This window comes from Phodopus roborovskii, unplaced genomic scaffold (assembly GCF_943737965.1).
Source record: "Phodopus roborovskii unplaced genomic scaffold, PHOROB, whole genome shotgun sequence".
Classification (NCBI taxonomy): domain Eukaryota; kingdom Metazoa; phylum Chordata; class Mammalia; order Rodentia; family Cricetidae; genus Phodopus; species Phodopus roborovskii.
In genome coordinates, this window is record NW_026126545.1 from 60 (window position 1) to 72,148 (window position 72,089).

The following is a 72,089-nucleotide window of genomic DNA, read 5'->3' on the forward strand; positions in this document are numbered from 1 at the left end:
AAACAGGGTTTTTCCATGTTGCCTTGGCCATCCTGGAACTCGGCTCTGTAGACCAGGCTGGCCTCCAACTCACAAGAGATCCACCCTGCCTCTACCTCCCAAGTGCTGGGATTAAAGGTGTGGGCTACCATCGCACAGCTTGTTTTTTATCACAGCAATAGAAAGCAAACTGGGCCAGCCAATACTCTAGTCTTTTCATCACTTTACTGTCATCTGCTTGCTCCTTTTTCTAAGTTCTTCTCCATTCTTCCTGTGTCAGGTTGCTCATCCAACAGGGTGCATCGCATCTTGGTGCCTTGTGTTTTATTTACTTAGTGTTCTTCTTGGGGGCCTTCTTAATGTTCCCTGATCACTGCCTCGAAGGTTTGGTACTTAACTTGACCTTGAGGAATCCTGATAGGTGATTCACCAAGTGCACTTTCCCTGGTTTTCTCCTGACCTCACATCTTAGCAATGTACGGCAAGCAGCCCTGCCTTGCACACTAAGTCACATTCACCAACCCTCTGGTGTGGCTCCTGGTTTATTCTCTTAACTAAGCCAGTCATTATTCTTTCCAAGTCTGTAAAAGCCTCTGCAATCTATCACCCATTCAACCTCATAATCTGCTCAATAAACTTGAGGTATTAAAAAAAAAGTATGTTCATGGTTTCTACAGAATATGACTTCAGGTTGCCACATTATCCAGAACATTTTATTTCCACCCGAGATGTTCTGTTTGCTTTGGCTGGCCCACAGCACACTTGAGAGCCTGCTACAACACTGACCCACCCCAAACACATTGTGGTTACATGGGACAGTAACACAGCCTGCCAGGAGCTGAACCTGAGACTACCAGCAAAAACCAGAGCCAGCTCAATCATCATATCTGGGATCATTCCCTTGAAACAAATCCAATGCAATGTTCCATTTAAAAAATAACCATGAATTCTAGATGCTTGGGTTTTGGGGGACTGATTGTATTTTTCAGCAGACTCAGACTTGTTTCCAATTGGAAACCTTTGTTAACCTCTCTTCTGTTTCGATTTCTTTCTGACTCCCTCTAACATCAATTTCCTACCACAACAAAGGAGAAAAGGCATCAACTTTCTTGGCATTTCTAAGACAAATAAATGCCTGTGCTCAGGACTGAGACAACCGAGCAATTTCCCCAAAACTCTTTGCATGAGCTTTCAAAACTTCATCTCGCATGCTGCCATCAGGAAGAACACCACGTCACTTGAATCGGAACACTCTGCCCCCGAGAAGATAAGCCTGGATGTAAAACTGAAAAGGTGGCCCTACCTTGCACTTATAAAGCAGAGGTATTCCCTTTGGTGGGGCAGCACTGGAGTTGGTTGTTTTGACACTTGTCTACAAATAAATCGCCTGAAAAACACAACAATCATAAAAATGGACATAGATCCTAAGGTACATCCCACAGTATAACAAAGTGTGAAAATACTTACACTTCTTACTTCATCTGAAACTGGGAGTGGGGCTGGGCCCAAGAAAGCAGAGATGTTGTGAAAAGCAAGCTTTCCCTGGATATTGTTAGCTTATTCATTTGGTAATTCAACAGACACTTACCTATTTACACATATAATGGTTTATATGTTAATTAGCAAGTAAAATATATTCCCTGCTGTTACTGATATAAAAACTGTCAAGGGGGAGGGCAGGCAATTAAACAGCAGCTTGGCCCAGTACCATAAGCATGGGACAAGGAAACAGGAGACACTGGTGGCTAAAAGGCCTGGAGATGAATCATCCTAGGGGCAGGTAGAACTCCACTTATGTCCCGTACATGATGCTGAAATCCTCAAGATGAGGAAGAACTGACTGAGCACAGAATGGGCTGGGGGTGAGCACGAAGCAGCTGGAGGTCTCAGAGAAGAGCACTCACATGAGGAGTCTATACAAAAATGTCTAAGAAAAGAGAGATGTTGTGGAGTTAAAATTAAGACCAGTCTGAAATAAAGACAGACAAACAAGAACAAGGGAGGGGAAAGAAGAAGAGATGAGCACACATCGGGTCATGCACACACACACTTTACACCTACCTGCACTGTCATGGCACATGACACCAAAAATAATCAGAGACTGTTTTGAATCATACAAGTAATGTTATGCCAAAGATGTAAGACAATGGGAATCTGACAAAAGCATCCATAATGAAAATTTATTACAACTAAAGATGGGTTAAGCGGGCAGAAGGGAGACATTAGTTAGCCATTCAGGAGGAAAACGAAATGACCCGGGTTTGTGGCAAGGTGAGTGTGATGGCACGATATAATTGATGAACTATCTGGAGCCAGAAAGAAAGCTTAAGGTGTTTGTTTTGTTGTTGTTTTTGATTAGGTCAAAGATGGAATTAACTAGTTGTTCAGTTCACAGAAATAGAAACAGAGAAACAGGGCAAGCATAAAAAGGAAGGAGTCCATATTGAACATGATTCTAATGTGTCCATAAAACGCTGAAGTGTAACCCAGTAAGCAGCCACACTAAACACAGCTGACCTGGACCGGGAAAGGTTTAGGAGAGGCCTCAACAAGCATAGCCACAGAGGCTGATCAGAGTGTGCACATTTGAGATGAGAGATCCCAACATGGCAGGTTTTTTTTTCAGGGACTCCAAAGATTCAATTACCTTTAGTTATAAAATATTCTGCACAAATATTCCCAAGTTTAACAAATTAAAACATAATTATACTCAGATGTAATGCTCTTATAATTAATAAGTACATATTGCCATGTCATATGACACTAAGAATTAATGAGACAGTTTTCATATCACAAAATGTAATTTGTAACCATCTCACAACAATCACATTAGTTTTTTTCTTCTCTCAGTTCTTCAAGTGATCCAAAGCTTCTCAATTCTCCTAACACTTAGATGTGGGTGTCTGAGTGTTGTGTGTGCACATGTGTGTGTATGGGGAACCTGTGTGCACATGTATAGAGGTAAGAGAAGAGTATCAGGTCCATCGCCTCATCCCATTCCTTTTGAGACAGGATCTCTCGCTGAACCTGAAACTAGGCTGGTGCCAGGAAGCCCCAGCCATCCTCTTATCTCTGTTTGCAACAGCTCTGGGGTTAGCAGGTGCACACAGCCACATCCAGCACTTTTGACAGGTGCTTGGATCCTAACTCAGGTCTGCATGCTTGCACAACAAGCATTGTATCTACTAAACCATCTCTCTAACCCCAAACTGACATGTGTTTTAAAGGATCCTCTGATAGTCATACATGAAAATGTTAACTGAACTGTGATATGAGTCATATCACAGCAAAAGATCTAAGGATTACATATAAAAGAAGATTAAAGTGACTGTGAGCAGGAAATGAACTAAGGAGGTTCATCATGATGGAAGGGCGGGTGAATGACAAATTCAGGAGTTTCTGAATGACCTTCAGGGGTGACTTAAATTAAGTGCAATGTTCTTCAGTGATATTCCACCATTTAATTATCTGGCAGTAGTAAGTGGCCAAAAGGCACTCAAGGAGCAATGTGGAGAGATGCAGGGAAGCAAAGCATGGGTCTTAAAGCTCCAGACATGTAACCTCTGGATGTGTATGATCCCAGAAACCTCACAGTGAAGACAGGAAGGTGAGAAAGAGGAAGGCATACAGGTGGAAAGCAAGAGACAAGAGAGGAGAGTGAATCAATCAGTCTATGATAGATTCACACAGATCACGCATGCAAGTCTACGCTGCGCCTTGGGATGATGCGACCAGAGACTAGCTCCTACCAGATGCCGGTCCTTGATTAGGAGTCCCAGCCACCAGAAGCCTGAGCCAAGTGAACATCTGCTCATCATAAATTACTCTGCCTGTGCCACTCTGTCACAGCAGCAAAAGGAGGAAGGCCCCATCGCTGCAGTGAATCTAGCCTGTGCAAAATACATACTTCAAAAGTCAGAAGCCTACCTTAAAATTTGAATGACCCTGTTGTTATAAAATATTCCCAGTGGGGTGAGTTCTGGTTTCTCCAACAGCTGCATCCCACTGGATTCCCTAGTGGGTTCCTTGTGGAATAACAAATACCGATTCCAGCATCCTACAAATGAAAGGGCAAGGTCATTAAAAACACTATTTACATTTTTTTAAAAAAATGTATATACTAACAGGTTTCATTATGACATTTTCATATGTGTGGATTGCTGTGTTTCACTCATATTTATCCCATCCACCTCTGGCCCCTCCTCCAAGCTTCCCCCTCTTCCCTGTTTCCCCCCACAAACAGTTCCTCTACTTGATATTATATGCACAGACATGCACATACATATGTACAATCCAAATTCTTTCCATGAAGAAAATGTGTGGTATCCATCTTTCCTCCTTGCTTCCTTCCTGTTTCCTGACCCCTTGCTGTCTCCTCCTTTCATACCATATATACACATATTTGTATTATATCTAGATCCTGAATATGAGAGAAAATATACAATACTGTCCTTTTATGTATATAAAGCCACCATGAAAAATGCCCTCATAAAACACTCTGTAACAAATGTTTTCATATTGTTACAGGCTCAGTATTGTGTGCAAAAAAGTTGCCCACATTATAGAGCACCCCCCACCAAGCAGTTATATCTGGTTATTTTTCTAAGCAAATACAATTTTGCTTGCAGGATTGGACAAAAGACATGGTTGGCAAATAACCAAAATCAGCTTTCCCATTATTATATGTCCAAAATGCTATGCAGATGGAGAATTTTTGCTTGCCTTCTGTAAGGACCGGGACAACACAGTCTTTAAGCAATGTGGTTTCTCATGTTTACTTCCAAACCTGATCAATAGCTCACCCAGTGCCCATTAAACAACTGGTCTGCTGGCAGACAGAGCTCACTGGCTTTTTCAAACAACTCCAATGCCCTTCCTGTTCTCAGGCAAGTTTGTGCCAACGTGGGGAGAAAACGCCACAGTATGAATCAGGGGTGTTGTTCCTCAGTGTGGGCCCTGTCTGTTTTACTGGAGGACTACTGGCCCGGAACAGAACAGTTTAAAAGTTTCTGACATAGTGAAACAGGAAAACAGAAAATAAAAGTTCTTATTAACTCTATTCCCCCCTTTTTTTTTTTTTTTATTTTATGGCTGAATTAATAATTAGCCCAAACTAAAGGATAAATTCACACTACGGAACATTGATAAAGCAGCTTTTTAAAACTTAAACATATAGCATAAAAAAATATTATTTCAAATTCAGCATATGTTTATTTAGTGCCCACTATAGCTTATGTGTAGTAAGATTATTGTCAAGTAATTGGCTAATTCAATGGAGGAAAAAAATAATTAAAATATGACATATGTAGTATCCTGTTAGTTGTTACTAAAGTCCTTTAGGGACACAGAGGAAACATGAAGTGTGAAAAGTATATATACCTACACACCCAAATGACTGTAATGTCATTTTTCCATGATCAAAGTTTACAAATGGGTCTAAGAAAACCAACTATTCTGTAAAAACTGTTGGCCACCTCAAGATATTGGATGCACTGACAGCAGAAGAAAAACGTAACTGGGCTAGAGAAAAGGCTTGAGACCACACCCCTGCAAGCAGAGGGCAAAGCCAAGATGCCATGGGTTTGGGGGATGAGGGAAGTACAGGCATATAGTAGCTGCTTGGCTGCCAAGCACTGTCATGTCTAAACAGGTAATAGCAGCTTGGTAAAAAGCAATGGGGTGCTGTAATGAAATGGTTTTGCCTGCTCTGGGAGAAGAAAGCCTTGACGAATGCTATCTTTACTGAAGCAGTTTTTCCAGAGAGAAGAAAAAAATTCAGGAATGACCGGAAGAACATGCCTGAGACACAGCCCAAGATCAGGAGGCGTCTCCTACTGCCTTGCCCCAGGTTTTTCTGAGCAACTGCTCTCCTCTGTGGCCCTAGCTTCTGGCAGAATCTAAGAGGAAGCAGAGCTCTGGCTGCTGACTTAAAGCAGACAAGGCTGCAGGCTTGCCTCTCTGCCCCTAACTTTCCACTCAAGAAAGGCTGAACACAAAGTTTCTCAGATACTTGATGGAGAAAGAATGAATGAAAATTGACATCATCAATGTCCAGTGTCTTCCCAGTCAAAAGACAGTCCTCAAATGTGTGAGTCCTTCAAGTTACATTTCATGTAATTTCACGCAATCACAGACACAGGTTTAGAGGTTACAACTTGATGCCTCCATCTAGGCTTGCTCAATGAACCCTCTTTAGCTCCCCTCTTATACATGTCTCAGAAATGATGGCCCACGCTCTACCCTTTTTAACATGTTGAACAACTGTGAGTGTGTACATATGGATATTTACATGTTACTGACTGTCTACAGACCTACACTGTAATTTTCAGCCCAGTTACAGTCTTGGTAGTTTCATTAAAAACTCATTTATATAAATCAGTAATTTTAAACTACACTCAACTATAAGGGGATAAAGTACTCCATGTTTATCCATGGGACAATTTCTATTTCTACCATTTAAAAAACAATGGTTTTTTTGTTGTTGTTGGTGGTGGTGTTTTTGTTTTTTTTTGTTTCTTTTTTTTTTTTTTTTTTTTTTGGTCTTAGGAATTGTTCTCTTGTGTGTATATGTGCCTATTTGTCTGCTTAAACAAATTGTAGCTGAGGTTTTAGCTGACTTATCAAGATGTCCCTAAATATACCTGACCCCTGCACTTAGCAAAAAGATGTGTTCCTTGGCCAGAGTGACACAGTATTATTCTACACACTGACACATTCCCATAAAGACATGGAAATGTTTCTTTTTTCATAAGTGCTAGAGTTGAAAGTGATATGTTTGTCCACCAAAGATGTAAACACGAGAAACCAGAAAGATCACATATAACACGTTAACAATCCATCCTGGAGAGGTTATACTCCTAAAGAACAGCTCCCTCTGTTCTTTCATGTGTCTTCTTCTCCAGAGAGAAGCTCCTAACTGGCAAAAGATTTGAAAGACTTGAAAGAACCTTCTCAGTTAGTATATTCTTCAATTAGACAAGCAGGACCAGAAAACAGTGTCACGTTTTCATCACAAACACCCCACCCATATAAGGCGAGCAGTCACAAGCATGAAGACACCCAAGAAAGTGTCATTTACCTGGGAGCCTGCCGCTACGCTATTGATCAGGTGGTTGTTGGGGTGGGCAATCCAGAAAGTTGAAACAGCTCCCCTGCAAGGCATTGTTGAAGGTGATTGAAACATTCTTCCCAAAAACCCTGTCCACTAAAATCTCCCCAGCAACAGCTTCCCCCAAAATCAAATATCTTGACCACCACACAACTCCCTGTCCACTAATTACTCACATGCAGTCTAGGGTAGGCACAGGAATGTAGTTTCCAAACACCCCGTCACGCATGACGGTGCACATGGAACTGTTCCCTAACCGTGGGAAGGAGAGTTCCTGGCTTGGTAAGAAGCCCCAGGTTGTGAAACAAAAAATATCTCTGTTCAACACCATCTTCCAAAAGAAGCAATGACCTAGTACATCGAATCCAATGGTGTCTTTGATCTGCAGAAATGTAGGTGCAGAATGTCAATGGACACAAGACTGTTTGGGGCTTCCATGAAAAGTGATTGTATCAGACAATGTAAGTGATTTTAAAAAGACTAGGCTTCTACAGATGAAAACTCAGAATCTTCTGTAAGAGCAGTTAAAGCATAGCATGTGGTCAGACAGTTTACTTGTGTAAGATGCAGGAGTCATGATGATCACGGAGAGCTAGCATTTCAATAACAGCTTGCTATAAGTCAGCACAATGTGAGGCTACTTACTAGCAAGCCATTGGTCCCATGCACAGTGATGCACCTGAAAACTGTGATGAATAGACAGGCCAGTTACAGACGCTGGCTGGCTGTACCCTCCTTTAGAGTCCACATCTCCGCACAGGTGAAAATGCACAGGATAGCGTCCCAGGTGCTGCTGGCCCATGTGTTTCAATTCCACATAAGAAAGATGGACTGAACTAAAATTCTTTCTATCTACAAGAGAAAGTATTCCGAATCAAGTAGATTTCTTTTCTAGAGAGGACAAAAGCAATAAGTATGCATATGGATGGGGGCCTATGGAGGAAACATATTACAACATTTTGGGGCTTGGGAGATGGATCTGTTGGTAGAATGTTTGCTATGCAAATGTAAGGGCTGAGGACAGTCTCCAACCCCAAGTAAAGAGCTGAAAAAAGGGCTGTAAATGTCTGTGATCCCAGAATTGGGGGGAGGCAGATATGCACCAGTCTAGCCTAACTGGTGAGTCCTAGATCCCAACGAGACCCTGTCTCAAAATCAAGGTGGCCTCCACAAACAATAAAACACACACGGAGCACACACCACATACACACACGTACCTGCACTCCACACAAACATACATACATCAACAAGATAAGAACATTTCTTCTTCCTTTTGTGTTTTACCAGACCCTCACTTGATAACTCAGCACTTTGGGGACTACAGATGAAGCGCAGTAGTAGTATTTGATTGTCTTGTGTGAGGCCCTCAATTTGATTCCCAGTACTGGGAATGGGGAAAACAGTAGTAAATGCTTCTTTATATAAGCCATGTTTTAAAAAGCAATGGGACTAACTTCTAATCAGAAATAAGGAAAAATGAAACAAGGAAAATCACAAACTGTGTTCTTGGGGTGAGGAATGGGACTGGGTAGGATATGGAGTTGTGAGGTAGGACTGGCTTTGTTTTGTTTCATTCCTTAGACAAGGCATTGCTACGTAGCCCTGGCTGGCCTGGTACTCAGTATGTAGCTCAGGCTAGCCTCATCATTATCCTTACAGGGATCCTCCTATCTCAGCATAACAAGCCCTGAGAAGGACTAGTGCACGCCACTACACCTGCCTGTGTATCTTGTTCAAATACACGTAATACTCAACAGTGTCAGTACGGCTACGACATGACAAAACCACTGCTGAACTAAGAGAAAGATGTACTTCATCCCCATAACCACAGACCATCCTCCGTAGTGAAGAAGAGCAGCAGTGGAACTTGTAATATGGTGACTACTAAAATGCACTCACAATGAAGCCACGATAATTAATTTTAAACCAGAACAGAGGCCCCCTATACTTGGTCATTCAGGAGTCTCATTTACTTTCATTTCTATACCTCTCCAGCACAGCTGGATAGCTACTTTATTTCTAAATCCTTCCCCGTGTTTAGTTGGTGAAAGCCCTCTTTAAAAATTCACCCATGGGAAATAAACTCCCCTGTAATGCAAAGTTGGAGCGCCTCACTATCTTCAAGCACTGGATGCTCAATCACACAACTAAAAATAAAGCAGTGATGCTGCACAGGCATTTCTGAAGCCAGAGATCCAGGAGCAAAGCTCATAATCTAAGGTCACCCAACACAGGAAGAGCTCAGACACTCACAGTCAAATGTGGATGAGACCCAATAACTGGGCACATAGAATACTGTCACCATGTGGTAACTGCTTGTTTTCCCTCCAGAATAAAACTCTGCACACAACCATTTTTACAGAGCCAGATTTTAATTGTGCATAGTGAGTATTGCCAACCATTTAGAATATCAGGTTCTTAAGAAGCCAAGAGATTCTGAGAAATTGCAGGCATGGCTATCGAGGTCACTATAGTGTTTTCTGTGTGACTGGGTTCTTCCTGATGTATAGTTCTTAATGGATGAACTACAACAGCCAGGCTATATAAAGGCACAACTTTTTCCTTATTTATTTGTGTGTGTGCGCATGTGTGTGTGAGGGTCTTACACAGCCCAGCCCAATATAGTAGCCAAAGCTAACCTTGAATTCCTTGATGCCCCTGGTTCAGCCTCCCAAGTCTGGGATTACAGATGTATACAATCGCACCTTGCTCTCTTTTAGGTTCGTTTTGTTTTTAAACATTCTCCAATATTTAAAAAAGAATTATACTTTTAATATCCATATATATGAATAACACACACACACATACACCCTACCTAATTCCACCATTCAAAAGTTCCTTAGCAACTTAAAAATTTCTTAGTACTTAGCTACTAGGTTTCAAAAACTCATCAGATCCTTCCACCCACCATCACATGTCCTCCAAAGGTGTCGTAATCAAGAACTGGCATTGATTCTCAGCATAGCATGAGTCCTCCATTTCTCCTTGGATCACAATGTTCCGGGTGAGAATTCCTACCTCAGCTCTCATGTCTATCCCGTCTATGATCTCACCAACATGCAGGTACTGAGGGGTCTCTGGTGATGTGGATGGAGGAAGGATAATGTCAAGAAACAAAGAAAGAAAATGAAAAACCATCCAGAAAAGCATTCTCCATCATTCGACAATCTCAAGGCATTATCTAACACTTCGCATGTCAGACTCCCAGAAGCAGGGATCTTAAAGACTATATGTCAGTCCAACTGCCCACCCAAAGCCGGAACTCCTGCTGTTGCCCTCAGCCCCAGGCACTCGGAGAGCTTGCTCTCCGCTCTGTAGCTCAGTCCTTCCATAGTTAGCAGTGAAGGCATGGGACTGCCATAACACTTTCTCCTAGTTCTTGCACTCATTCTGCAGCCACCCCACAGATGTCTGAAGAACCAAATGCCAGGAATCTTACAAACAAACGCTCTTGCAGCCCTTGTTATGGCATATCACACTGTGCTTCTACTTCAAACTAAGCAATCAGCATCTGCACACTAGCCAATGGAGATTGCCCTCACACCACACACACTCCCCCCTTACTGTCTTTTAAATAGCTATCTTTCCTGGAAGTTTACAAGCAATTTCAAAGAGGTTTCTTTTCTCCTGCTGATGTTTTTCTATGAAACTCAGGAAGGAGTATGGGACTTTCCACAGAAAGTAATGATGGATGGTATCACCGTAACTTGGGAATTCCCTTTTTTTTCTCCCTGTATGCCTAGTATTATCAAAAGAAGAAAACTAAACAAAACATAGAGGGAAAAAATGCCAACTCTAAGCTAAGAACTCTATTAACATTCTACTACTTCATTTTTTGTTTGTTTTTGTTTTATTTTGTTTTGTTTTGTTTTTTGAGACAGGGTTTGTCTGTATTGCTTGGAGCCTGTCCTGGAACTCGCTCTGTAGACCAGGCTAGATTCGAACTCACAGAGATCCACCTGCCTCTGCCTCCTGTACTGGAATTAAAGCTGTGTGCCATCAACGCCCGGGTCTACTACTTCTTTTTTTTAAAAAAGCACAAAATTTCATACTTCAATGTTCTTTTTACTCAAAAACAAGCAAGTACTCCTTGAAGGATTGTCTGTAACTTTTGCTTTGTGGCATCACAGTATAATGGTAAGTATAGAAACAAGAAAGCAATGTGAAAGACAGAGTGTGCTAAAAAACCCACAAGGGAAACGAGTACCAAAGGGGCTTTGGGGCGGGGACCCAGAGCAGAGATGGGAGTAGGAATGAGTACCTGGCAGATGCTAGCCATTCTTTCCACTCACAGCTCACAGTAAGACTCTCGCTCTGGAACTGCTCTCTTCCAAAAACTGTATTACTCACAGTTACAGCAGGAGATAAAAGTCTAATCAAATTACCTTATTTGGGTCTATTTTAAATATGACTAAAGATCTCTTTTCTAGTCAAGCAAGCGGAAATTCAAAAAATACTTTCTTTCCTTAAGAAGGGCTAACATTAAACACTAGGCAGTAGTGGTGCATTCCTTTAATCCCAGCACTCAGGAGACAGAGGCAGGAGGTTCTCTGTGAATTGGAGGCCAGTTTAATCTACAAAGAGATGTTCTAGTCTTCCCGATGGACAGGACTACACAGGAAACCCCTGTCTTAAAAAAAAAAAAAAAAAAAACCAAAACAATAACAGTAATAATAATAATAATAATAACAATAACAACAAAAAGACTAATATTTTAAAATTTTGTTAGTTGTTAGGTGAGTTTATTATTATCTGACAGTAAAAAAAAAAAAATAGTAAAAAACTAGAATGGGACTTTAGAAAATGAGTTTGCCCATTGTCATCTTTTTTTCTTTTTAATATGGAAATGGAGACAAAGGAGCACTGATTAGCTGCTAGGTGTCACCATGGGGGGAACACTTCTTTGGGTAGCATTCTGTCACCATCCTCTAGACCCAGCGGTCAGTGCACCCGCCACTAAGGTCAGGGTCCATGCTGACATGGGAGTGGTCAGAAAAAGGATTACAGGAATCAAAGGCCAAGAAAAGAGCGTGTTTCCAAAGGAGTCCAGTACCTTTAATCTGACCTGAAAACGGCTGCACTCGGGGCACGGGAGAAGAGTGAACTCCTCTGCTTGGTACATGGAATAGTCAGTGCTGGCAACCACAATAAGGGCTCCGGCTTCCCAGCTGCTACCGCCATCCAACAGGGAAGCTTTGCTCCATCTGCATCCCCACCCGGAAACCTGAAAAGAGATCCCTAAAAAAAAAAACAAACAAAACAAAAAAGCATACAGGCATTAAGAGAAGTGTTTTCTTAAACAAATGAACAAATAAGTATGTGTCCCTGAGTTACAAAATTAAAAACTGAAATAACTACAATTTGACCACTTTTTTCCCCATAATGCTAGTCATTTGTCCCCTAAATGACTAAAAAATAAGAAAAGATGGATTCTGGCCCCCAAAGGAAAAGAGTCCAAATACTACTAGCTATGTACAAATTGTTACATCAGTAAACTATTCTTTTATTAGTCTGAAGATTCTCAGTGCTGACATCCTGTGCTTATTTCATCTCAGTACAAGAACTGTAATACCGCCATCCCCCAAAATATTCACATGGACCAGGAACACTTGAACAGAAGTGGTCAGACACAGAAGAGGTCTGGAATAAATGTCTGGTGGCTTTATTTGGTTCATGTCATCAGAAGTGACAGGACATTAGCACACAGACCATCTTTGTGCTAGGAATGAAAGTACACTACAAAACATGCCTCATTTCTGTGCTTTGTGCCTGCTTTAGTCATTTCTTTTAAAATTTATAAACAATAAAATCTATTTTTCCCAGTTCTAGAAGCTGTAAGGTCCAAGGTCAAGGCACCAAAGTCAGTAAAGGCTGACTTCCACATGGACGCCCCTTTCTCTTGGTTCCACATAGTGGAAGGACAAACATTTTCTGCATTCTTTGCCTAGAATGAGTTTCCACTCTTCTTCACCGCTACCCCATTTATAAAATGTTGGGAAGTTGCTGGGGAAGCAGCTGAGTAGAATGCCAGTCTGGCATATAAACTGTGCATGGATTTGGTCCCCAAGCACCTCAAACTGAAATGACAAGGAGTCTTTAAAAACTTCTGGAACATCCTTGCTGGAAGTAACCTCTGCTCTGGGCCTGGGCAAGCACTGGCATTATTTATTCCTTCCTCATCCTTGCAAGGGGCATCAGTGAAGGTAGCAGGGCAAAACCCCTTGTGTATTCACTACTCTTCCTCTTCTTCACAGTACAGGTCACTGATGTCCACCAAGTGGATAATTGTAGCGTTTGATACACTGACCTACGAGGACATGATTGTGACCTGCTTGCCTTAGCTCCTTTGGGGAACGACATAATGTAAATGATGGAAACGTCCTACTAACAGGTGGTATGGAACTTTGAATGAGAATGGCCCATGTGCTCGCATATCTGAATACTTGGATCCCAGCTGGAGGAACTATCAGAGAAGAAGTGGAGGAGTGGAGGGGGTGTGTCACGGGTTTTGCGATTTCAAACGCCCATGCCATTACCAGTTGGCTCTCTCAGCCTCATGCTTGTCTCAAGATGTGAACTCTCACTATTGCTCCCACATGGCTGCCTGCTGCCACACCCCCACCGTGATGGTCATGGACTCTAACCCTCTGAAACCATAAGCCCCAAAGGAAATACTTTACTATATAAGTTGCTTGGCCATGGCAGTTTATCATAACAATAAAAAAATGATTAAGATAGGTATCTTCAAATACTGCCTTTCAAAGTCAAAGCTGGCGGAGAAGAACTGAAGTTCTTCTAACTTACACTTAGTTTGTTGCATTCAGTGCAGTGTTGAAGTATTTACTATCCCTGCAATATCTGTGATTTTTAAAAAAAAAATGTCATGAGCAAAAAGCTTCTCAGGGAAATGTGAACAGAATAAAAGACAGCTACTTTACTAAATGAATAAACGAGAAAACCCTCCCCAAAGACTCATGTTCAAAAACGCTTCCGGCATCATCCTAACTAGCATCTTAACTTGCTAGTTAAGATGATGCTGACTCTAATGAACTGAAGAATACATCTACTACTTGAGTTGGGATTATAAAAAGACAGGAACAAGAACAATATGGATGGTCGCATAGTCTTAGTCAATTGCCCAGATAAAAAATCTAACCAGGTCAAGTGATGAAGTCTGTCACTGGGGGCTAATCTGCCCTGCCTGTGTATTTTCTGCAAGGTACACATGTGTATGCATATATGCAAATACAAACAAACATTCCCAAGTAAACTTTGGGTATATTCTCAGGATGTTTCTTGGACTCACATTTACTAAGATAAATAATTCCACCAATTATTATAGATTTTTTTACAATATATCTTGTTTACAAATGAAAATGTTATAAAACAAAACAAAAAATGTTTATTTACAAACACATTTTCATTTCATATAACATATCCTTCTAAAAATAGAAACAGGAACTTAAGAACAAAGACCATCAGAAATCCCACCACAAATCATTACTCCAAATTTAAGGTTCCATTAAATAAAATCCTCCATAAAGTTTCACATTAAATTCCAATACTTTTTTTTCTAAATTTTGACTTTAAAGGCATTAGAATTTATTTCTCTTTTTTTAAAAAAAAGTCAGAAAGGACTTGGGAACACCTTAGTGTTTGATAATTCTCACTTTTTTCTAAGCAGAGGACAAAAATCCTGCCTACAATAATCTACTCATTGAAGTCTAAAAGGAAGTGCGTTCAGTCTTGTGCTTCCTCTGGAGAATTTCCACCCTTCCAGAAAGCAGGGGTGACTGAGGAGGTCAGCCCATGGCAGATGGCATGAGTTCCACTTCCAGAAATGAGCAGCCAAGGTGACGTGGAAATTAAGGTCCCTACACAGGAAAAGCTGACTCAAACCCTGGTGTAGTTGCCTCCAGCCTGGAACTTTCCTGTAGACAGGACTGTTGAACACATACAGGCCCAAACTCGTGCTAGGGCTGGGGCTCAACACCTGTGCCTGAGACCACTATGGAGGCCTGAAGCAGGGCGTGGTCCAACTTCTCCCCCATCATTGATATTGCTTGTTCTCCAAAACCCACATTGCTCAGAAGCAATATGTGAAAAGTTCTTGGTCTCATCTCAGAGATTCCATTTATTTGTTTATTTTTTTAACATTTCATCTATGTTTTTTTAAAAATGTATACGGTTTCTATTACTTGTCTTAATTACTTTTCTGTTGCTGATGAAAGCAATGTAAAAAGGGGTTTGTTTCCCTCACAGTCTGAAAGAACACTACAACATGGTGGGGACCTCAAGGCAGCAGGAACTTGAAGCAGCTGTCACACTGTGTCCACCCACAGAAAGAAGAGAGGGACAAACCTGGGCAGGAAATGGTGCCACCCACCTCAATGAACCTCTCCCGCCCACGTGCCCAGGAGACAGGTGTCTGCAGAACTCATCAAGCTGACAACCAAGGTCAACTATCACACTACTTAATTAGACACTATGACTCAGGATCCAGAACACAGTCCAAGGAGGATTGCCAAAACTAAAATAGATCAGTAGCTAGTCCAGACTTCTTGAATTTACAAGACTTAAGTTTAGTAGGGAAAGCAACTCTAACTAGCTGTCAAATCTGCCAAGGTAGACTGATGTTTGAACACAGTAATGCCCTCAGCCATCTGTCACAGTCCTTACCCATGTCTCACAGAGTTTAAACACCTTCGCCTACCTTCAATCCATTCACTATAGGCCGTCACGGAGAACCTCTGACCATCCAAGGTGTAGAATTCTCCCTGAGCCAGGGCCTTCCCACCTGTGCTGTGGTTTTCATAGTTTCTCTCAGATTCGTTGCAGGAAGAACTTCCACCGTCAATGACACCGACTAAAGCCCAAGCTGCCTAGCAGGAAAACAGCAAGCACATCTGGTTATTTGTCACAGAATGACCCAAGCCCTAGACACGGATATGGTGCGAGGCTGATTTTCAACATCTGTATTTCATTTCTCACATTTCCCATGAGGTTGCAGTTTCTAGGCTTTTGCTGAGGTACCTGACATCACAGCAGCAAATGCACCCGATTTTCAAAGACTTGTTTTTCCAGCTCTCCAGGTGAGACAGTAATGACTATGGCATCAGTTAATCATGGACTTCCTTCCTGGACACACATGATCATGTGTCATTCTAGACATAAATCCCCCGACTGTCTCCTAAAAAGACTGCCTTCTGCTCTTTAGTGGTTGTTTTGTTTTTGAGTCACTCACTATATGAGGTGGAAAGCCATTGGAGGGAGACACTAAATGCTGTCCAAGCACCCCCCCCCCGACACACACACACACACACACACACACACATACACACACCTCTAATTTAGAGGTCAGTAATTATCACTCTTTGACTGGGGTCCTACTCTTTTTGGAAAACCTTGATCTAAGACATCCTGAGTATTAGCAGTTTTTAATGTCTCTGTATTTAGGCACAGTTGAGAATCAATGAGTTAGAAGAAGTTTCTAAACATCCCTGAAGCCATAGGATTGCTATCCTATAGATTTTCAGTTTCACAAACCATTCCCTGTAGAAAGCAACGTGTTTTTAAAATGCCATTGGACTTTCACAAATAACAAATATTTAATGGACTTGCCCCAGCTCGTGCCCCAAGTTAGTCAAAGAAAAAAATATAGTAACAAAAGCCAGGAAACTTGCCTTAAGCCTCCTAGTTCAAAACATGAAAAGAAAATGTGAACTTCATACTTTGAAAAAAAAAAAATACCAAATGTAATCTATGCCAGACAGATGGCCAGATATTCAGAAGAAAGGTTCACTAAAGCAAGCCTATGGCCTTCTAAGTCCAGCAGCTGCCCCGGTGAGGATTAGGGGCTGGAGAACCAGGCAGAGCCTTTTATACCTTCAACACAGCAGAAAGGCTCCAAACAAAGAATATCGCAACTATTATCTCCCAGTAGTGAGGAGAGGAAGAATGTTAGAGGCTCCCTTTCCTGCCCAGAACTGCCTCAGCAACTATGAAACAATGTTCTGTTCTATTATCTCCAGATCCCACTTCCCCCTCCACTTGTGGGAAATTTCAATGCACTAGAACACGATTCAAAGGGGTGCCTGTTCATGTACACTGGAGACAACGTCAATATAATGGAAGGCTGGTAGACACCGTTCTAACTTCTCCATGAAATGAGTAGTGATATTTTAAAGGGAAATCAGAAGTAAAGCCAAGACAGTGACAGCCAATGGTGACACAGGATCAGAAGTAAGGATGACTCGGAAGAACGGAAGCTGTGACCGGCTTACACCAGCGAACAAAGGAGGTACTCTGTGCTGTGGAATGTCATTTTAAGATGGGTTACATTCATTTATGTTGTGGATCATTTGTTTAATGATGAATGCAAGAGATATGTTGCATTCTTATATGTTGCATTTGTTTAACTCTGTGAAGCTCTTGTTACTTTACCTGTCTAAAACACCTGATTGGTCCTAATAAGGAGCTGAACAGCCACAAGCAAGGCAGGAGAGAGAGTTAGGCAGGGCCGACAGGCAGAGACAATAAATGGGAGAAATCTGGGAAGAAGAGATTCAGGAGCAAGCAAAGGAGGACATCAGGGGCAGCCACCCAGTTACACAGCAAGCCATGGAGCAAAAGTAAAGAAAAGAATATAGGATAAAGATAAGAGCTCAGAGGCAAAAGGTAGATGGGATAATTTAAGCTAAGAAAGGCTGGCTAAAAATAAGCCAAGGTAAGGCTGGGCATTTATAAATAAGAATAGATTTATTTGGGAGCTAGGTGTGCATGGTGCGGGCCCCCAAAAGAGCAAAAGAATGGAGTTAAACAAACAAACAAAAACTACAACTCTGTTTTGTATCTTCAATATTCTCCAAAAGGCCCACGTGTTGAAGGCTTGTTTCTAGCCTATGGGGCTACTAAAGAGTAGCTGAACCTCTAAAAGGTAATGGGGAGAGAAGAGTTGGGATGACTACTAATGGCTGTAGAGAAGTCAAGGGCACCAGCTGCTCTTCCAGAGTACCAGTCTTAATTCTAAAGGACTTGTACTATAGGAAGTGGCTTAGAACCTAGCTCCATGGGGATTTGACACCCTCTTCAGGGCTCTAAGGACACACAGACACACACAGACAGACAGACAGCACACACACACACACACACTTCTGGCACCCCAGGGTCCCTCTTCACACTCTGCATCCTAGGCACCATGGGCTTAGCAGCTTCACCCACCATCATAACTGTTGTAATGTTCTCTGCCTTGCCATACCTAAAGCCACAAGGCCAAGTGACCACTGACTGAAATCTCTCAAACTGTGAGCCAAGTTAACAGTCTTGAACATTTATTTTGTGAGCCACTGAAAGTTGACTAGCACAAGCATCTAAATTTGCCAAGAACATGTTTCTATTCTTTGGTCTATGCATTACAGGAACAGGTACACACATATCAGTAGATAGGTAAAGGAACAGTTACAGAAGCACAAGCCGGAAAGCCATTTTGGTATCCACAGTAAACAAACTGTAGTATATTCATTCAATAGGAAATAAACAATAGTGGAAGGTGGGTTTAGTGGCACACGCCTTTAATCTAGAACTTGGAAGGCAGAGGAAGGTGGATCTCTATGAGTTTGAGGCCAGCCTGGCCTACATAATTCCAAGACAGCTGGAGCTACACAGTGAGACCCTATCTCAGAAAATGGATGGATGGATGGATGGATGGATGGATGGATGGATGGATGGATGGATGGTAGTGGAAAAAAAAGCCAGCCCTATATGTGGCAATATGAAGAGCCCTCATGCAAAAATAGCCAGATACAAACTATTTAGTCTACCACCATTTATCTGAAGCTCAAAGGGGGAAGGACCTAAACCTTAGTGTGTTCCTAATTCAGGAGGAAGCTTATCTTTGGAGATGGAAGGAGTGACAGTCATAGCAATGGTGGAAGGAAGACCAAGGTCTGCTGGCAATGTTTTGTTTCTTGGCCTGAGTGATGACTACATAAGGGTCACCTTGTAATCTATCATTAAGCTTTGCATTCCTATTATAGCACTTCTCCATGTGTGTTAGCAGGGGTAAAGCCTCTGAGGCTTTGCTCATGATGCTCTGCATCTAGACCTACCTCCATTCTTTGCTACCTATACACGCACACCCCTCACATTCCTGAGGCCCCTTGCCTCCCCTCCGGAGTATGCCTGTTATTTCCCCCCGGCCAGCTGTGGGCTGTTGGTTTTTCCTTCTTGTGTTTTGATATCTCATAAGAAACAATTCAGGATGATCACAGACCTCTTTCCTTCACTAACATTATCTTCAAGAATTTCCATAGTTAATATTGTGCCCAAAGGAAAAGCTAAGTGTGTCACATTTCAGTATGCAGTCTGGAGGCTGTCTCACTTCTGTCATTGCAGATATTTCCCAAAGTTCCTAAGAACATTCAGCAGAATCACAACTTCTGGGTCTTTGTTTTCCTTCCTCTCTCTCTCTCTCTCTCTCTCTCTCTCTCTCTCTCTCTCTCTCTCTCTCTCTCTCTCTCTAAGTTAAATGGTGAGCCAATTACTTCCTTCAGCCTCCAGACAATACAGTATTAGGAAATCAAGGGTGAAGAGGAAAGAATCTTCTAGAGAATTAGTGATTGGCTTAGCTCTGCAACTTTGGGCTGCCTCTCTTATGGCAGAATTGGACAGAACTCAGCCAATGAAGCAAGTGGAGTCAAAACAAAACAGCATGTAAAGGGTTCCAATCAAATTAATCTGGAATCAAAAGATTCCAGAAAAAAAAAAAAAAAAAAAAAGAAAATGGAACCTAAGCATGCTACCCCTTAGGGCTTTTCTAACAGCCTGTCCACAGAACTGTGCCCTAACCTCTCAGCTGCTCAGCTGTCTCAATTAGCCTAGGCTTCGAGGTACCTTCAGTTTCATTATGCTCAGAAGTTAATGGTATGAGGAAGTCTCTTCAGTGGCACATTATCTTCACTCCACCCAGTGCTTTTCAGAAGCACAGCTCCACACTTTCCACTGCTGAGCAACAATTCACAAAGGGCTTCATAAGTCAAAGCCAAGACTGTTCTGTGTGCCACATCTAATAGTTAAATCCATGGTTCGAACAAGAGGCAATCTGATGCACCGATAGGAAAGGCTCTTTGGGGGTGGCCATGCAGCCAGCTAAATCAGCAGCAGCTGTCTGTGGTTCTCTGCCCACCTTCTCTGCTTTCACAGGATATAAACTTTACCACGGAGCTGGAAAGAGAGGAACAAGTTCTACCTACCTGTAGCCCAGCCCGTGGATCAGCTTGCTTCCCAACCGGTCCTGAATCATCTGAATTGTTCCCTGTAACAGACTCTTGACTGCTGAGTCTCCAACAGCAATAGCTACAATCCGACCGGGATCCTGAGCTCTCAAAAATTCCTGAAGTCTCCTGCTCTCATTGTGGTACTCGTGGGTATCAAACTTCTCATATTCCAAAACTTTGGCTGTGTCTTGGTCAATGACCCTCACATTAAGGCCCCGGGAAAAGTCCTTTTCAAAGGCATAGGAACCAAAGGGCAAGCCTGAGGAATGCAGAGTCCTTGCCAGCATGGTCCATGATGTCCTCTGTGCCCCATGTAACTCCAGTGTCCCGCCAGCCTCCACACCAATAAACTTTTTGCCAAATGTTGGCATACTTTCACCTTCATCTGACTTGCCATACAAGGTAATTGTCGCTTTGGATCTATAGCGGCATTTTTCTGCTCAATATGAAGCGCCCCACCATCCTGGATCAGGATGTAACGAGTCCTCAAGGTAATATTTCTGGATCCGTCTTTGTCATCCCCAAACACAAGCAGTCCTGCAAGGAACAACACTACTTGAACCTTTGGAACTGTGTTATAGCTAACACACGTGGGTCACTGGGGGTGGCCTATGTGGGTGATTGGCCCCCTGGATCCAATGCCAGCTGCTTCCTGGCTCTCCTGTAACACCTAATCCCAGCAATGAGAAAAACTGGGTATTCCTTTGTCTTTTGTTTTTCTGTTTATGAATAAAATCTACCACAGATATTCTATATGCGGGACAGCAAATGACCCCCACATTACACAGCATCCATGGGGCTCCCAAAGACAGGGATTATTACCTACCTCCATTCTGAATGACTATAGAATTCACTGTAGCATCTGAGGGTCAGGGCGGAACATATCTCCCTCCTTGATAACAACCCGTTTTGCAGAATCTTGTCCAGGATCCCAGTTCCTAAGACGAGGGTTTTGATCTGGACAATTCTCTACAAAACATCACAACAAAGATAAAGAATCCAATCCAACAAAGTGCAAGAAAACCACATCACCAGCCAAGCCCAAGAATTACTGTCATTGAACATGGGTCTGCAAGGAAAGTGCAGTGTCACTGATCTTCTGCCACTGGAATGGAAGTCCCACCTGTTCCCAAATACAAGAATATTGAATTCTTTACTTCATAAATTTAAAAAAAAAAGTTAGCACATTAAGTCATCACTTAGTTCAGATAAATTCCACAAGATAAAATGAAGTTACCCTCACTACTTACTTTGGAAATAAACAACAGTAACAATGAATTTCTCATGGATCCACACTGTAAAGATGTTTTAGAAAGAAATTAATAGGCTGGCAATGTAGCTTATCATGCCTGAGGTCTTGGATTTGACTCCCATAATCTCAGCAAGACAGATAGGCAGACAGACCTCTGTGTGTGCGCACGCACACGCGCGCGCGTGTGTGTATGTGTGTGTGTGTGTGTGTGTGTGTGTGTGTGTGTATCTATGTGTCTCTGTCTGTCTGTCTGTCTCCCTCTCTCTCAATGCCCTGACTAATGGAAACAGACATCACAGACATTTCTAATATGTATTAGGTATTTCAAGCTCCTTCCTAAACACAGAGAATCAGAGAGTAGGTGGTAACAGCACCTCCTTCCCCACATGCACACTTTCCCAACAAAACTACAGAAGGCAAGTGGCCAAAACCATGACTTCTCATTTTCAGAGATGAGGAAATTGCAGAGTAGAGAAGCCAACACAAAGATTAGTTAGCAAGTTGAGTGATGTGGTAGTTCCTCCTGAAGAAATGAGGTCTGTTACTTGTAATCTTCCTTTACCAGAATTATAACTTGCCTCTTGAATAGTAGATAATAAAACAATGGCTGCTTGTATATGAAATACTTCTAGGGAAAAGAAAACTCGTAGCTTCATTTCTGATAAGTTAACAACTCAAGATTTGCTGGAGATCATTTTGTCCACTCTGTAGCAGATACTATTTTGTAAAGTATAGATGGGGATGGCATCTACAAGTCTATAAACCAGCCTAGGAGAAAAACCATCATGTATGAAATAAATAAATGGTAAATAATGTGGTCCTTAATTTAGGGGCAAGTGTGCTCAGACAAAGGAAGAACAAGCTGGAGGTCCTGAGGCAGCTTCAAAGACTCAGACCCCAAAGGATGAATAGCACTTAAATAAGAGGAGTATGATGAGGAGACAAGAATACAAGGAATGTTGGGGCTGGGAAATGATGGAACAATAAACAGCGAGCATGGACCGCTCTGACAGAGTTCGGTTCCCAGCACCCACATCTGGTTCACAATTGCCTGAAACTACAGTTCCAAGGGATCCGATACCCTCTTCTGGCCTCTGTGATCAACCCACATATGTGGCCATTCACTCACACAGATGCACACACACATATACACAGAAGTAAAAATAATAAAATAAACCTATCTTTAGAAAGAATAGAATTATATTTACATATGATATAGATATCTCCCCCCTGCCATCCTAGTCCATTTGTTACTCAACTCACCTGTATTTCAATTAAGCACCTGTGTTTAAATTAAGCAAAGGTAGGAATGAGTGACAAGTGCTTGAGGTCAACAAGGAGAAATACAAGTGAGGCTGAAGGCTCACATGTGAACGTAGAGACTACTGACAAAGGAGCATCCTAAATTTACATTTGAACCTGCACACCCTAGTAGCTTAAGTAGCCTAGGCTGTCACTCTGAAGTGAGAGCAACTAGAATTAAATTAGCCTCACTAACTAAGGCCTTGGCAATTACTTGATGGGATTATTTTTCTCATACCAGATTCATAATTACTATTTAACTCTTCATTATTAACCATTATACTAAAGGCACTCCTTGGAGCTGGCAGTGTAGCTCAATGGTAGAATGCTTGTTTAGCACAGACAAAGCTCAGAGTTCAATTCCCAGCCCTACAAAAAAATAAAATGACTTTTCTTCAAGCTCCCTATCTCATAAAACATAGAGCTGGAATTCTCCAGAGTGTTAGATAAGAAGCAAACATCACATGTCACAAGCTACTGAGAAAGAATTCCAGTTTGTAGAGACCTGAAGCCCATTGTAAGAGTTATGTATGCAATTCCTCTTAACTGCTTGTAATCAGTTCCTAGAGAGCACACTCCATTAGACTATCACTCTAAAAATTCCTGAGTTGTTCCTTCCAGCAAAATATACTGAAATGAGAAAATGAATATGATGTGCAGAATCACAAAAAAATCAACTCAGCCAGCCCCATGTCCTGGGCTAGCCCACTTGTGAAGTAAGCACATTTGTAACAGCAAAAAAAAAAACCACTGTGAGGCTGACCATAAATCACCTCAGCATTCTCAATCTTTCCAGCAAGCATCTTGCTTGTATTGCCAACACAGGGAACTAAAGAACCCTGACTCAAGAAGCCACATTTGCAGCCCAGGGCTTTGGATGGACTAAGAAAATACCAGGGAAAGCCACAGATTGCAGCTCTGATTTCCCATTAGTCTGGCTTCCCGCTCCTGGCGATTATTTGGAAAATGTGAATCAGAACTTGGTTATTGTGTTTGGAACTGGAAATAGAAAGTCAATACAACAAGCAAGGGAAATCAATGTTATAAATTCAAAGTGTGGCCAACTGGCTTAGTCCAACAAAGATGTGGACAGGCTCATCTCTCTTACTCCCTGTTTATTCTTTTGGAAATATTGGTAACTACTTCCTCCAGGACCTTAAAATTGACAAAATCCGGGGCTGGAGAGATGGCTCAGTGGTTAAGAGCATTGATTGCTCTTCTAAAGGATCTAGGTTCAATTTCCAGCACCCACATGGCAGCTCACAACTGTTTGTAACTCCAGTTCCAAAGACTCTGAAACCTTCCCACAGATACCAATGCATATGAAAATAAATTTAAAAAAAAAAAAAAATTTGACAAAATCCCTAACGTATCCTGAAAATCAAAATAAAGTGATATTTGTAAGTTTTACAAAGAGCAAAGGGGGCTTCAACTGTTACACTATTATATCCAGTTAAGGAGACTTCTACTCAGACAAAAACCTGCAGTAGACTTTGTCCACAAGAAAAAAAAAAAAAAAAAAGACAAAGGGATACTCAACTCGGGTTGTAATGGTCTGGAGTCCTCTATGTCACAGCCATGGAACCTCTGAGTTTTAGACTGTTCTATGAAGCTAATGTTTCTTCAAAACCAATAAGAATACATTTATTAGCATTAAATAAATTCTCTCTCTCTCTGTATCTTGAGCATGTATGTGTGCTTGTGTGTGCTTTTGTGTGTGTGTGTTTGTGTGTGTGTGTGTGTGTGTGTGTGTGTGTGTGTGGAGTAGAAAACAAATGATGTGGAACAGAGATAGCAACCCATGGAGTGACTCCTCAGTTGGACGAGGCTGGCTCCATTCAGACTCAGGAATTCTGCTGGTCCCACCTTCCCAGTGCTGAGATTACAAGCACATGTGACCACATCTGGGTTTGTTTCATGTGTATTTGTTTGTGAATGTATGTCATGTGTATGTCCAGTGTTGAGCGTTGAGCCCCTAGAGCTCCACGTGGTTGTGACCCACTATCCCACCCTTTATAGGTTCTGGGAACTAAACTCAGCCCCTTAGCAACTGAATTATCTCCTCAGCGCTGATCACTACATTTCTGACCTGGCTTCTTGAAAAGCAAATATCATTAAAGCTCCCTACATGATATTCAGCTATGGACAGGATGGGTTGGACTGGACAAATGAATCAACTTAACACAAGTGGACAGAAGTTTCTTTTAAGGATACACTCCATAACTCAAAAGTATTTTTTAAATGTTTTACACTGTTTACCAAGGCTGTTTCAAATCACAAAACAATTCCTTTCTGGTCACTTATTTGTTGTTTAAACGAAGAGCACTTTATCACTATGTGGATGACCAAATAAACTTTCTGCAATCCAGAACTCTCGGCTCCCCACAAAGAAGAACCTGCACTCCCTGGGAATTACTAAAGACTCTGAAGAGCTTTTAAAGAGATGCTCCAAGAACAACTTGAGCCCTGAGACACAGTGCAAGGCCAAAAATGCTAAGAAAGCCAAACCTTCAAATTTATAATTTCCCACAGATTCCTCAAACAACTGCTCTCATTCATAAGATGTTACATCTCATCCTACCTGTGAATTAGGTAGTTAGAGCCAGCCTGAGCAACAAAAGGTTATTTTTGTTTTGTTTTGTTTTGTTTTGTTTTGTTTTGTTTTTTTAGTATTCTATCTCCTCAACTTAGCTCTTTTTGTTTGTTTGTTTGGTTGGTTGGTTTGGTTTTCAAGACAGGGTTTCTCTTGTGGCTCTGGCTGTCCCGGAACTCATTCAGTAGACCAGGCTGTCCTCAACTCACAGAGATCTGCCTGCCTCTGTCTCCAGAATGCTGGGATTAAAGGCATGCACAACCATGGCACGGAGCCTTAACTCTCCTTTTAGGGCTACGTTTGATGTGCGCCCACGCACATGGGTACATACCATCTGGAGCATATTTTGAGGATATTCCCAAAATGACTGCAAGCGCCACGAAAAACGAGAAGCTAGTTATAGCAAAGCAGATGAAGGTGTTCTTGTGTCTCTTTGCTTGCGGTTCTCCCTCGGTGTCTGCTGCTCCTCCGGGGAGAAAGCAAAGGTTGCTGGGGCTTCTTGGCTGGTGGAGGTCAATTTGGCTGAAGCGTGGTTCTTTGGAGGAGGAGGAGGACGTAAGGGAACCACTTTCCCAGGAACGTAACCAGGTGAGCGATGGCCGTTTCCGTTTTGAGGTTGTAGGAAAGCAGGGGAGTGTCCCCTGGAACCAGCTGCATACATGATACCTTGTCACTATGAAAAGGAAAAGAAGGTTTTAAATGCATACACTGTAGCGGCTCTAAAATTCTGTTTGGAGACAGGGTCCTGTAGACCAGAGTAGGCTAGAACTTAACATGTAACCCGGGCTAGCCTCAAACAATTCTACAAGTAGGCACCATTATCCCACTTTGTTCATGAAAAAGCTGAGCCCTAGAAAGAGATCCACACCAGCCCAGGACCCTGACTCTAAAACCGGCTCTTTACAGAAACTAACAGGCCTCAAAAGTAGCATCCTAATCTCTGGAATCTCTCATGAATAAATGCAATCAACCAATGATTCGTGATTCTTTTTTAGCTGAGAAAAATTGGAAACACACAAAGGCCCTCCTCTTTATGTTCACTATAGTTAGCACCAAGAAGAACAAGTTGTGAATGAAACTGTTCATTTGGTAGGGAGAGAGGGAAGAGAAAGAATACAGAAGGAAGGAACAGGAAGGGAGAGCCAGCTCCACCGCATAATGTCTTGCTACACTAACTGTTGATAACTATGACACCCAACCTCTTCCATTGTTTCCCTAACAACCAGGGCATCCTAAGTCACCTGATTTCATGCAATACCCTCACAATAAATTCCCCATGTCTGCTACCAAAAAAAGAACAAGAATTTAGTGGTGCAGGGAGCCTCCAAATTACAAACCCATTAAACATAAAATGGCCCACTAATAAGTATTTCCAGGACCCAAATGGCATGGAAATTAATGGGGAAATCTAATCAGGAATTGATCATGAGTGTACATGAGGCATACAAACCCATTAAACATAAAATGGCCCACTAATAAGTATTTCCAGGACCCAAATGGCACGGAAATTAATGGGGAAATCTAATCAGGAATTGATCATGAGTGTACATGAGGAAAGACCATTCTCAGAGTCAGTGTGTCTGTCAAAATGACCAGGTCCACGGGGCTCGATGTGTGAATAAAAGCCATTGTTTAGATGAAGAAACTTACACTTCAGACAAAAGAAAAGCACAGCCATCCAAGGTGCTTGTGAGGAAACTGCCGTATATGACCCAAGCAGCAGACCCAAACAATGAACACAGCAAGCAGAGTGTGACCAAAAAAAAAAAAAAAAAAAAAAAAAAAAGCCATCTATTAACAAGGGATACAGGATGTTCCTGAATGCCAGGTTCACTGGAGGAGCAACACAACTGTTATGATCTGCTGTAAAATATCAGTAGAATCTAGGCCCCTGGAGCTTTAATCCTTCTGCCTAATTGTCTCAGGGTGAGAAGGGCTGGTGTTATTTATCAAGCTGAAGAGCCCTTTCGGGAGATAATGTGTCACACCAAATAATGTAGCCACCAAAAGAAAAAAATAAAATAATAAAATAATAATAATAAATAAATAAAAAATAAAATAAGAAGCAGTGAGAGGCTCCAGGGAGTCACCAATCAACTAGAAATAACAGAGCATGTCCTCAATGTCACAGAATGGCAACTTAATGTGAAAACTCAGAAGGCATCTGCCATAAATGAATCCTTCTGAATCCATTAGCCCACTGGCTGACAACTAAAAATGAGCCACTACTTTTGTCCTAAAAAGTAAAATAGTACTTCCATATTTTAGAATAAACAATGTGGTTAAAAAAAATCTTATTTTCAATTCATAAAAACCATTAAAATTGTAAAACAGAAACATGTTTACATGTTTCCTTCAGGTCTCATTCCACACTGATGGGTTTACTCTAGACATGGTACTATGAATACATTACTTTAAAAAATATCGATTGCCACTTAGAGATCTAAATTATTTATGAAAAACAATGTCTCACGAAATCAAGAAGCAGCGGTTCTGACACCGTCAGAGAAACACAAAATGAGGGTCAGACAAAAGCTTTGCAGCAGCATCCTCAAGAAATCTAGCTCCCAAACTCAGTTTTAAATCGCTTGTTTGGAAGATAAGGTAAAATTCACCCACAAAATACTGCCAAAATGTGTTCAGCCTCCCAAACTCTCAACAGCTGTTTAACCCTAAAAATCATGGAGAGAAAGGGCATTGAAGTTTCCTCTAGTGTCCCAGTCTCAGTGTGAGCATCAGGCATAATCTGGATTTTACTGGAGCCTCATGTTTTTATTTTATGTAATTTTTTTTGTTTTGCTTTGCTTGTATGTATATCTGTGTGAGGGTGTCAGATATTGGAGTTACAGTTGTGAGCTGCCATGTGGGTGGTAGGAATTGAACCTGGGTCCTCTGGAAGAACAGTCAGTGCTCTTAACCACTGAACCATCTCTCCAGCCCCCACCAGTCACATTTTACAGGTCCTTTTTGTAGTGAAAATCAGATTATACAGAAGGGGGCTCATTCACATTTTACTATACTTTGCTTTGTTTGTTTGCTTGGTTGGTTGGTTGGTTTCTGGAGACAGGGTGTCTGTGTAATAGCCCTGGCTGGCCTCGAACTCAGAGATCTGCCTGCCTCTATGTCCTGAGTGCTGGCATTAAGGAGTGTATGCTACTATGGTATGGCGCAGCCCCTGAAGCAAACAAGCCACCCACAATGGGAATACCCAAATCTTTCATGTAGAGATCAGAAAAACATCCCACAGTTTTTAAAGCATAATTTTCTAGCATTTATGATTAATTCCTTTGGAAGAATTTGTGGTTTAAAACCAGCAATTACTTATTGAGTAGTTAAGTGAAAACACCAAGTGAGACAAATGCATATGGAAGTAAATTAATTGAAGCATAAGGCTGAAAGGAGACTTTAAACAGTACAGGAAGAGCAAACGCGTACCTAGAGATTTGAGATGGCCTCTTAGACAAGACAGTGCAGTGTTTTAAAACCATCAGTTGTTTAATCCCTCCCCTTCAAAAAATACTGTTCTTAAAGCCATGCCCCTTCTTATAGCTTTAAAAACAATTTTGCCCTTAAACATGATGGTAATTAAAAATAAGTGCTTTCTGTGGTAACTGGCTGTACCAATACCACATAAACTAATATGTGGCTCTTTATCAGCTGTATGTGTTCCTGCAGCTTTGCCACTATTTGAGGCATATGCATCTCAAGAAAAATAATTAAAGTAACAGGGAGGTTTTAGGGTTATTTTGGTGGGTGGATGAGAAGGGCCTGAGAATTGAAACAAAATACTACACATCCCATACTTCTTTGAGTGCTAGGAGAGAGGGGTGTGTGCGCATACATGTGCATGTGTGCTTGTGTGTGGTGTGTGTTCCACGTACAATAAGGCATATATTTAATAAATATCTACATATACACACATATTGGAAGGAAAAGAGAGATGGGTAAAAATCTGTCTGATTTTGTGTTACATTTAGTCCCAGAAAATCTGTTTAACTACAGATATCTATTTTTCTCTCTTCCCTTCTCTCCTATTGATCCCCACTCTTCTCCCCACTGCCCAGGAATTTTCCATTTAACACTTCAATATTCTTGGAGGCTCTGAGAAACTTAACTAATCTGTGTCACTGACTGCAACTGGGAGAAATTAAGAACATTATTTTGAGAGAAAAAGAGTCAGTTCTTGTTTAACTATTACAAAATACAATTCTAGCCTGCAGTCTGCTGACTGATAGGTTGATTCAACATCTGCAAGCAGGAATTCTACAAACTAGCTGGCTAAACGTTACCTTTCCACAATGTGCTATAATGGATTCAATCACACAGTATGAAATGTGGTAGACACAAGGAAAATATGGAAAAACTTCCTTCCACTTCTTGCTGACAGGAAGAAGTGATGAGATGGATCAAAGGGGGACATCCTCTGTATGCAGATACAGCAGATGCACACCAAGATGCTTATTACATTGATGGGGGACACCTGTTCTCATTCTGCATCATCATCAATCCCCTATGTCACCCAGCCCTCTACCCACTGCCCTTCAGCAGACATGCACACACCCAATCATATTGAACACTCAATAAGAATCCAAAAGCCAGGCATAGTGGCACACACCTTTAATCCCAGCACTCACTTGGGGGAAGCAGACGAAAGGCGGATCTCTGTGAGTTCAAAATCAGCCTGGTCTATGGCATGAGATCCAGGACAGCCAAGGCTACACCTTGTCTCATGGGAAAAAAAAATCCAGTCCTCATGCCTCATTTACACTCTTTCATGTTCCTCCTGTGTGTGTGTGTGTGTGTGTGTGTGTGTGTGTGTGTGTGTGTGTGTGTGTGTGTGTGTTGGGATTAAGCATGTACCACCACTACCTGGCTCCTCCTATAATTTTAAAGAAAATAGTTTTTTTGTTTTTGTTTTTGGTATGAGTGCTCTGTCTGTATATAGATGGTTGTGAGCCACCATGCAGTTGCTAGGAACTGAACTCAGAACCTCTGGAAGAGCAGCCAGTGCTCTTAAATGCTGAGCCACCTCTCCAGCCCCAAGAGAATCTATTTTTAAATGGAAACCTTAGGCTTATAGAAACAGCCAAGATATCAGCATAATCTAATCAAAGATTTCCTAAGCAAAGTAGTGAGTTTTGAAACAACAATCAACTGAATGGCCACCAATCCTTGCTTCTAAGAATGTCTGTGCAACTTGTTAAAATTTGGGTAGGCAATCTTTCTTTTTACTAAGATCTTAGAAAATCTCTACAATGTAATCAGTGTTGAGTCCAAATAGTAAAAACATACAACAAAAAGTAAAATATTCCAGAAGAGGTATACTCAAATTATAAAAGCAAATACTACATTTTACTAAAGTCATCTGAACTTCTGACCCAGTTAAGCTGTTGGCTCCCAGCTGCTTTGAATTTTCAATTAAGATACTATAGTCCCAACTTCCTGTCTTAGAATCTGAGACATGACAGGAAATAACATCATAGTGACTTTCAAGTTTGCAGTTTGGTTAATTTAAGGGATAATGTTAGATGTCTTACTCAACCTTTATTTACATAGATTGTGTCTGCTGCTACACAATGAGCTCAGGCTTGAATACACAAAGCTGCTCAATATAGAGCGGTGGTAGCGCATGCCTTTAATCCCAGTGCTAGGAGGCAGAGGCAGGTGGAGCTGTGAGTTCAAAGCCAGCCTGGTCTACAGTGAGAGTTCCAAGACAGCAAGAGCTACACAGAGAAACCGGAGGTAGGAGGGGGAGGAATAAACAGCACCCAGGAATTTTTTAGGATCTTTAATTTTTCAAACTTCCAACATAAAAATTGTGTATTTGAACACATAGATTTTTGTGGAACACAGAGAGGTTGGAAAGGGGTAAGTATAAAAATAACCACTATGAGGAATTCTGCACGAATCCTGTCAATACATATGATGGCCACTTGGAAGAAAACAACAGGTTGAAAAAGCTGTGTGCGCTTTCCTCTGAGATCTCAGACTTGAATAAACACAGCCCCAGAGAACTGCAGGCCCCACAGTCCATATGCACTGCTGCTACAGGGCACCCTCCACCAGGACACTGCATCTCTTAATCCCTGCCATTTCCATCCAGTCTCAACACCAGGGTATGTCACAATCCCTGCAACTGTCTGGCTTTGAAATCTTAGCAGACTTTATTGCAACTAGTTTACTTACAGTGATCCTGTTTCACTGTCATGAAGCGCTGTGATCCCAGTCAAGGGTCCCAGGTACGAGAGAAACAGATGTGCCCTATTACAAATGGCCCCGTGGAATGAAAGGATAAGGGATTCAGAAAGTAATTATTGTATACTTCCCTGTCTGCCTTCTCCACTTGATCAGTGTAGATGCATAGGATGAATAGGACCAAAATTAAGTACTAAGTATTATCCACTGTATCTTCCTCACAAAGAAACACTCCTCGAAAATATACTAAGTCTACTTATAGAAAATGCAGGGAAATTATAAAGAACCTTCTAAACACACAACCCTAAAAAGACTAACTGCACTTAAAAAAGAAAAATTGCTGCCACTAATCATTTACATTGGAATAACAAAACAACACAGTATTTACATTTAAAAACCAGTAAGTGTTTCTAGTGAAATTAACCAGTTAGGTACAGTTTCACTGAGTATGTCCTCAGCAAGCTGCATTGTAATCATCTGGGCAGACATAGATCCCTCATGGAAAAGACAATTAGGGGCTGGAGAGGTGGTTAGAGAATATGTTGTTCCTGGAGAAGACATGGGTTCAATTCTTTAGTACCCACATGGTGGCTCACAACCATCTATAACTCCAGTTCCAGGGACATGATGCCTCCTTATGACCTCCCTGGGCACCAGGCATGCATATGGTGCACAGATAATACATGTGCACAAAACATTCATAACACAAAATAAATTTTTAAAAAAAAATTTTAATGATATTTACAAATACCTGAGACCAAAAGTCAACCAAGTGAATATTTTCTAACTGTAAAAGTGCTCTCTTTAAGCAACAGCAAGAGAGCTGGTCCCTGCACTCTAGAGAGATGGCCCCCACCCCTCACTGCAGGCCAGGGTGAACCCATGCTGAAGGCATGCACATAGGAGAGCTGACTCCACCCCTCACCTGAGGTGGGTGGCCTGATGGCCCCAGGGGCTTCCCTACTATGCAGGCCCACTGCCAGCCCTTGAGTTGGCCCATCTACCCCATCTAGGACCTACTGGAGCTAGTGAAGGGACTGATCCTATGGAACGATACCCACTCCAAGACTCAGGGCGGCCACAGGCTATCCCAGAGGAGTTCCAGTGAGGACCCAGTGAGGGTGGAGTACCAGAAACCAGAGGCCTTGAACCAGACCAGTGGCTCACTGCAATAGACATTTGCCAGTAAAACTGATGGGGCAAAGAGGTGCACTGTATAGCACATGACACCTCCATCACCACCAGGATGAAGGAAGGGATGTCAGAGAATCAGGAAAGAAGAAGCAAAGAGGTTTTTGTTGTTGGGGTTTTTTTGTTTTGGATTTTTTTGTTTTGTTTTTGTTTGCTTGCTTGATTACTTTGATTTGTTTCCTTATTGGGGGGGGGGGGAGCTGTGGCAAGGTTGAGGGAAAGATATGAGGGGACTGGGACGTGGACAGAATTGGGATGCAAGATGTAAAACTACCAAAGAGTCAATAAGAAGTTTGTCGTCGTTGTTTTTAAAGTGTCCTTTAAGCATTTTAATAATTCTTATGTCCCTACCCTTCAAGCCATATGAGGAAGATGTCAGACAATAAACATCCTGAACAGCCCTGCCCTTTCAACTCTGCTAATGAAGTCCATAAGAAGCAATGGGTGACAACCCTAAGTCCTCAACAGCTGAAGCAAGCCCAAGGCTGAGGTACACCTTCACCCAGTGTTAGGAAAAATACTGCCTATCTACAGAGTGGAGGGTTGAGGCAGCAATAAATACAGCTAATTCCACTTGCCCAAGCAGAAATAGAAGCAAAAGGGAGCTGAGCACACGGCCTCCAGGCGTACTGCAGAGCTGTGGATTATGAATGGCATTCTTCTAGACTAAGATCCTGCAGGAGGACCAAGCACCAGCCCAAACTGGATTCACTCACTCAGGCTCAGTGTCACATAACCAAACTGAAATAGAAGGCAAAAAGATGTCAAGACAAAAAGTTGCCCTGAATAAAGGACCTTGCAGTCTACCTGAGCCCTGCTGCTTGGCACAGAAAACCGGAACCTGCCTTAGGCAGATGTTGGCCAGGCAACTTTTACTGACTCTGTTTCCTTGTTCCTACCTTACAAAGCTGGCCTTTCTGCAGAGTGGGACCTGCTCCCACTCACAAATCCCAAAGAAAAGCCAGGCAGATCCACAGCTATATGTTGTGTGGTTCCTCCTTCCGACAGATCACAGATCGAAAAGGTTCCTCATGCTGAAGAATCAGACAAAGGCAGAAGAGTCCTTTGCATCTGGTCCTCTGCTGTTTCTTTTAATCCCATTACTCTTCTTCAGATTCCTTCCCTCTCCCCCCCCCCCATTCATTCTCTTAAAAAGTGCCCCCCCTTCCAAGGCTCTCTAGGCCAGTCCCCCCCCCCACTTCACCCTTGTTCCCCATTGGCTAGAAAGACACAGAGGCTTCCAACCTGCTGACAGAGACAGATGGCTGTGCAGTGGCCCACAATAGAGGCCCCCCAAACGAACTAACGTCATCCCCTTGCAGCTGACCTTCCAAAGAATAACCCAAAGCTGGAGTCTGACCTGAAGGAGGCCGATTTAATTAACACAACAAAGGGCTGAGCTGCCAGAGGCCTGCATTGGCTGGCTGCATCCTCTACAGACTGACAACCCTTTAAAATGTTGCTCAAGAAGAAAGTGCAGGGTGGGAAGTTATGTGGGTAGAATTAAAAGGTAGGGGACAAGCTTTACTAATAAGGACAAATACACCAAAAGGTCATGATCTAATAACACACTAACATTAAAACGCTATGGCTTACAGAATAAACACTATGTTATGGCCTGTTTTTCAAACGAAGGACAATTATCAAAGATGCCCAAACTGAAATGATCCAGGCTACTCAATCATGGGACCAGGACCCAAGTATACCACCACCCTTCCCCCTAAAATGAAATGTTCTAATCAGAGAACACAAGAACAAATTCCAGTTTGTTTATGTATGGTTTTTGAGACAGGGTTTCTCTATGTCCTGGCTGTCCTGGAACTCACTATGTAGATCAGGTGACCTGAAACACAGAGATCCATCTGCCTCTCCACTGAGACTAAAGGTGTGCTCCACCATCTCTTGACACAAGAGTTCTGCCTCACAATGGACATGGTGGTTACAACATACACATTTATATACACACACATTCATGTAGCATGCACACATAGCTGGCCCACCAATCAAGAAGCTCTAAGTCTAGCAATAAGCCAAGAGTGGTGGGGAGACAATGGGAATCAACATGTAACAGAGTACATGTGGGACAAAGAAACTAGCTTGTTGGATCTGAATTTATGCGATCTCATTCAGTTTCCATGAATACAACACACTTTATGTTTCCTAACAGCCCATCACCTGGGACCACAGCTGCAAATTCTCCTTCTTTGTGAGGGTGTACTAACAGCCATATCTGAGCTCTGACACTGACTGGCAGTGCACCAACAACAACAACCAAGATGGTTGAGGAAACGGAAGTCTCTCCTAGTCTTTGGATCCTGAAGGCATGATGGCAATTGCAGGTAAGTTCTAAGCCAGGCTACAAGGCATACTCCATGTTTTTCCCCAGAGAATGTGAAACATCAGCCAAGCAAAGCAGCCATATTACATCTTGTAAGCAATTGCCCTGATGTTCAGCAAGACTGCAGGCCTGGTACTCAGGAGTTACTCCTTCCAAGAGCAAGATGATGGCTGGAGTTTGTACAGCTAAACAAGGGTGGGCTGAAAACCTGAGAAGCATGACCAGGTCAAGTGTCTCAGACTCAATAACAAAGGCAACAAGAACAAAAAAGACTAAAAGGTTCCAGGTCAAGATAAGACAATGTGGGCATCTAGAAAAAGCTAGCTACTGGCTGATCCTGGTGAAAATAGCTGTAGGTCAGGCCATGTCTACATTTGACCTTGTGAGCTAGACCTTTGAATATATCTGATTTCCTTTCACAGGGCTAGCTCCTCACCACAAACAGCAATTATTTATATTTGATTATGCCATACAGTGGCTGGGGAGTGGTTATCAATGCAGTCTCAGTGAGCAATGAAAGCCACACACTTAATTTCATGAGTATAATCTTTCAAGCTTCATAGTCAGTCAACAAAGTTGATTTTATAGTAGTGGCCTTTTCAAAAGAAAAGACACCATGATGAATTTTTCTCATTTCTTATGAAATGAGATGTAGGCATATTTTCTGCTACTAACTAAACTTGCCAAACTAGTCATTCTTTGGAAGAGTATTGGAAGCAATAGCCAAAACTACTATAATGCTGAAGGCTTCCCAGTGTCTAAAATGAAAGCCAATAACTAAGTAAAAGCTTCCAAATCAATAACTGGTTCGCTCAAGAGACTTGGCATCCAGATCTGAACAAGACACTGCTCAGCAGTTAAGAACAGTGTCTGCTTGCTCTTCGAGAAGACCAGGGTTCAATTCCCAACACCTACATGGCAGCTCACACCTGTTTGTAACTCTAGTTTCAGGGGACCCAACACCCATGGCAAAACACCAATGCACATTAAAAAAAAAAAAAAAAAGACAAAAAACTATTTCATCAAACTCAGAATCGATAAGGATAATTTCTCAGTGGCTCAATATGAATTGCCTTAAACTGCAATTCTTTCCAGCAACCATGCCCCAATATTCTACACAATGCTAAAACTATCTTAATACACTAAAGCTAAGACCATCTTTCCTCAGCAACTTGTGTAGCATAAAATTCTCATCCATGTGACAGGTGCAAGGAGGCAGTCTCAGAGTTCAAGTTTAAGGCCAGCCTAACTACTTGAGTCAATACCTCAAACAAGCAAACAACAGCATAGGTTCTTAATAAATACAATTTTCCTTTTGCCTACTGTCCAAATTAAGAAGGCACCCTGGTGCACCTCATGTGAAAAGTCATCATTTCACACCTGTAAAGAGAATGTCTTGTTACAAAAATCTGTCGACAGAGGAAATCCACTAATAGTTTCAAAACAAATGTGTCCCATAGATCAAAAGACTCATTTGTAAGGAGACAGTAATTACAGTTTCCTGATCTGTTTCACTTTTTTTAAGAGACAGTTTACAGTAAAGCAATGGTGGCCCATGCCTTTAATCCCAGCACTTAGGAGGCAGAGGCAGGTCAATCTTTGTGAGTCTGAGGCCAGCGTGGTCTACAGAGTGAGTTCCAGGACAGCCAGAACTACACAGAGAAACCCTGTCTCAAAAAACTAAAAAAAAAAAAAAAAAAAAAAAGACATTTTACTAAACACCCTACACTTCTATCTGATGCCATGTGCCCTGCCTAATCTAAATATGCAATAAGGTATTTGCTGAACACAGGTCTTAACAACCAACATTAAAGATTTCTCAAAATGAGCAAAGAGAAAAGAAAATAAGAACACACACACAATAACCTTAGCATGCTATTTACCCTGATTCACAAAGTGTCTGAATGTTTCCAGGAACTTGCTTCTTAGGGGAAAAAAAAAAAAGTGAACTTCTACAATATTGCAAATTTGCATCCTGTTTACAAAAAAATGCAAGTAAGCTAACATTTTTACAGAGTTCCTTATTTGACAGAAATTTATCACAACTACCACCCTGCTACATGCGGCATATCATGGATAAATAAATATGGGAGATGAAAAGACATGGGTCTACCCTTTAAACTTAGGTACAATGGCTTTCTAAGCCCAAATGAAAACTATTTGAACACTTAAATAACTAACTGCCAACAAAAGCAAAATGGAATAAAAGAATAAATGGGGAGGTGGGGAAAGTCACCGTCTGGAAATAAGAACAAAGTGGGTCTTGTCCCTGCTCAGTCATCAATTTACTACATGACCTCACTAATTAGTGAGCCCCTCGGGTCTCCACTCCCTTGCTTTATCATTATTTTTAGGATGTCCTGGAACCACAGGCCAGGATTCGGCATGTACAGCAGTGTCCAATACCCTGGCTCACATTCACATTACCCAAAAGAACCACATTTAACTTTATAACTTTAAATATCTGAGTTTGGATTTCCATCCAAAGCAATTTACAAAAACATCAGCTAACCTTGTGTCCATTTCAAGTAGAGAACTAAAGCAAGTACCACTTATAGTTTCGAGTTGCACCCTGACAACAGCTGCCATTAGGAGAGCATTTAACTGTTGAAAATTATACTCTTTACAAATGGAGAAAATAAAAGTGATTTTCATAGTCTCAGATATGCAGCTGCCCTACCTCACCCCTTTCCTATGTTAACCTTGCTGGGACAGCCAAGTAGAAGGGAGCTGGCTTGGGAGACAGACTCAGACAAGGCCCTCGAGAGTGATGCCCTGGACCAGACAGCCCCTCCCTCTCACAAGCCTAGCCAGTAAAAAGCTTTTCTGTGAGTGAAAGGGGAGGTACATCACGAACTAGCAACCAGACGGCAGTCCCCAACACCTGCTTCCATTCTGGAAAGACCCAATAAATGGAAACCTATGGCTGAGGCCAGTTTGATTAAGCTATAATTTATATTTACTTATAGCTTCCTTAAAACTACAGTATCAAGTACCTTTGGATTGGCAGTGTTGATTCTGTAATTTGCATGTCAATTGTAAACTTAATTGGCTGCAGTATATGCAGTCAACAAGCAGTTTAAAATTTATCTCATAGATGAAGAAATTTAGTGGCAAACTGTTAACAACTGCCAAAACCTTCTTCTGAAGCTGAGCCTGACTTCCCACCTTCAGTTTTGCTTGGGTGTAGTGGCAGGCCAGTAACCTGAACAGCCATGATGGCTGTAAAAAGAGAGGCCAGCCTGTCTTAAAAAAATAAAACAGGAAAAAAAAAAAAAGTGGCCTTTCTTATGCTGATTTTCTGTCTCTCATTGTTTGTCTGATTTAACAAACAGTTTCAGAAACCATTCTACTGCCCAACCTTCAGCAGGCAACTTCCTTTGTCCTCCTGAAGCACAGGTACAGTGGGTCTCCATTCACACACTGGTAAGATCTTAATGTTCTTGGTTTGCTTGGGTCCCCAGCTACACTCATTTCCTCAGCTGCAGCCTTACTCATCTTTGTTAGTGGAAAACACACAGGGGCTCTCCTGCCCTCTGGCTTCCCCATCTGCAGCCAGCCACTCCTTCACTTCCCTCTCCCACTAATAGAAAGTGCCACAGAGCATGCTGAGAGCCCTTCCAGGCTGTCTGGTGCATGATGACTGATTCAGTTATAGGATCCAGAGCAGATGGACAGATGGGTGCATTACTAATAAGTATTTCAGCATACTTTATAAAGTATAGACATTTACAAATGTGGGTCTTAAACTATAAATTCAATAGTGATTTTGGTTTTCACTTTCTGAAATGTGGCACACAACTATTAGGTATGATCTTTTCGGTTTCATAATGGCCCACAAGCCCAATTTACTTTGCCATTTTCTTGGTAGCTGTGAGGACAGGCGTGGCTAGTCTCCTAGAGCATAACTGGGATGTTGCCACATTCAGCTTTCATTCGATTCTAATGCTTCAGGAAATCCACTAGTTACAGGCTAGATAGGAAAGAGAGACCTTCCTCAACAATTAGCCATAGAACAGCTATTGCACAGAACGTCATGGGAGTCCAACAAAGAATGTATACCCTAATGTCTTGTATACACCCAAACGCACACAGATATACATACTCACCACAATTCTCAGCTTACTCTCATCCACAGGTGGCCAGAGAACAGGTGATTGATCAGAGTTCACTTCTAACCTTAACTTTCTGTCCTGTAAGGCAAACAGTATGAGGCAGACTGAGTTTAAAGTCAGAAGACAAATTTCCAGTCCCAACCCACAACTTCCTTTGAATCTAGACTTAACTAAGGTGAGTTATTTCAAAGACAGGAGAAAGCACCATCGCAAGCTGGCCTCTATTTACCAAGGGAACAGCATTCTGGGTAAACATTCTGCTTTCCCCAGAAATGGCAAATTCAAAAGAACTCTTCCATAGATAATGGGGGACACACCAAAGTAGGACTCCCAGACCACTGCTGAGGTTCAAGCTTCCTTAATCTTTAGGGGTATATATAATTTGGGTTTAGCAGCCATTTCCAACAGATGTATCTGGTTGCAGTGGGAATTCAGCTCGGATGGAACTTCTCTCCAGCCTCCTCTCCCTTTAAACTCTTTTTCCTGGCTAGAGCTCTCAAGACATCTGCACACCTTCAACTTGTGCGACTGTGCAGCATCCCACTCACACAAGGGAGTCCAAGCAGTGAGTGGAGTCGAATAGAAGTTCCTATAATACTAGACACTCTATCTTTAAATGCTGATGAAAGGAAACATATATCAAAGTCTGTTTTCCTAACCTTAATCGGAGGACTTAAGTGAGGTGTTTCCGCTCCAGAGAGAGGGCGGGTGACAAACATCAACCCTCAGCAGAGGATATGCAGGCAAGTCAGGACCTTGGTTCTATTGCTGGAGGATAGTAAGTAGCATTAAGTGCAGCCCCTCGGGGCACTCACAGTGAGAACCCCATTCTTTGGCAAGTCATTCGGGGTAAGGGGGGAACTTGGGACTGTGGTCCTGTGCTAAAACTGGTCCCCAGCTTTAAAGATGCCCAGATTCTGAAGCTTCGCCTTACCACTAGGATCAGGGTCACTGTAATTCAGGGGAACAGGAGACAAAGATCCCCCACAAACTCTACACAAGCGCGCGCTCGCGGACGCCAAGGCTCCACAATGCACATTCCACCAATCTGCCACTACAGTCCGCATCCCCCACGCAGCCTTTCCAGAAAGTTTAGGGCTGTTCACGCCAACTTTAAGAGGTCCATTGTTACCCTCTCCGGAACGCAATGTGGACGGAAAAAAAAAAAAAAAAGGATCAAGCCCCGATTCCCAAGGACCCCTTTTCATGGAAGAAGGTTGAGTCTCGGGACGCACAGAGAACCCCGGAGGGGAAGCGCCGGCAAAGGCGGACGCTGGGACCCATTGGATGTTGTGCTTCTCCGCAAAAAAACGCCAGCGCAGGGACTGCCAGGCCTTCAGGACGCCAAGGTGCGCGAGTCGGGTCCGCGCCCTCCGGGTCCCGGAGACCGCCAAGGAGGCGGGGCTGGGGACCCGAGACCGGCCGAGCCTTACCTTCCCCTCCCCCTCCTGGCGTCGGTCTACTCAGGTGTCTACGCGGTGGCCCGAGGAGCGGGAGAGGAGCTCCCGGAGTCCCTGCGCGCGGATCGCCCCTCCATGTCCAGGAACCCGGGACCCGCCGCCTCTTTGAAGCCAGCGGCAGCGGCAGCCCAGCCTCCGCCGGAGGAGAAACAGTGGCGACCGGGGAGTAACGCTCCTCCCTCCGCGGCCACCTCCTCCAGCCAGCCCGGCTTGGCGTTCTTGGATCTTTCCCTCCCGGAGGAAGAGGAGGGAATCGCCGTCCAGGCGGCGCGAGCCCGTGCGGCTCTGAGACAATAGCGACAGGGCGCGTTCCCGAGCCGCGCTGGTCCCGGGTCGGCGAGCGCCGCAGCTCGCTAGGGTCCCCCTCGGCCGCCACCGGCCACACAAGCGCCGGCTCCGCTGGGCCGAGAGTGCCGCGGATTGGGCAGGCGGCCGGGAGCTAGGGAGGCTGGCGCAGAGGCGGGGCCTACGGCGGGTGGGCGGGGTTTGTTGTCCGAGGGGCGGAGGCTCCTCCCACCTCAGGCATCACTCGAAGGTTCAGCGCCTCCCGCTGACTCCAGCGGGGAACGGCTCACACTGGCACTGCCAGAGACCAGGGCTACCAAGCCGCGCCCTGGACTTGACTGCAGACGACTACCTGGGCGTTCGCGGGAACCGGCTGGGCTGAACCTGAGTCTGAGCTCCTCAGTAACCTTAGCTGAGCCTAAATCTGTTCCCCGTGGTCTCCTGCTGACCAGAGCCTGCGACCCTATCACCTGCAGAAAGCTGACCACGCTACTGGGCATCCATCACCTCCAGGGCTAAGCCGGACCCTCTACCTTCATCACCCCTAGCTGAATCTAATACTGCTGCCCTGTCCCTTCTTGACAGAGCTGGTGTGAGCCTACAGTCTCCATCACTCGAAACTGAGCCTGCATTTTCTCTGGTCTGACTAAGCTGCTGAACCCCCATAGCCACCACCACCCATCCCCCAGGGTTAATTTCAGTTCTCCTCGGTCATCACCCAATAGCTGAGTTAGACATCATCATTGATCGCTCCCCTAATGAAGTTGCCTCGGCACCACATTATCCACCAATAATTTCCCGCAAGCTCCCACACACACCCCAAACTTTCTGAGCCTCAGGTCACGGCGTCTCGACTGCCCCCCACACAGCCAGCAAGGGATCTGTGTTCGCAGCTCTCCCCCGCTGAGGCAGCGTGCTCTTCCCTTTAGACTGTTGAGTTGGGAGACTGAAGCAGCCCCAGCATCTCGCTCAAGGGACCAGAATAAATATACCTAGGTCTGGCCACGCCTTCTATCCACGATATTCTAGAGTGGCTGAAACTTGCAGCGGGCGGAACGAAAACTCTGAAAACCACTCCTCAGCCCATCCTACACCAAAATACACTGGAGGGATGGATGGCTTAAGTAGCCCTGCCACCAACTGGTCCCCTCGCAGAAGTTACTCTTGCAGAGGAAAAGCCTTGCCTACAGCAAAGGGCGCAACCTGGCTTAATCTCTTAGACCCACGAGGTCTGGAGCTAATGACAGCTGCAAGACTGCCAAATTGGGACAGTCATCATCTGCTATTTAATTCAGAGTTAGAAGTGTTTCCCCTAGGGAACTGTCTCAACGAATACTGTACAGATGGGAGTGTCCATTTTTCAGTCTTGCTTTTTTGCTTTCACCACCCTTCCAGTAAAAATTCAACCATGTAATCATGACACACCAGCAGGCAGGAAGGGGAACCCCCTATTTCCAAGGTTTGGTTCAGGACTTTGTAAAAGAACTGAATCAGTGTTTCCAGACTGGGGCAGGTAAGAATCTCCTAAGATCCTGAAAAATTTGGATTCCCCCAACAAAGCTCTATGCACTGAGTCAGAGGTGTCTGCGAAATGCAAATTTTGGAACCACTTCTAGAATGCATCCACAATTAACTAAAATCCTTGGAAAGATGCACCCAAGGAGCCGCTCCACCTACTTCTGAGATGTCACAGAACCCTTCTTACCTATCTGCCATCTCCAGCCCCACTCCCTTTTTTGGGAGAGAAAAAGGATGACTTAAAAGTAACAGCGAAGTTTGTTTTCTGTGACAAACTGTGAAGGAAGAAGGACAATTTCAGTGGCTTCAAAGTGAGATGTTTAGATCTTGAGACCCCCCCCCCAGGGAGTGGGGAGTTCTGAGTTATGACTCAGCAGTTAAGAGTATTTACATCTCTTCCAGAGGCCCCAGGTTCCTAGCAACCTACAGGCCAGCTCACAACGGTCTCTAACTCCAGTTCCAAGGAATCTGATACACTCTTCTGACCTCAACGGTATTGGTACACAGACACACATGCAGGCCAAATGCACATAAAATAAAAATAATTCTTAAAGGGAGAGAGGGAGGGAGGAAGGGGGATCTGGGATCGATATGTAAAATAAAAATAGACAAGTAAATAATTCTTTAAAAAGTGGAGTGGCAGGCCTCTCTCTCTCTCTCTCTCTCTCTCTCTCTCTCTCACACACACACACACACACACACACAAGGCCCTATATATCAAGATTCTAATCCTCTTACTTTCTTGACGTGAAAATGGCATCTTTGCAGATGTGATTAGATTAAGAGTCTTGAATGAGAGATTTTCGGAGTTGCCAAGGTAAGCCCTAACTGTAATCACACTCACGAGAGGAAGGCAGAGAGAAATTTAAAATGCAATGGTGTGGAAGGTGTGGAACCAGGGAGGCAGTGACAGAAGGGACACACCCAGGAATCAGGGAGGAAAGCAGCCACCACAAGCAGGAAGGGTCCAGGAAGAGTTCTCCTTAGAAGCTGATGTAGTCAGCTAGTGTACTAGCTGTGATGTAGTCACTAGTGTACTATGAAACTGAGTTCAAATGTCAGACTTCTAGAAATACAGGATCAATTCATTGCTCTGATTTATCAATTAACAAATAGATAATATGGTTCTGAGCTACACTGCATCCTGACTTGCACCAAAGTTGTTCAAAAGTGCCTCTCTTCTGGATCTCTATTGAGCACCAGGCACTTTGCTTGGAGTTCAAATATGTTATATAAATCCTCCCAAAAGTCATTAAGCCAATTTTGGAGATGTAACGCTGAACCTGAAATGTTTAAATAGCTTGCCCAAGAGTGCATTAGAATTAAGTGGTCCAATTACTCTGTTGCTAAAAATAGTCATCACAAATTCATATAAACTGTTTTACTAGATGTTTTTATGTAAAGAGCTCTTCCACTGTCTGCATTCATTGCCAAACCAAGGGGCAGGGACGCTGAGAGTCAGGAAGACTAACTGTCTTCTGCTCAGTTTTCCTATGAAACTAAAACTGAACTTCAAAACTAAAATCTGTTAAGCGGGGAGTAATTGGATGTTTTTTTCATAGACTACTTTTGAAAATTTTATAAACTTTATTTTAGATGTTCATCTGGAACAGGAGCAATCAAAAGAAACAGGTAAGAAAGGAGGAACAAAGGAGATAGAGTGAGTGAAAGCAGAGACTCCGCATGCGTGAAATTGACAGTGGCTCCCAGGGAGCCAGGCTCTGAGGCAGAGTGGCAGGGTGTCCTTTAGGCCTGTCCACCAGGTGGCGCCCGGAAGTGGAAGGGCCCGGAAGCAGTTGAGAGAAGAGAAGCTAGCTGTGTGGCAGTGTGCTCTCAATGCCCACCACCAGCCACCAACCCAAAGGGAGGTTTTCAAGCTAGCATGGCCCAGCAGAATGACTGGGTTTAAATGATAAGTTGGATACTCTCTGGAGTGGCTACTAGGCGTGGTCCATCCTTGGAATAGCACCCACTTACATGGTATTTGTTGTCCTTACCACTATTGTCAAAGCAACAAGGAGAAGGGGTGCTCAGAGGATCCCCCCCCCACTCCCACTCTGATCATGACTATGTCTTCACCGTCTCCAAGCAGGAAAACTCCTTGTCTGAGGGTTAAGATCCTTTAGTCAGATGACCTGGGTTAGAATTCAGGACCACAGCCCAATACTATAACTCTGATCAAGATGCCCAAGGTCTCTCCTCTTTGGGTTGCACATTTGCATTTTAAAAGAGCTATTCATAAACTCCCATCAGTTTCTGCTACCGGTCTCTGATCATCTCTTCTTTAGCTCCCCATGATTAGGCCAAACTGGAATTTTAAATCAGATTCCCTTTACAGTGGTTTTTTTTTTTTTAAGGGGGGCACAGGAAACTGGCTGCTCTTGGAACCCAGGCCATTCCTGAAGGCCATGAATAAATAAACCCACTAACTCCTGTTACCTGCCAGGTGGATGAAAATGGATGTGCCCTTGGGAAGGTGAGGGACCTCATGCTGAGACAGGGAGAAGATTAGAGTCCCTGTGTTCAGCATGCCTGTCACCTCCACCTTCTTATGACAGAGCATCCCTTGACTCTCATCCTCTCTTCCTCTGGCAGTTTTCCTCCAGCCTGCTAGAACTTAGTACCTTCACAGTTTCACCCTGAGAAGGTCATATGGCCATTTTAGAGTTGTGTAGACCAGGTCATACTTGTTCCTGTTAGCACCAGTGAGCGCATGGGTGTGGAAATGATTTCATGAGGAAGGTGTTGATAGGCCATTTCCCATCCACACCTTAATTAAGTTTTAGAAGCCATGCAATAACATTACAGAATGTTAGTGTGACCTTTCTCCACCCCAGCCCAACTGTGTGTCTACAGACCATTTTTTTCTTTATTTCCCTGTGTCCAGCCAACTACATTCTCACACTTATTGATCCTAATGAAGGCTGCATGCTTGCTGTTGAGCTTGCTGGCCATTTGCCTTAACTTATGATGTAAGTAATCCTGGTGCAACCAAGAGCTTCTACTCTGAGGAAAAAGTAACCTCATATAACATATAAAAAAAAGTCACACAAAATATTTTGTTGTGGTGGTGACAGTGTGTGTATGTGCATGCTGTATGAACTGTATCTGAGTGTGTGCACACATGCACATATGAAATCAAGAGTGGATATTGAGTGTCTTTCTCTATCACTCTTTCTCACTTTATGTTTTTTTACACAAGATCTTTTACTGGACTTGGGGCTCACTGATTGGCTAGACTAGCTGTACAGCAAGCGGCTGGGATCCCCATGTTTCTGCCTCCTAGCACTGCTGTTACAGCCATACAACAACACCAGGCCATGTACTAGAGTGCTTGGGATCTGAAGTCAGGTTCCCATAATGTGCAGCAAACACTTGACCATACCATGAACCATCTCTCCAGCCCCTATAAATCTTTTTATTTTTTAAAGATTTATTTATTTATCGTGTGTATTCAGTAATCTGCTGGCGTGCATGCCTGCACACCAGAAGAGGGCACCAGATCTCATTATAGATGGTTGAGAGCCACCATGTGGTTGCTAGGAATCGAACTCAGGGCCTTTGGAAGTGCAGTTAGTGCTCGTAACCTCTGAGCCATCTCTCCAGCCCCACTATAAATATTTTTAAGTGATATATTTTCTTGATTTTTTTTCTTTTTTCTAGCATTTTTCTTTCATAACTTACAGCCACAATTACATATGTGGTGCTCTTTGCTCCTGGCACCCTGACCTAAGAATATGAGAGCATCTCTTGCTGCTGCTGCTCCTCATTTGACAGTTGAGGACTGCCCTTGAAAATGGTTATTCGTTGTTTCAAGTAACTCAATTTGAGTGAAGTTGCTCCTGTAGCTTTACTAAGATTTTCTAGCATTTTTGCCTAAGATACATGTTCCTTTATTGTATGTATCTTGTGACATCTGTAAAGAGAACAAAACAAAAGAACGGTGGCATCACTTCAGTATGCTCATATGTGCAGTATACTGAGAGATTTCTAATAAGATAATGAATTTTTGTAAGAATAGAGAGTACATGTTACACACACACACACACACACACACACACACACACACACAGCACAGCACATGTGTGGCCCACAAAGCTCTTGTGCTAGAAGCTAGCTATCCAAGGTGGTGATGGGGGAGGTGATGGACCCTTTAAAAGCTGAAGCCAAGTGGAGGATCTAGATTAGGCTGGGGAATTACTGTACTTCTCTCCTATCCAGACTCTGAGGTTAGCTCCTCAAGGGAATAGGTTATTATAAATTTTAGAAAGGGGGACTTGAGCCTCTGATTCCGGAGCTTCCTGACTTGCCATGTGGTCTCCAGAAAGAGCTGTGGTGCCTCCTCCCCCAAGCCCTTCCTCAGCTTTCAAAACTGTGACCTCCCTTCTTTATAAATTGACCAGGTGCTTTGTCATAGCAAACAGAAATGGAGACATCCAGCACATAAATTTCAATTTGGAATAATACCAATGTCCTGAATCACGTGTTATCGCCTGGATTTTATTCCTTCCTTCCAGGCACTCAGAGAAGTATAAATCCACTCTGCCTTGTAATGTTAGAAATCCTGTGTTCTCTTCAAACAGGCACATTAGAAGGAAACGTGCAATTTCCAGTAATGTGTGGCTATTAAAATTACCCCAAAATGCATTATTCAAAAGCTCATGCTTCCCAGAGTTATTACTGAAAACCAGTTTAAATGTGAAAGTCATAATAGATTCCCTCAGCATCCCCAGAACCTTTGGGTGGGAAAAGAGTTCTCTAGGAATTGTAAGTTCACCTTGACTTGAAAAATCATAGTTAATGAATTTTTAAAGTTAGCATTCCAATTAAATTTTAAATTACTTTTTTAAATTGCAAATTTTAAATTATTTTTCTACATTTCACTCTGAGAAAATGAGCATGAAACTATTTTGAAAGACAGTGAAGGTCACTGGCCTACTATGTGTAATGAGCCCTTACCCAAGATCCATGTGTATCAAACCTTCAAGTGTATGCTTTCAATATTCAATATTCTTATGTGTCAATTATGCCTCAATAAATCTAGATACAAATCACTTAAATAATATTGACAGACTAACAAGACTTTTAAATGTCCCATGTTTCTAAAAAAAGAAGAAAAGAGAGGAGGAGAGGAGGGGGATGCCATTCGTGACAAAGTGGAAAACCTTATTTTATATTCCATTTGCATATAAAGATTTGCTAAATGCAGCCAGGCATGGTGGCACATGCCTTTAATTCATGCACTCAGGAGGCAGAGGCAGGAAGATCTCTGAGTTCAAAGCCAGCTTGGTCTACAGGGTGACTTTCAGGACAGCCAGTGCTAGAGAGAAACTCTGTCTCTAAAAAAAAATAAAGAAAAGAAAAGAAAAAAAAAAAACCTACATAGTTAATCGAAGGCGTTGTGGGCAAATAAAATGTGTAAGTTGAGGAAAAGTTTCTAAGCCTTTCTGTTGTTGCATCACTACATCTCTTATAGGTGAGCTACATTCTGTTCATTCTACATCATTTGCTGCTGTTTCCCCCTGTGCTAAACACTGAAGGATTCCGGAAGGTAGATGGAACCACAAAGTCCCCCCCCCCATTTTTATAGGGGTTTGTGATAAGTTAGCTTTTGTCTACTTGACACAAACGAAAGTTACCTGGGAAGTAACTTGCCTCAATCAGATTAATCTGCTGACCTGTCTAGAGGGCATTTTCATGGTTAATGATTGATGTGGGAGGGTCCAGTCCAAGCTTGGCCAGGCGGTCTTGAATTACACAGGAGATCAAGCTGAGCAGGCTATGGAGAGCAAGCCAGTAAGCAGAGCTGGGCTATGGTCTCTGATTCAGTTCCTGCTTCCAGGTTTCTGCCTTGAGCTCCTGCCTGGCTTCCCTATAACCTGTAAGGCATAATAAAACCATCCCCTCTCCCCCAACTTGCTTCTGGTCAGTGCTTTATCAAGTACCAGAGAAGTATGGCAGGTTCTTCCTCATGTGAGCTCATAGCTCAATGGGAGAGCTCTTTCTGAGTATGCACAAGGCCCTGGATTTAAGCCCTAGCATTTGGGGGCTGGGGGAAGGCAGGGGTGTGCACTGTTATCGGTTATTTTTCTGTTGCTGTGATAGAACTCCATAACCAAGTTTGTTTGGCTTACTGTTTCAAAGGATTGGAGTCAATAATGGCAATGGAACGTGCCAGCAGGCAGGCAGTATGTATGTCTGATAGAGCAGGAAGCTGAAGGCCTACATCCTTTACCACAATCATGAATCAGAGAACAAACTCAAAGTGCCACAAGGCTTTTAACCTCAAAGCCCATCCCTAGGGGCATACCTCCTCCAGCAAGCCTGTGCCACCTAAACAAACATAAACAAACAGTGCTATCAGCTTGGGATCAAGTGAACAAATAACTCTCATTAAAATAACTACAATGGCACAGACTGTGACAAACTCTAAAGTAAACAGAAGTCATGAGTATTGAGTAAGAAGGAAACTATATTTGTAAGAAATGATCCAGGGTCAAGAACACGACAAGGCAAACCAGTTTGTCAGCAAGGCGAAAAAGCTGTCCTGCTGTAGAAGGGTGCATAGCTGTTCTAAATCTACCAAGCAGTGACATCCAACCCAACTAGGTCTCCCATAAGGTTTTTATTCCTAAATCATCGGGTGCTGTACCCCATTCTGAGTGGTCAGAGCTTTAGGCTCACATTCTTGCACTATTGGCTAATACAGAGCAGCATGGTTTCTAGGGAGAAATGAAACTTGAGCATGTATTTTGATTTCAAGAAATGCAGACCTTGGAAGAATTTGAATTCCTGCCAAGTAACTTCTTCGAAGTTTTTTTTTTTTTTTTTTCTTTTTTCTTCTTCTTCTTCTTCTTCTGGAGTTTTGTTATGTAAGAAAGTGGATGCATTTTATTTACATTTCCCAAATATTGATGGCTTCTGGCATTCACATCTTTCCCATTGACTCTGGGCTGGACATATAGCTTTCTCTGTCACATACATTCTATAAGGAGAGCATTTACACAGAGAGACAGGTCTTGATAGGGGAAGGAGCAGTTGTGATAATAGGGACAGGAAATGCTTCTCCTAAAATGTCAAGGTTAAACTGAGATCTAGAGGAAGTAAATTATCATTCAAGAGAATGTTGACAAGAAAGATAAAATGTGTTGGTGAAAAGGGATTAACTGAGGTCTGAGAGTCTGGGGAGCCAGGCTTGAAAGTCTGTGCACCTGGGAAAGGCCAGCTATAAACTGCTTTGCTGAACTTCTGTTTGAGTTGCCTTCTACCCAGATCCCACACTACACCAAAGGAAGTCATAAGTATACAGTTACTTTTATGCACAGTGTTTCACTCTGTGTAAATATGGAGAAATACAGCTTGGTTGAAAATTAGCAATAGCTGCATGCATGCCAGGCAGGGTTCTGTGTCACTGGCAGCTGATAGCTACCACGCGAACATTCTGCTAGAGAGATCAGGGGATAGACCACAGCATCTTCACTCAGCCACTGGACTGAGAGGCCATGTGTGGGAAAAGAAGACCACATGTGTCAGAGAGAAAAGATCCAGCAACCTCAATATTCCAGTTGAACCTAGTCCTGCCTGTCCTATTGAATAAATTCAGCCATTAATGTAACCATGCAGGAACATTGTAGCTGAATCCAAGAAAACAAAGGATAAACCAAACCCATAGTGTTCATTTCCTTTCTCTTTAGAACCAGTCTCACTCTTAGCCTAGGATAACCTCCAACTCTCTGTCCTCTAGCCTCAGCTTCCCAAATGCTGAGATTACATACATGAAGCTCCACCCCCAAATCAATCAGTACCTCTTAAATATGGTGATCTTTTCTCCCACAGGGTATCTGGCAACTTCTGGAGGCAGTTTTAATTTTTGCATTCAAAGGTTTGGGGTAAAGTGCTACTGGTGATTAATGGGAATAGGCCAGGAAAGATCCTAATATCCCCCCACTCACAGAAAGAGGCAAAGACTCCCCCAAACTCTCAATAATATCTATTATGTTAAGAAACTCTGACCTAAACAAAGCTGTTTCCTATAATGTTTGAAAAGGTCATTGCCACCCAGTCCCTCACAGAGGTCAGGCCAATGTATTTTACCAAGGGCATTGAATAAAAATCCTATGTTCCTGTTCCTTCACCACACAAAAAGAAATATATTAGTAAGTATACATAATATTCCTATATTTCAGTAGAAAACAACTGATACCATGATCATACAATCTAGCTCTTTAGAAATGAGGCTGGATACATTTTCCCATGTGGGAGTCAGTTATTTTCTTTCTTTCTTTTTTTTTTTTTTTTTTAAATTTTATTTTTATGCAGTGCTAAGGATTAAACCCAGGCAAGCACAGTCACTTGAAGTCTCCAATCCTTTGTGTTGATTTGTTAAAGCTTTAAACGGGTAAACGTGTCCCTTTGTTTATTACTTTAAACAAAACTATGTTCTGACTGTTTAGCAAATGGACTTAAAGTGGTCAATACTAGAAACCAAACTGTACCAAGGAAAGTACACATAAGTGAAAAAATATGTTTGCATACTGTAACTTGAACCAGTGAAAGAAACCAACAAATGCTGTGTTGGAGAAATAAAAATACTAATATTTGCTGCCAAAAACTGTACAGTGAGGTACAAAGAGCAGGCATATGTGAGCAGGGACAGATTGACTACGTACCTCAAGGAACAAGTCACCTATGTGGCCAGGCAGCTGAGGATATGAGAAACTGGACTTCAAAATGCACAAAGCTGCTTAAAGGAGTTGTGAGACTTGGCAAAAGTCATACTCAAGTTTAGTCTCTTGGCTACCCTTTACTTTCTGACCCTTGTGACTCTTCTTTCTCTTTCAGCCACCATCCCATGGCTCAGATTCAGTCTTGGCTCTATTGGGGACTAGCTGTGTGACTCTATAGGAGCTGCTTAAGCTCCCCATATCTCCACTTTAATCACCTGGAAAATGAGAATAATGCTTCTTAGCCCACATGGCAGTGAATTGGCAATCAACTTGAAAACAGGGAGTGAGCACTTAAAGTTAGCTAATATATCTGAATTTTTAATCTTCTGTTGAGGGGATCCATCCTCATTTCACAGCTAGACTGAAACTCAGAGATAGTAAGACTCGTTTTCTCATCAACTTTAGGTTATCTGCAATATTAAAGAAATAGTTATCTTTACAAGGTGTGGTGGTTTAAATGAAAATGCCCCCATACCTCCATAGGGAGTGGCAGTATTAAGAGGTATGGCCTTTGAAAGACACTTAAGAAAGTGCTCAACATCCTTAGCCATCAGGGAAATGCAAACCAAAACAACTCTGAGATACTCCTGTCAGAATGGCTAAAATCAAAACACCAATGACAGTTTATACTGGAGAGGATGTGGAGAAAGAGGAACACTCCTCCACTGCTGGTGGGAGTGCAAACTTGTACAGCCGCTGTGGAAATCAGTATGATGGTTCCTCAGGAAAATGGGAATCAGTCTACCACAAGATCCAGCAATTCTACTCTTTGGCATAAATCCAAAAGATCACATTCATACAACAAGGACATCTGTTCAACTACGTTCATAGCAGCATTACTTGTAATAGCCAGAACCTGAATGCAACCTAGGTGCCCCTCAACTGAAGAATGGGTAAAGAAAATGTGGTAGATTTACACACTGGAGTACTACTCAGTGGGGTGTTGGGGGGGAACCAATGGAATCTTGAAATTCACAGGCAAATGAATGGAACTGGAAGAAACGATCCTGAATGAGGTAACCCAGTCACAAAAAGACAAACATGGTATGTACTCACTCATATATGGATTTTAGACATAGAGCAAAGATTACCAGCCTACAATCCACATCACCAGAGAAGCTAGGAAACAAGAAGAATCTAAGAGAGACATACATGGTCCCAAAGAAAAGGGGAAAGGGACGAGATCTCCTGAGCAAATTGGGAGCATGGGAGGAGGGGAGAAAGAGAAGGGGAGAAGAAGAAGGGAGAGGAGGACATGAGGGAGCAGAAAGATTGAGTTGGGGGCAGAATAGAGGAGAGCAAGAAAAGAGATACCACAATAGAGAGAGCCATTATAGGTTTAAAGAGAAATCTGGGAAATGTCCAGAGATCTACAAGGATGACCCCAACTAACAATCTAAGCAATAGGGGAGAGGCTACCTTAAATGTACTTCCCTGATAATGAGATTAATGACTACTTTATATGCCATCCTAGAACCTTCATCCAGTAGCTGATGGAAACAGACACCCACAGCTAAACACTGAGCTGAACTCCTGGAATCCAGTTGCAGATAGAGAAAGGAGTGATGAGCAAAGGGGTTAAGACCAGGCTGGAGAAACCCACAGAAACACCTGACCTGAACAAGGGGGAGCTCATTCACCCCAGACTGATAGCTAGGAAACCAGCATAGGACTGACCCAGATCCCTAAACGTAGGTGTTAGTTAGGAGGACTAGGCAGTCTATGGGGCCTTTGGTAGTATTTATCCCTAGTGTACAAATGGACTTTGGGAGGCCATTCCACATAGAGGGATACTCTCAGCCTAGACACATGGGGAAGGGCTTAGGCCCTACTCCAAATGCTATGACAGACTTTGAAGATCCCCCATGGAAGGCCTCACCTTCCTTGGGAAGCAGAAAGGGGATGAGATGGGGGGAGCAGAGGAGGGGAGGGAGACAAAACTGGGATTGACATGAACAACAAGCTTGATTCTAATTTAAAAAAAAAAAAGAAAAAAAAGAGGCATGGCCCTGTTAGAGGACTTATACCACAGGCAGTAGGCTTAAGGCTTCAGATGATTAAGTCAAACCCAGTGTCACTCTTCTTCCTGCTGCCTCGTAATCCAGATATAGAACTCTCAATTATGTCTCCAGAACCATGTCTGCTTGCATGCCATCATGCTTCCCACCATGGTGATAATGGATTGAACCTCTGAACTGTAAGCCAACCCCAATTAAATGTTTTCCTTTATAACAGTTGTTTTGGCCATGGTGCATCTTCACAGCAGCAGAAAATCTAAGACACCAGGAAACCCAGGAAAACAAGAAGTCTTCATCACACAGGCAGTTGGCAAAGGATCTTCAAGGACTTGAAGACGCATTGTGAGGACCAGAAATTCACCTTTATCTCTGCAGCTGATCACAGAAGTGATGCCAACAAGGAGATCTACAAACCTCCTTCAGGTCTCATCTCTGATTGTGTGTCTGTTGAACGAATGGATGAAGCCTAAGAAATCCAAGTTCAAATCCCGACTCATCCATTAACTCATTCTTTCGCCTCAGACAAATTTATCAATTCCTTCATGCTTCAGTTTCATAAATCAATAAAATAAAATCAAATAATTTCCCAAGGGGAGAACACACTATTTAAAAGATACATATATCTGCCAAGGTACCCAGCATAGTCCTGGCACTACACTGTACTCGCCTCCCCAGATCACACAATAGCAAAAGCCACAGGTGACAGCTGGAGTTGAACAAAGATAAATATCTAGCTTCAAGACCTAGAGAATCTTCATCTCTGGTGGTGATTTTTGCTTGCTCTTGTTGCATTGAGTCTTCACGTTGCCACTTAGCCATAAAATAAAAGCTGCAAATAAATAGTAGCATATATGCTGTCACAATGAGCCAGGCACTCTGTGTGTGTGTGTGTGTGTGTGTGTGTGTGTGTGTGTGTAGAAGTGTGTGTCAGTAGAAGTGGATTCTGTTGCTCCACACCCCATCCTTAGGAAGTAGGTATTAGTGGAAGAACTAAGACAGAACAGCGAGTTTATCTCTAGAAAAGTATTCAGGTGGTAAGCACCAGCAATATGAACCCAGAGAGTCTTGCCTGTTAACCACTTCCTGCACCACAAGAGAAAAAAAAAAAAAAAAACAACTGCAAATGATCTCAGTGTGAAGGGCATGTGATTGTCATGAGGAAGATGCTGGCATCTTTCACTTTGATTTCCCTTCCAGGAAGCACAGAGATCCCAGTTGGGTGTGGACAGCTCAAGGGATTCAAGCTTGACAAAGTACAAAATAGTAAGCTGGACATGGTCTTATGCCAAAGAGAGAAATCCTGCTGGATGGAGTGGGACATTTCTCCTAGACCTCACTGCTCAGACAAAGTCATGGATTGGGGACCATTGGGGTCACTGTGTGACATGAGGCCCTGATGTACTTCCATTCACACAGGAAGTGACACTGTCATTGACACAGTTCTCACTGTGTGCATTGCAGGGATGCTGATACACGGGGAGGAGGGGAGAACAGAGGTGGGAGAGCTGATTCTTTGTGCCAACAGGTTGCCTTCTTGGGGCCTGTTCTGTCCCCGAGCCATGTGGGGCAAACAGTTCAGACTGTGTGCAGCCGAGGAGGATGGACCTCCATTGCGTATCTTGACATCTTGGTTGTGAGTCTCTCCCACCCCCATTGCAATATCTACAAATCAGATTTTTAAAGTTTTAGCACCAGGTTCCATTTGAGCTTGGATTTTAAGGAGCAAATGGGAAGAAAAGGGTGATGTGGTCTCAGCAGGACTCTCGCTGTTTGCTTTTAGAAGTATTTAGATGTAATATTGTACCAGGCTTTTTCTTTTGGAACACCAACCAGCTCCCAAATCATGACAAAAAATTGAATTATTAGTTATGAGTGCTTGGCCTAGCTCGGGCCCTTTTCTGGCAGCTCTTTTAACTTAAATTAACCTGATTGTCTTTATCTCCCTTTTGCCTCAGGGCTTATTTTCTTTCTTCCTTCTGTATAACTTACTTTCATTGCTTCTCTATGTCTGGCTGGTTGGTGGCGTCCTGGCTTCTGGCCCTAGGCATCTCCCTCGTTCTCTCCTCTCTTCTTCCATTCTTCTAGATTCCTCCTCCTTTTTATTCTCTCTGCCTGTCAGCCCCACCTATCCTTTCTCCTGACTAGCTATTGACCATTCAGCTTTTTATTCGACCAATCCGGTGTCTTAAGCCAGCAAGGTGAAACAGATGCAACACGTCTTTACATAATTAAACACATGTCTTTATGAAACTAAACACAGGTCTTTACATGTTAAACAAATGCAGCCTAAACAAATGTAACACACCCTCACAAAGTGAAAGAAATATTCTGCAGCCTAAACAAATGTAAGACATCTTTACATAGTTAAAATAATATTCCACAACATAGTATCTTGTGATAACTCTCAAGTTCGGTAGTTAAGTCTTTCTGCTGAAGGAAAAAACAATAGTTCCGATTTGCTGTGTGTTTATCAGTGAAAAGAATGCCCACACACATCATACACTTTCTGAGAGGCATGAGTGAACTGTCACTACCATTCCACAATGACAGCAGTGAGGACCCTGATGATAGCTAACACTCTTCAGAGTTCCATTTTGCTTGTTCCTAATTAGAAAAACATCCTTCCTTTTTAAATTAAGTGTGTTTTGGTAAAATTAGCCTATGTAGTAAAGACTTATTCTCAAGCCACTCCAGGTTATCCTGTATTGAGGGCAGAAGGAAGGAAGGGAGTAGGAGAGAACAGCTGGGAAAGGTCAAGGTAATGTGTGCTTTACGTCCAGATTCCAACCAAAGAATGACACATTTGTGATCAAGTGAGAATACTTGAACTTGGATCAAGAATTAGGTGTCAGTAAGGGGTCACTGTTAATCTAGTAAGACTTGACCATGGTATCATAGTTACAAATGTCCTGATGGCCTTATTTTAAAACATTAGCACAAAACAGAAAATGTAGCAGTTTGGTGGTAATTGCTAATTCCAGGTTGTGAATGGATGAGTGTTGATTTTGCTATTCTCTATATGTATTTTCCTGTATGTTAAACTGTCCACATTAAAACTGTTACAAGTTGCTTCTTTTTCTCTTGGATGGCCTTGTGTTTTATTTTGAATTTTTACCTTTTGCTTTACTTTCTTTTATAGAAAATTTGGTGTGTATGAGACATAATTTGAAGACTAAGACTGATTGATATTTTAGAGGTGTATCTTTGATAAAATTCCCACGTGTTAGAAGCTTTGTTCCAGCCTCATTCTTCCCATGTCAGAAAGCCCACGGAGGGACAGCTCCTCCTCCAGAGCTGATCAAGACCACACCTATAGGGTATTTAAGACCCATCTATGGCCCAGCCATGTGCTCTCTCTCCTGCCTTCCTGAGAGTCACCCAGGAGTGCTCTACTTTGCCTTGCCCTGTTTATTAAATCTGGTCTTATTAATTCAGCCTGATCTGATTTATTGCTCCAGCAGAGAAACCACATGGGAAAAAATACTAAGGCCTTTTTCCTTTCTATTTATTTGTTCTCTCTCTCTCTCTCTCTCTCTCTCTCTCATCTTTGCATTATTGAGTGCATACAAGACAAGTGCTCTATAACTTAGATCACTAAGCTACATCTGAGCTATGCCTCTTGTCCTCTTTATTTAGTTATTATAGTCACTTTAATTGTGAGACACTGTCACTAAGTTGCCCAGACAAGCCTTGAGCTTGGGACTTGTGGCAGACATTACAGCAGACATTACAAGTCTGTGCCATAAAGCACAGATTTTCTTTTTCATTTTGGCATCATTTCAAGCTTACAGGAATTCTAAGGATAGTGTGAGAAACCCTTCGCCCATATGCATCAATGGCTGACACTTTGCCACATGTCCATCTTTTACTCCTGACTTTTTCTTCACATTTAGATGTTTTGTCTGAATCACTGGAAAATAAAATGGCAGAGGTCATTCCCTTTAATACCTAAACAGCACATCTCTTGGGAACGACTTTAGGACACAGCACATTGTCAAATTCAGGCTTCATCAATGGGCTCAGCAATGTCCCCAGTCCAGAACTCAGGATCCAACCAAGGATTGTGTGTCACACTTGTCATGTCCCTTCGTCTAAACTGGCTTGTCAGGACTTCTCTGTCTTCTATGACATAAGTGTTAAAGAGTACAGGCATTGTTTTGAATAATGTTCTTTAGTGTAGTCAGAAAAGCCAGTGACTGTTCATTATCAAGGCTTCTGTCAATTCAACCTTTCTCCTTTGTAAGAACAGCTCTGTTTTATAAGAAAAGATAAAATGAACTGTTAAACCTGAAAAGTATCCATAAGGAGCATTATTCTCTAGAGAGTTCAGATAAGCTTTGCTAATGACAAAAATTAATTGAGTAAATTTCCCTGACAGAATCAACTTTAAGCTAGGAAAAAGATAACTAACAGCTAAAATAACTTAGTACTAAAACATGCTACCAAAGAAATCTTTAGGGATTTCTAGAAGTTCAAGTCTCATTTTTGTTACTTTCACTTATTTTGAACCTTGAAGATATGAGTATTTTGTCTGATCTATATAAGATATGTTTATGAAAAGCAAGGAAACTATGTTATAATTTAGGGGTATCTGCCTTAATTAGATTCTTAGACATAGGGAAATTTAGAGATTATCCACTTCAACTCTTAGTTTTTTGCTTGTTGGTTGGTTGGATTGTTTCAGAAAATAAGACCCATATCTAGATAATATCAGACAAGTGCTCATGGGCATTTGTACAAGGCAGCTCGCTCAGCACTGCAAGAGTTTAGACCTCCCAACCTCCACGCAGATTCTTTGTAATCATTTACACACAGTGTAAATGCACTTTTAGTAAGACACCCAAGAGATTCGAAATGGAAATTAAGATTCTAAAATAGCATGCATAATAGAATCTCATTTTATAAAAGCATGTGCAGATGATTTTGTGTGGGTGTAGCGTAGAGTTGGGAGATAAATATACCAAAATGTCAGTAGTGGTTGCCTCTAGGAAAGACTAAAATTGATTTGACATGACTTTTTACTTTATTTTGTGTGTGTGTGTGTGTGCATGTGTGTGCGCGCGCGCGCGCGTGTGTGTGTGTGTGTGTGTGTGTGTGTGTGTGTGTGCGCGTGTGCGCGCGCGCGAGCGCGCACGCGTGTGTGGTACTAGGTTAAAAATAGGGCCTCTGAAATGCCAGATAAGTACTTTACACTAAGCTACACCTGCAGCCACTAACTGAATCTTTAATCACACTGAAATGAGAATGAAAAATTTAGAGTGTTTTGGTTTTGCTCGGTTGGGTTTTGTTTTGTTGGTTTGGAGTTTATTGTTCCTTCCCCATCCCCCATTTTACAGTTTTGTTTTGAGACAGTATGTAGCTTGGAGTGGTCTGGAATGTCTTATGTAGCCCAGGCTGATCTTTTGATCCTCCTGCCTCAGCCTTTTAAAAGCCTGCATTACAGGTATCTGTCACTATGTGCAGCCTGCGAATTTTTACATTGATATTATTTCACTAAACAAGAAATGTCAAGAAGATGAAAAAGTTGTTTCCTTTTTTATTCCCCTGGTGAATATTAAGCACCATCAAAAGTATGTTTGGCAATGTTTGAAATTGTTGCTGGAAGCACTATTCCTAACACCCAGGGACAGGCCTGCATCACTAACAGCCAAGAAAGTGAGCTCAACAATTTCACAGTGGTTCAGCTACCATCAGAAAGCTTGCTCCTGCAGTATACAGCAACGAACATAAAGACTCACAGCTAGGCATTAGGCAGAGTGAGAGACCTCCGAACACTCAGCCCTAAATGGGATATCTCCATCAAACCCCTGCCCTTGGAGCTCTGGGAACCCTGTGTAAGAGGAGGTAGAAAGTATATAAGAGCCAGAGGAGATGAAGGACACCAAGAAAACAAGACCTTTAAATCAGCATGAGCAAAGGTCATATGAACTCACAGAGACTGAAATAGCATGTCCAGGGCCTGCACAGGTCTGCATCAGGTATTATGGCTTCCAGTTTAGTGTTTTTATGAGATTCCTGAATGTGCAAATGACTGGGTCTCTAACTCTTGTGCTTTCTCTTAGGCTCTTTTCCTTCTATTGGTTTGTCTTGTCCTACTTCAATGTGATAGTTTTTATTTTATCTTACTATATTTTATATTGCTATTTTTTTTATGAATGAACACATGAAAACCTAGCCACTAGGGTAAAGGTTAACAACTGAACTGTCATGTAATTCTACTTGGAGATGGAAAATCAGTTTTTCCCAATAAAGGGACAATGAATATGTCAACCATTCCAGGGAAGTCTTTACATTAAGGAATAGTTGACCTACATGTAATAGACTACACAGGTTTTTTGTTTGGTTATTTTTGTTTGTTTGGTTGGTTGGTTTTGTGCATATCTCTCTCTCTTTCTGTGTGTGTGTGTGTGTGTGTGTGTGTGTGTGTGTGTGTGTGGTGTTACAGTTGGCTGGTTTTGAGGGGAGGCTGCTGTTTTATTTTATTTTATTGGCTTTGAGGGCTTTGTTGTAGTATTGGGTTTTTGTTTATTTTTTGACAGAGAATTTAAAGTTGGGTGAGCAGGGAGGGGAAATGATCTGGAGGGACTTGGGGGGAGGGGAAGAGTATTATCAAAATATATTTAAAGTTAAAAAATATAGCTAAACAAAACCAAAAAAAAAAAAAGTGGTAATATACAGAAGGGCTTGGACTCTGAAGAGAAAGAGAATGAACCTCCATTCTGTTTTCTTTGTATGGACTGTGGTTTGTATGGAGGGAAGATGGTGAACAGAAAAATGGATGTAGACGGATAAATGGTTGCATAGATGTGCTTAACTATATATGAACAGGTATGGTAGACTACAGTCCAAAGGACTGGAGATGGATGGGGTGGGGTGCAACAGACAGTAGATTTGGGTTTTTATGTGTTAATATCCAAGGCAACATTCATAGTAAACACATTTCTTAATGTTGTTGACACCCTTGTGGGACAATCCAGGAAACCAGGAAACACAGAGCTATACCAGTCCTGAACATTTATCCAGTCAATTGTCCTTGAAAAACATCCAATCACCTTTGGTGCCTGAAAGAGTAGATGGAAAGCTGGAAAGTGACTGTAATCAACCATTGGGGGAAAAAAAAAAAATTTCCCTTCAGTGTAGCCCTAGCTGTCCTGGAACTCACTTTGTAGACCAGGCTGGCCTTGAACTCAGCGATCCGCCTCTGTCTCCTGAGAGCTGGGATTAAAGATGTAAGATATCACATCCCAGCTAAGGAATGAATTTCTTTTGAGACAGTGCCTCATTGTTTCACTCTGGCTGCTTTAGAACTCTATGTCAGACCAAGTTGGTCTTGAACTTACAGTCCCATGTGCTAGGATTAGTGTCATGTGCCACCATACTTGGCTATTTAAGAAATTTATGATCTCTGGAAAAGGCGGTGGGTCTCCTTTAAAAATCTAGAGAAGTCTACAATCTCTCCCTTTAAAACAAAGTGAATGAAAAGCTCATTATCCTGGCATAATTCTAAAATTAATTTGCAGACCTATCCATTGACAGTTCTGAGGTTCACCAGCTCCAGATTAAGAAATTCTGAACTAAACAGGGCTTAGTTCAACTAAGCAGGGCTCATTACGTGCTCACAGAGACTGAATTGACCATCAGAGAGCCTGTATGGGTTTGAGATAGGTCCTGTGCGTACACGGTATGGTCGTGTAGCTTGTGTTCTGGTGGAATTCCTAACAGTGGGAGTGGGGTGTCTCTGACCCTTTTGCCTGCTCTTGGAACCCTTTCCCTTGCCTCATCCAGCCCTGCTATGAAGATATGTGCCCGGTTTTATTGAAACTTGTTATGACATGTTTGGCTGATATCCCTGGGAGGCCTGCTCATTTCTAGAGAGAAACAGAGGAGGAGTAGCTCTGGGAAGAGAGGAGAGGGGTTTGGGAGCAGTGGAAGAAAGGGAGGCTGTGGTCAGGACGTAATGAATGAGAAAATCATTTTTTAAAGACTGGATTAAACTGTAGCAGGGAATGACTGGTGTTGGTACTAAGAGGCTGAATTGGCCAGCCAAAGTTTGGAGATTATGCCCTTGTATGTTATTGGCAGGAAGATTTCTGGCAAATTTAATTTAGCTTAAGTACTAGGCATTGAAAATAAGAGGAAAAAAAAAAAGTCAAGCAGTTTTGCGTACATCTGTAATCTCAACAATTAGGAGGCAAAGGCATGAGGATTCTAAGTTCCAGGCCAACCTTGCCTACATACTGAGACCTTGTCTCAAAAAGCAAAACAAAAATTTGAAGTCTATATTTTTCTGGTTGATACTTTGAATTAAAACAATGCCGTTGAGACTAAATAATTCACCATAGTTCCAAATGATGAATTAAGGACAAGAGTTCATGATTCCTTACAAACAAACAAAGAAAACTACATGCATTTATTAAGAAGTCTATTGAATTCCCAGTGTATGCCAAGCCTTGTTCCAGGAGCTGAAGACACAACACAGAACAACGCTGACAAAAATGCCTGCCATGTGGAATCTACTTTTTCACTGAACTGAGGAGTGAAACAATAAATAAATGTTACATTATAATAATTATAACAATGTCATATTATAATATGTGCCCCAAAGAAAAATACAATAAAGAAAAGACAGCAATTGGGAGGTCATGTGCCAGGAAGCAGACAGGCAAACCTAACCATTCAGAAGCCTAATCACAGCTGTGCTGAATCTAATGTCTGTGACAGCGAATGGTAACATGGTCTCAGGCATGCAGTAGGCAAGTACTAATTTTGCAAATGTGTTCTTTTCTACCCCAGTTGGGAAAGAAGAACCAAAAATTGTCAAAATATGTTGGAGATAATGATATGCCCTACTGTAATTTTCCCTCAGGGGTATATAGACTTGTGGCCCTCTACCATATCATAGCACAATGAAATCTAGACCATCTAAATATCTCACAAAACATCACATTAGTGGCATTGTGTGAGCAAGAAGTGGCTAGCATGCTGAAGGCTATAGTAAGGGACATGTATTACAGAGAGTGGGGAGGAAACTATTTATGCCCATAAGATTTCAAGGACCCCGAGAGTGAGGTGTATGCTAGAGTGAGTTTCCAAAGTAAGAGTTAATTTTTGCATCTTGCATCCCTCCCAGTGAAAGGAAGTAAAATGCTTCCAGGGCCTCTTTGGGTTCGGAAGGCAACACATTCCATACCTACACTCATGGTCAGGACCCGTACTCTTAGAGTCGCCAAAGGCTGCCAGCTTTGGACGAGGCTCTGAACTGGAAAAACACAGCAGATCAAGTGAAATCTGCAATGGAAACAGCCCTGCCATCATGAAGGGTGTCAACTCTGTGGTGCAGCCACCATTGTATTATGTCAAGCACATGGAGTTTGTCCCCGAATTCTAACCCTTCCAAGTACTGCTTATGAGCTGGCCCTTGAGCTGAGCCTTCAAAAGACTACCCCACCACTTTGCTGCTGTGGCAGCTGGCTGGCCTGCCATATGAGTGATCTCACATCTCTGTGGCTATAAAAAGTTCCTTTCCTAGTACAAAGTTACACAGGGTTCCTGGTTAACATCCCAAGTCCTCAGAAAGGACTCGTCCTAGAGGTCCAGAATTTGGGAAAAAGAATACTCAGATACTCAAAATATTTGTCTGTTGGCGACAAAACAGCTACTCTGCAAGACAAAAGGAGCCTGGTGCAGTCCCCTCCTCCCTACTCTTCCTTGCTGGCAGATAGACACTCTTAGTGAGTTCAAACTCACACGGCCTTCATTTCTGCTACCCTTGATTCACACATCCATCAGGCCAGCAGTGGAATGGCACTGGCTAACTGCCAGCCAATCATCCCAGTAGCTTTGCCTTGTGGGCTTTCCATGCCTCTTCTGTGTGATGTTCTTGGGTGGAAGTTAGCACTTCTTCAAGTCTATCCACCTGCCTCCACACTCAGCTACCAATCCTTTTTCATTCCAGGCTCCTGGCTAACTCATCTAGCTTTTTGTCTATGGAGTTTTATGTATTTTAACCCAAACTACTTGTGTTTCCATACACAATGGATGCCCGGGTGTACAATGAAAAGTTGTACTACCTGGGAGGCTTTTCCTTTGCCGTATCCCTATATCACGTCTGAGTGCTCCACAAACTTTGTGGGGTAGGGAGTGGGGGTAGAAAAAAAAAGTTGTCATCTATTTTATATAAATGTAGTAGTGAAAGTGATAAGAGCTGGGGGACCTGTTAGTGTGGTTCGATTTCTACATAAGGCTTCGGTCTAGGGAAGCAAGAATAAATAACCCCCTCAAAACCAACTTGGACCACTTTCTTCTGAAACATGCAAAACCCAGCTCTCTAGTTGATCAGTCAGACGTGAGCACTTAACCTTGACAAGAGGGAAGTGTGTTCTGCCGTCTTCCCGCCTTGATCTCAAATGGGCGCTTGAGGATGTTAATACATTGCACATCCTTACATACAGGAAGTAGCTGAAGTCTGTTTTCCCAAAGGCTAAGAATGGCATGGTGTTTCTCCCCCTGCACACTCAGAAGCTATCTGAGAAGATGTCTAGATAGTTGCATAAATTTTTCATTGATGCAAACCCAGCAAAAGGGTCTGAGGATGATATACTATCCTAACAGTTCTAATGCAAATGAAACCTCATACTTGCAGTTATTTTCAGGTCTTGCTATTGTAGTTTGCTGAACTCTGGTGGGGCCATATTGCCCTGGCTATTGTTGATTGTATTCTTAACTGGCATTTAGGCACTTGGGTTGGGGATGATTAGTCCAAGGTCCTGATTTCTGAGGTTTGTCTTTGTTGGGTGGGTGTTCTGTTCCTTGGTTTCTGTTTTCTCTGGTCTTCTGGCCTATGTGGCCTGGGTTTCTGGAGGTCAACATGACCTCAGATCCAGTAGGGAGTTTCTGTCTCTGTTCTGACTGCTGTGGCCAGCACCTGAGCAGGTGAAGTCTGCAGCAGTTGTGGGAAAGGGCTGTTCTTCTGACTGGTGTAGGATGCACCTGAGCCACAGGAGTCCACTGAGGTGGGGGCAGGGCCCAGCAGCAGTGGGGGGTGATGAGGTGGGGGAGCAGGAACTGTGGGCTGGGGCTTGGGGAACAGAATCTGGGGAGTGGGCCGTTCACTGGCAGGCGGGTTTACTCGTCTGTTCTTCTGACTTGCTGGCAGTTTTTTATTTATTTGTTTTTGGAGCAGAGACTTTTTAATGAACATTTTTACAAATACACTGGAGAATCAAGCAATGCTGCCTGCATTGTTTACAATCCTGGGCCACACGTCTGCCCGTTCCTTTGCAACTGGACCTGTGATAGCAGAACCTTCCATCTCGCCTTTACTGTTTACGATGACCCCTGCATTGTCTTCAAAATAGAGAAAACACCCTCATCTTTTCTTTGATACAACTTTCATTGTTGAATTACCACTGCTGGATGGGCCCTTTTTCTTACTTCTGGTTTACCTTTCTGAACTGTGGCTGTCACATGTTGCCCACACCAGCAGCAGGAAGTCTGTTCAGTCGTCCCTTGATGCCCTTTACGGAGATGACAAACAGATTTTTGGCTCCTATGTTGTCAGCACAGGTAATCACAGCTCCTACCACAGGACCCAGGGAAAGCTAGAATTTCACTCCAGCGGACCCACCACACCCTCACTTCGACATCTTGAACGCCCAGAAAGAGTCAGGAAAGCCACTTGCGGTTGTTTTAAAAGAATTTGTTTTGGAAAATGTTCAGACAAGTTCAGGGTTGGATAATACTATGTTCTGCCTCCTGTATTTTAGCATGTGACCTAAACTGACCACAGTGTCAACATCATTATCATCATCATCACACAGCATAATGCTATTTTCCTCAATTCAGTCTTCTTTTTTTTTTTTTTTTTAATTTATTTTATGTGCATTGGTGTGAAGGTGTCAGATCCCCTGGCACTGGAGTTATGGACAGTTGTGAACTGCCATGTGGGTGTTGGGAATTGAACCCAGGTCCTCTGGAAGAGCAGCCAGTGCTTTTAACTGCTGAGCCATCTCTCCAGCCCCTCTGTTCAGTGTTTTAGCAAGTAACTGCAAATATCATGTTATTATAACACAAATGAGATTGCTATAATTTGTTTATTGTTATTTATTACTATTGCATAAATCTAACTATAATCACATTTAGTACTTAAGAAAACTCAATAAAGGAGACTGTGAGAGACCCACAAGGCCATTCATTCCAAGGTATGATGGCTGCTAAAAGTGCCTTTCACATAATGATGGTCATAGCTATGATTTATTTCAGTGAATAGATACAAAGAAAACTCAGCAAAGGAAAAAGGTCCATGGCTGAAAGCCAGAGGTAAACAGGCCAGGCCTCCAAGAGTCCAATAATATGTGCAATGTGCAATGAGTGGTAACAGCTAATTAGAGTCTCAGTGCCCAGGATTTTTATTGGGGAACTGACCACACAAATGCCAGACTCTCCAAATGAAATCAGATGTTCAACATAAAGCACACTGTTTGCACAAACTGTTTAGGTGATCTATGCAGTCCTGATCAGAGAATAGTGGGAACCTTCCCCAAGTCAAAATATTTTAAAACCAATATTAATTCAGATACTCTCAACAGGGTCCCGTGTAACCCAGACTGGATTCCAACTCCTTGTGAAGAGGAGGATGATCTTGAATTCCTGATCCTGCAGCCTCCCTCCACCTTCTAAGTACTGGGATGATGGTATTATGTTTTTATGCATGGTAAATATGTGGTTGGAAATAAGCATGGCCCCCATAGATTCTTGGTCCCCAGCTGGTGGCACTGTTGGGGATGGATTAGGAAATATGGCCTTGTTGGAAGAGGTGTGTTACTGGGGATGGAAGTGGAGATTACAAAAGCCTGTGCTATTGCAAGTTAGTTCTTTCTCATACTCGAGGCTATGGAAGTATGTAAGCTCTCTGCTCCTGCTGATGGTCATAGACTCACTTCTGAGCTGTAAGCCCCAGTAAATTCTTCTATACATTGTCTTAGTTAGGGGGTCTTACCACAGCAATGAAAATATAACTAAGACGGTAGACAAGCATTCTACCAACTAAGCTACATCCCTTTGTTTGACTGCTATATTTGACTACCTGGATTCGAATTCAAAGCAGTCCTTCTCATTGCCCTCCCAAGTACTGGAATTACTACATGAGCTGCAGTGTGTACCTCACTTTCAGATATTTTTATGAATTTTTTAATGACTTTAATTTAATGTTTAATTATGGATACATGCAGTACCAGTGGTGGCCAGAAGGGTCCCCTGGAACTGGTGTTACAGACAGTTCCTTGGTAAGAGCAGCCAGTGTTCTAACCACTGGTCTCCTCTCCAGTCCCTAAATGAATCCTTTCACTAATAGTTATATCTGTTCATACTTATTTTTACCCATAGAAATCTATGGGTAGAGAGAAAAGGAATAGGGCTTTATTTGTACAAAGGACTGTGGCAGTCAGGCCAAGGACTGTACTGCCAAACTACACCCCCAGCCCCAAGGAATCTCAATATTGCTCATTTCTAAAACATTTATGATTGAAAAGTAAAACATTTTGGTTGTATACTTTTGTTAGTTCTTTTGCATAAGCATAATAGCTTGTTTTCCCTTTGACCAGTGATGTGAAAAAATAGTGGTGTGGCCCATCAAAGTTTGTCATTTCTTCCTAGGAAGTTTAAATAATACAGAGGTTGAATCACTCCACACACGGGCATAAGTTAAGTGCCTAGTAAATGTTTTCATGACTATTCTCATAATGGACAGTTCATTTTGAAAACACTCTACTATCTTTTTAAAACAGAAAGCTGGAGCTCAGAGGCTACTCTTCTTGTTGCTCTTGCAGAGGACTTGAATTTGGTTTCCAGCCCCCACATGGTGATTCATTATTATCCTTAACTCCAGTTCCAGGGAATCCAACAACCTCTTCTGACTCCCATGGGCACCAGGCAACATGGAATGTACATACATATGTGCAGAAAAAAAAACACACATACGATAAAATAAAATATATCTAAAACAGAACCAGAAATCTGCCCCTTCCCTTCAGAGAAAAAATATTTATGCATTTTTGGCATTATTCTTATCTATGAGAATTGGGTAATGGGAAAGTCATGTAAAAACCCAGGTGACAAATATTGAAAGCATAAGGCTCTATCTGGAATGGAACAAGATGCCAGAAAACAGGAAAGCTGAACATCAGCTGAGACCTTGAGAACTTTGGAGCGGGAAATGGAGGCTGTGTTTTACTGGTACTTTCTTGTAAACTTTCCTGGTAAAAATCTGCTTAGTTGGCATGTGAGTTGCTGTGGTGACAGAATCATGAGAGGGGATTATCTGCAGATGGCCCTAACACATTTTAACTTGTGGTGTGTACCTATCTCAGAAAAAACTAGTATCAAGATTTGAACCGGCCTATGTTTTTACTATATTTCCTTATGACACAGGAAGGAATTTAATATTTTATGATCTAGGACAGTGGTAATCAACCTGTGGGTTGTAATACTTTGGGGGTCCAGTGTCTCTTTCACAGAGATTGAATATCAGAAATCCTGGTATCAGATACTTACATAACAGTTCATACCAGTAGCAAAATTACAGTTATGAAGTAGCAATGAAATGAGTCTATGGTTGGGGGTCAGCACAACATGAGGAACTGTATTTAAGGGTCACAGCCTTAGGAAGGCTGAGAACCACTGCCATAGAGAGCAGTTTAGTCTGTTTTCTATCTTTTCTGTATTTCCTGATTAAGAAATTCACACAGGTCTCTGCCTTTCCAATACTTCTATTAACTCAGGAAGACCACTGTGTAGACAAATTTTTGGTGAGAGTTGGGGACTTAAGAGAGCAATAAGAGTTTGCTTAAAGGATTTATAATATTTCACTGCAAGTTGTAAAAGGCATTTGAAATTTAGAGCTGCAAAACTTTGGAATTCAAAGCTTTCTGCAACGCCAGTGAGCTCTGTGCTCTGGAATATGTCAAGTTTTATCCAAAACTTCTTTGAAAAGACACTATTGTCTGCTTTCCCAGTGTGGAGTTTTTATGAGAATCAAATACATTTCAAATGTTCAACTAATTCATGAACATTTCAATATATGGTAACATTTCATACATGGTAATGATACTTCATATTAAGTGAAAGACTTGGAATGAAGAGTCACACAACCCCTGTGGGGCAGGGAATGTTGATTGCTATGTGTAAGAATGAATTAATTAAGAGCTGCATTAGAGACAGAAAGACTATAAAAGCCAGAAGATGGGGAGGAGCTTTGTGAAATGCTGTCTTCTGGGTGTGGCATGGCTGAACTCATAGCATCCGTGGTTACCTGAACAAGACCTACAAAAGAGCAAACCAGCAGAAATTACAGCATAGATAAGGTAGGTACATCCGGTGCATGCCACCCCTTACTCGGGAACTGTTAGCAGTGAATAGTTGCTGTGGGAAAGAAAACTCTTTGATTTTGAGGATAATAGCACTGGTAGATTTCTCATGATGTTGTGCATGATCCCAAACCCTTGCACATATGGGCAGCACCAACTGGACTTCATGGATTTTTTTAAAGACATGAAATCGGGAGGTGGTGTGCAAAGGAGTATTTAGGCAGAGTTGGAGCTGAAAAATGGAGGTTAGATATGATCATATTTTATTGAACATGTACATATGACACTCTTAAAAAGAAAAAGAAAAAAACTAAAGAATTAAACTAGAAGGTATGGAACACAACAATAATCCACCAATTTAATGATCACAGCAATTCTGGAAAATTGCTAAATTCAACATAATTTCTTCTAAACCTGGCTTCTTTCTGTGATAGCCACGGAACACACTTCCCCAGGGTCTACATAGCGAACCAACACAGCTGTGGCCCCAAGGAACCCGGCTATAAATCCATCAAGCAGCAGAACTTGGCAGAATCATCAATGAGCACTGGTTTTGAAAACACTATTAAGAGGTCATGAAGACCAGCTGAGGCCTGGTGATGTGTGGCAAGGTAGGAGTCCTTGCAAAGAAGCCCCGAGAAGTCATGTCATGAAGCTGTGAGGATGAAGCTCAAGTTGCTGTAGAGACTGCAGGATATTGTAGATGCCAGAACCATGGTTCATACACCAAGTGGGGAACTACGGGAGTATAGTGAACCTTAAGATACAATCTATCTGTGTTGTAGGGGAGCAGAATTGGAAGGGAGGAGCTACTCTAGCCTTTGAAGCCTTCTTGATTACATTTATGAGTTCCAGTATCAGACACGGAGCAGCAGGAATTACTGTTTGGCCCGATAGATTTTGGCTTTGTTTTGTTATGCTCACTCCTCAGTTTGCCCAAATTCTCCCATTTGCTATAGGGATATCTACTCTGTCATTGTGTTTTGGAAGTAAGTTGTAAAAAATTTTACAGACACTCACAGTTAAGAGACTTTGGACTGTTGAAGTGTTGGAATCATTGTGATGAAATTAGAACTTTAAAATTTTAAGTTCACTTGATTTAAATTACTCTTAGACTATTTATTTTTTATTTATTTTTAATAAAAGAGAGGTTGGGATTGGAGGAACAATAGGTCAGCACTTGTCTACCATGCACAATGCTCTGGATTTGGTTCCTAGCATCACAAAAAGAACAGTCCCCTCAGATCTTCCAAGCAAGCTTTAATAAACACTTGGTGATGATTCAGTAACATGATCCACAGGAATAAACATGTGACTGTGAGATGCAAAGACTTAGCTCTGAAATACTTCTGCCAGGAAGGATGGACAAAAAATAACTATTTTTTCCATGTTTTAAACTATTAAAATTATTAACAGGCTAGGCCTCCATTTATTTCCAGTACTTGGAGATATTTTTTATTCGTGCCTAATTTAAAGATCTGTTTATTTTTATTTTATGTGTATGAGTATTTGGTCTGCATGAATGGTGTGCAGCAAGCATGACTGGTACCTACCGAGGCCAGAAGAGGGCACCAGATCCCCTAGAACTAGAGTTAGGGATGGTTGTGAGCCACCGGGTGGCTGTTCTACACAGGTCCTCCTCCACTGTGCCTTCATTCCAATCCCTTGATTTTTATTTTTATGCAGTTTTTCATACAATGTAATGTTTGCTTTATAAGTGAACTATTCATGTTCTATCTTTGTTTTGTATGTGTATGGTGTGCATGTGTTTGTATGCATGTTCACATGTATGTGAGCATACATGCACATATGTGTGCATGCATATACAGACCTGAAGTCTTTGTCAGGAGTCTTCTTTGATATCTCTCCATCTAATTCACTAAGGTAGGTTGTCTCAGTTGAAACTTGAATCAATATACAGCTAGTCAATATTTCTGACTTTTTTTTCTTGGTCTTGGGATATTTATTTTTATATACATGGTACATCATTGGTTTGAATCCCTTGGTGACAACAGAGAAAGCCATCAGTATATCAGATCATCATAAGTATATGGAAGATCTCTTTCTGAACATATGTTGCTATTTTCTGTCTGTCCTGTGATCAACAGTATCATATTATTTTGTAAAGAGCATGAATAAGTTTTAAAGTATTATATATTTCTATTTATTTTCCATTCCATGGCAACCTAAAACAAATTTCCACGTAGAACATTTGTTCTAAAATTATTATTTTTTATATCTAGCTTTAATCATTTTAAATTTTTTCTCCCCTTTGGAAAGCTAAAATAGTTATGATATTTTTGGTACATTAAAAGGTCATCAACATTAAAAAAAAAAATTCCCTCAACATGAATAGTCTTTCTTCTTTATTATACAATAAGTAGAACTATGCAAAAGAAGCTATTGGTCTAAGAATACAGGGTTTTTGTTTTCTCTTGTTGCAAGGAAATTCAATATAGTGTTTTAAAGAAGTTGGCAGGGGCACAAAGCAGGGTGAGGAGAACCCTGTGCCCCAGTTTCAAGTGTTTGAAACTCAACCTGAATTCTAGGCTGTTCACTGTGTGTGAAGTGTATGCTTTTGGTCTAGAATATTTTACACACATAAAAAGGGCATTTTGAAATGTTTCACGGTATATTTTAGAAGCAAAAGTAAGACAGATGCCCCAAAGAAGATAAGCAATCCATAATGAACTGCGATATTAGAAACATAGAACGTCTGCCTCACATCTCAAAACATGGTCCTCAGTCACCACAGACAGAATTGTTCCAGGCCTCATTGACAGTGATGCTATGGAAGAAAAATATAAGGTGAAGGCCCCTTTTTGTTATATTGTGTATTTGTAATAACTGACCACAGGTCACCTCTCTAAAGCCAGTTAAAATCATTGTCAAATGGTTTTAAATATCAACTTTGACTTTGTGCCAATGTGTTCACACCAGCACAGAGATCTAGGACATCATACTGGTGAAGAGCTGAGAGCTTGATTTTTAAACAGAACTTAGAGTCTGTTTCTTTATACAGGACCAAGTACAAAGCCTTGTATCTGAGCTCGTGGCATCATCCAACCGACTATATAAATGACTGCGAGTTCAAAAGCTAGTACCCATGGAGATAGCTGTTCCCAGATGAAATTTCCAAGAGAGAACGTAAAGTAAAATAGTCAAACCTCAGGTGACTGAATTTGAGGAAGGAGAGGATGTAATATTTTCACTAGACGCAAGATAAATGATAAATGGCATTTATTGGGGAACAATTACACAGAAAAATACAAAGCACCTCCGGAGCATTTCTCTGCCCTTCCTACTGTATAGGCTAACTCACCAAAAAGAGGACACAAAGAAAAGCCAGCCTCAAGTTTCCCTCTGTGGCCAC

General features: G+C 42.2%; 1 pseudogene; it reads right to left on the reverse strand.

The window, feature by feature from the left end:
• Window positions 1-1,282: 1,282 nt before the first annotated feature.
• Window positions 1,283-41,229, reverse strand: LOC127233623 (cell surface hyaluronidase-like; annotated as a pseudogene).
• Between the last annotated feature and the right edge of the window lie 30,860 nt (window positions 41,230-72,089).